Source organism: Vicia villosa, linkage group LG3 (genome assembly GCF_029867415.1).
Source record: "Vicia villosa cultivar HV-30 ecotype Madison, WI linkage group LG3, Vvil1.0, whole genome shotgun sequence".
Taxonomy (NCBI): Eukaryota; Viridiplantae; Streptophyta; class Magnoliopsida; order Fabales; family Fabaceae; genus Vicia; species Vicia villosa.
Genome location: NC_081182.1, coordinates 56710274 through 56781365, shown reverse-complemented (window position 1 = coordinate 56781365; position 71092 = coordinate 56710274). Strand labels below are relative to the sequence as shown.

Genomic DNA, 71092 nt, shown 5'->3' with positions numbered 1-71092 from the left:
ATATACTACGAGATTTAAAAAAGAATTCCAATAGTGACAAATATAGTGATGGTGATATAGCACTTTTTTGGTGTGAAAAATACAATGGCAAACCGCTTAGGTGTGAGATGTCAATTTTATTAAAACTTTTTTGACTATACATATTTAATCAAGGTGAAATTTAGGATGGGTTTAGATTGGTGGTAGACACAATTGATTTTGAGATAATTAAGTTAGATAGAATTGATTTTAACATAATTGAGTTTAGAATAAATGATTATGTTTGGATACAATGATATAAAAATGATATAGGATAGGGATGGCAAAAAAATCCATACCCACGGGTATCCACGGATAAAATCCGTCACGGGCACGGGTTGGATAGCTTAACGGGTATCCACGGATATTATAAACGGATATTTAGTTACCCGTTTACTTACGGGTACGGATACGGATTTGATGGTATCCATATCCGCGGGTATCCATATCCGTTAATAGTGATTAAAATTACTTAAATATCCTTTTAAAATTAGTATACTTGAATATCTTTTAATATCAATTAGTATATTAAATATTCTTTTAACATTTTCTCACATTCTACATCAATATTCATTATAAGATGCTTTTGAATTTAATATAGTAAATGTATAACACATACTTTTCTATTAATAAAAAGATAAATTTTCTATACAATATATAAAAAATTAATAAATTTCAATTAAAAAAAATCCATGGGTATCCATAAATACCCGCGGATATTTAAAATATCACGGATACCCACCCGGCAGATATCCACACGGGTATGGAGCGGATATGGATATCATTTTTATTAAACGGATGGGTAGCGGAAGACTAGTATCCGTACCCATGGGTATCCATTGCCATCCCTAATATAGGAGTCTTTGTTATCAATTAATGTTGTTTGGATAGTTTTGACAAAATTGACTTTGAATTATACTATAATTATCAAAATGGTAATAAATACTAATACAAATAAAAAAGAAAAGAAGTTTTTGATGAAAATTAAATAGGGTAAAGAAGAAAATTTTAAAAGAGTTGAAATAAATAATATATAATAAATATATAATTAATTTTACTAAACTCAAAAGTTAGGAATTAGCTTCTACTAGAATTGTTTTTGGAGGAGGAGAATTGATTTTGGAAAAGTACACAAACAAGGAAAAAAAACAATCTTCAAGTGGAAGTAGATTAGACGTGCTTTTGGGACTTATAGAAGTCAATCCAAACATGCACTTAGACTATTTTCAATACATCTCTCGGGCCCGTCACTATTGCACTTAACGCGTAAAATTATTTCTAACTAAAAGATAGTTGAATTGAATATAAATTTATTTATGTTTTGATAAATTTATGTAAAAATGAATTGAACAATAAACTTCAATGTAAAAATCACGTTTAAATTTAAAAGTTACAAATTCTAATTTCAAATATAATCAATTTCGAGGCAGAATCATGTTAGAATAATCAAACATCTCAAAATTATTCCAAAATTAATTCTACATCTCTAGAATTACTTTTGACTCTTCGAGAAATAAAATCAAACATACACTTAATGTCTGGATATAAATGGTGGGTGATCCGAATTATCGATATGCGAGATTTGGTTTTTCCAATACATATGGGGTACGCCCAACACTATTGGATTGTGTATGCATATATAAATGGTGAATGACATTATCGATTGACTCTTGATATCACGTTAAATTTAGAGTTTAACCCTAACTCATCCATATAAATCGGCATGAAAGGTGAAGTATGTTACTTGATATAAACATCTTTTTAAGCTATATCTTTAGCCAATGTGGGACTTGGACTTTCCCAATAAAATTAAAACAAAATAAATAATTATCTTACAAATTAAAAGTAATTAATATTAGAGTTTAATTAACTTAAAAATTAAAAGTAATTAATATTTGAGTATGTCCCTACACCGGAACAAAATATGACTAGTTAGATGATGAAGATCACTATAAAATGTTTTTGGTGTGGTTAGATGGTTCTTCGATGAACATGAATTGCAAAATAAGTTAGCACTATGATGTTCAAATAAATAAGTGATTATGATGAAACTTTGCAAGTGTGCAATCAATCATACGTGGATCTGACTCTAAGTCACACTTATATATGAACGGTTGTTGGTAATCATCACCGAATGATGGAGATGTGTGCCCATGTGCGGTAATACTTGAGGCAAGTCCACACGTGTAGTAGTGCGACGAATACCAGAAGAGGATGAACCTACGTGGGTTGGACTCATCTTGTGGATCATGGGCCATCCTAGAATAGGATGAGCCTATGTGGGTTGGACATATCTTGTAGATCGTGGGTCATCCCAGAGTAGTTCTCCCTACCCTTAAGTTCTTGTTGGAACTGAAGATTGTTGATATAATAGTATATGAGTTCGACCGTAAGTCTGAACCGTAATGATTTTGTCCTTGAGTTGAGACTCTTTGCTTAATGGGAGTGATTTTCATGAAGAACATGTGCATTAAATATGCACAAAATTGATGAAACATTTTTTTATATTGGTGGCCTCCGCGTGTTCCACTCGCGTATGGAGGAAGATGATGCGCCTAGGTACACTCGAGTGCAGGATGACTTCTTTGAACTTCTAATGGACAGTGGTTGCTAAATTTAGATGTTACTTTGCATATAAAGCGGAAAATTGCATCTCATTCACACGTTTTGAGTTCTTGTCATTCAAAAAAATTCTTAAGAGAAAACTTAAGTTCAATTCGTTGGTGGAGACTTAATTCAAGTTGATTGTCTAATTATAAGCTTCTTCACTTGATTACTTATGTTAAAATGTTTTAATTTTAAGATATTTCTTTTTCCCTCCCTTTTCATTTCTAAGATTTTATCAGAGTTTGAACATGGAGAACCCATAAAACTCATTTGAAGAAATCCCATTTTTAAACCTAGTGATGTCGCTTCTACCAATTAACCAAAAAGGATCAAACTTGCTTCCAATGATAAAGAGTTTTATGCTATCCGTATTAAAATGAACCAAGTTGGGACAAGATTTAATTTTGGAAACATCAACGTAGCTAATCCCATTGTTGTTGAGAATGTTATGGATGACCTCAAAGTGTAGATGCTTGTTAGGCGTCTAGAGTAACTTCTAGCATCCATTTAGTGTTGAGGAAGTATCGTGGTGATTGAAGGAACAAATTAGATGTAAGACTCATAATCTTCATTTTTTTGTGTTTAAACAGTAACGAGGAAATGAAGAAAAATAGTCTATTGAATCCAAAACTCCCTACTAATTTTAAAGAGTATCGTTGGGTGGATAGTAAAATCTCGAGATCTAAATCTTTCTACTGCATTGAGAACATGTTTGAGTGAGCATGCCGAGATGTCAGACCGTCATCAGACTAACCAGTAACTGTCATTAGGCAGACATGAGAATTTGTGGTTGCTATGGGATGTGCGAACTGAAGTGTGAGTGATTATCTAATGACTCGGAGTAAAAAAGAGTGTGCTCCTGAACGGTGATGCTTGGAGTAGGTTCACATGTAAAGTAGTGCGACAAATCATTAAAAAGGATGAATATATCTAGAATCAATCGGTCATGTTGGTCATGGGTCAGCCCATAAGAGAGTTTATTATAAGTGAAATTAGACTCAAACATTACAACATAAGTTTAACTAGCAAATATAGCTTAGACCATACTCAACTCAAAGGAGGTGGATTTGGTTTTATGTATATGCATTAGCATCGCGTGCACCCAATCACACCGGTCACGAGGGTCTGATTTATTCCCCAATGAACGAGTGGCATATGGAAAATGCATTAAGCAACATCATCTGCATTTGTCTCATTCAAATTCCTGACCAGTCAAATATATATTAAGATTATGAATGCTCGTTCACACATGTTTATTGTTTATAAACAATCTTTGAATTTTCGTTTACTCAATTTTAACTGATCGATGATTCACTCCGTAAGAAATGGGGAATGAGATTGACATATTTGCACGTAAACCACATTCACTTCCTCTTAATCTAAAATATCTCAACCTCTTCTTAGTTAATTCTCATATTCAAATTCAATATTGGCAACTTATCATGGCAAAACTTAATCTTTCAAATGGGTGTGCAAAAGTTGATTATCTTGTAATGAAGATTTTGCATTCTCATGTGGATGAATCACGTTTAATTTTAATGGTGCTGAAATTAAATACATTTTACTACTAAAGGTCTAACGCATTCCAAAAGTGCCCATTGATTCTACACATCAATACTTCACTCTTGATCATAGTATATCTCCAACAAAGTCTATTTATAGTTTTTTTTTTCAAGAACATTGGACGAAAGTAAAAAGAAAAAAATGTAATAAAATTTTAAAGTTAACATAATTATTACTACAATTTGAATTCTGATAAGCTTTATGATATATCACACTATGACAATGTAAAAGAAATTTAAGACACATTAACTCATGAGCAGAGTATGAATTATTTAGGATGGAATATGGAGAAAATATTCAAAATATACAACAACAAAAAATTAAATATATTAAATCATCTAAGAATTTTGGAGAAATTAGATCTAATTCACAAAGTTCTTAGATGCCTAAATCGCAATTGACAACTTAAAATAACTATAGTTTTTTTTAAATAAAAATTTTGTCCAATATGTATTTGACTACTTTGTTTGATAAACTGCAAAAAGATGTACTTGAAGTGAATCTCATCACAGAAAGTGAAGAAAGCAAGAAGAAAAATAAAGGATTAGTCATGAAAGTTGTAGATATAAAAAAAAAGTCACTTTAAAGATGAAAATTGTCAGATAAAAATGACGAAGAAGAGAAAATTAGAATTGTTTGCATAGTTGGAGTTGTTTTGAACTTTAAAATAAATGAAAGAGAAATGTCATAGTCGACTTACCTCTTTTTATACTTGCACCAATGCTGCAAGAATTTCACGAATGCCCAACTCACTAGATGCAATTGTGAAGGGGAAATCAGCAAGTGATTAAATCATCTGACTTCAAATTCATTTAGAGGAAGGCGGTAACCTATACGGGAGAACATGCACTCATGAAAAGAGATAACACATCCATCATATTGGATGCAAATCCTCTTATCTTCGTCCGGGGGAAACACTCTCAGTCTGTTACGAGACCTACGTCCTTCAAAGCTTAATAAAAAAACACCTTTACAAACAAAAGTCGAGATACTCCTTAGTATGCCTGGATCCATCTAATCGCTTGAAATGTCTTTACCAGCCTTCTTAGTCGAATTTGATATTATCACCATGGTAAATATATGTTAAATATAATTGATTTAGGTATAATAAAGCAAGCAAGCTCGAGCGAACACTATCTTGGAATTCCTAGAGAAAAGGAACAATAAAAAAAGAATGTGGACTTCGGGACTCAGAAGAATGATCAATCCAACATGCAAAACCAATGTCAACGAACAAAATTGTTTAAACTTGATCCATCATCAAAATAAAATGATGTCAGAGAAGAATGATAAAGGAAACAGAGACACTCTCTTCGCAAATCATTAACAATAAAAAAAAGTAAATAACACTTCAAAAACTCTTCATACTATATTCAGACATTAAGGACCATATGATATATCCCGAACCACCAATGGTTGAGATCTTCTCAAAAATGGCTCGAAAGCACTCGAGTACTCTAAAAAGGGAGAACATCTTTATTAGTTACCGGATGAAGACATGTCATTCACTCCCATAATTAATTTACGACTTCCAACAAAGACATGTATTGCACATATTTTTGAAAACGACAATGTCCCATCTAGGACTTCCACGTCAACAAATCTCGTGGCTATGTGTGTCACAAACTCTCGCCATACAAAACATAGACAAAGCATGGGAACAACTATTCGAGACTAGGGGTGGCAAAATGGGTCGTGGCGCGTCGGACCGGTCCACTCACCCGCCAAAAATTGGCGGGTTGGGTTGGGATTTTGAGTCTACCGTCTACCAAAACCCGTTGTCCGCCAAAACCCACTTCGCCTATTCATTCAGCTCGTCTCGGCTTAAGTCCGTCCTTTTTTAGTTAATTCTAGTAATTTCAATTCTTGATGGTTTTATTTTATACATTTATATGTAAATATATGTATTAATTTTTAAGTAAATTTTGTTAGAAGTATGCTTTTATAAAAAATTATTTTAAAATATAAGTGAAAAATTTAATTAAAAGATAAAAAAGCATATTAATTTATCAAAAAAATAAAAATAAAATAAAAATAAAAAATGGGCGGACCCACCCGCCAATCGATCATCTTGGTGGGACGGACATATTTTTATTCCCATTTCATTTGATGGGTTGGCCCGCCGCACTCGTTTTTTGACGGATTTAAAGCGGGATGGAGTGTACGATCTGTTTTGCCACCCTTATTCGAGATCATCTTCAAGACCCAAAAAATAAATGCCCACCTACATAGTAATGAATTACTAAACACTTAAGTTAATAAAGTATTTTTATGAAAATTCCATTTATAATTTGATTTTTGTTTCTTTTATTGATATGAATGTTTTTTTTAAACTGTACAATATTTTATTAAAGGAAATAAGATATAAAAAATATTTGGTGATTCTAATATATGACTTTTGAAAAATAAAAGATATGCACTTTTATTATATAAAGAATATAAATTATATCATAAAACTTTTTTAACACATATCCAATCAAATAATAAAAATAGATGTATTTTAAAATACTTTTAGATAAATCTAAAATGATAATATCTTAGAGCTATTAAAAAATTTTGACCACTAATTTCAAACTTTATGAAATATATTCTAGATATTTTTATAATATCAATAAACAAATGGGGAATTTCATACACTACTATTGTAACACCAATTTTCTAACCCCAAATATATACATATATATCATCTTACAGAGTAATCATGCATAAGGAAAAAAGACGCCACATGTTGATTTCCACAAAATGAAAATCCTAAAATAAACATCCAACATTCTTAATATGCAAAGATCATATTGTAACACAAATGTAAATCTCATGTTTTCATATATTATGCATAAACGCTTGCGGAAAACAATTGAATTGCTATTAAAAGTTTCAATGAATATATCGCATACTATATTCATCTACCAAATTCAAATTAACATTTAAATCCACATACTAATTTGAAATCCACAATCTTGGCCACATAGCCTTAAACAACATATCCGAATATCCAACAACACATAGGGAATAGCAATATCCAAACATAAGCATAAGTCTAAAGAAAATTCTCCGAAGTGTTACATGATCAGAGCATATGACTCGCTACCTAATCCAATAACAAACTCAGGAGCTCCCTAGCTAAATCCTCGGACAAGCTACTACTCGTCGGAACCTGCACGTTACTAACGAAGGATAACATTCAAATAGAAGGGTGAGAATTCAACTTCTTATAGCAGACATAAAAATGGGAAATGTAATACAAACAAGCATACATTTCACAACTCATCACTCTTCATAAAAACATGCTTTTATAACCATACATCAAAATTAACATGTTTCATCACTAGGTCACCAACTTCCATTATTCGAGTAATTATATCTAATTACTAATTCAACAATTATAACTCACTAATGAAATACCATCAAGTATACAACAATCACATAAAATCCACATTATGCATCACTCATCACATAGTCAATCCAAGCCAATCATATTGCAAAATCACACAAAACGCAATTCACACTGACACGTGCGACTCAAGTGTGACTCTATGCAATATGCATGTGGATCCCATCCGTTATCATTTCCGGTCATGCCGATTGTCTTTCCTCTATAGACTAGATAACCACCTCAAAAGCCTCAATTCGCGTTAAGCTTTCAAATCTCATTCGGCGTTAGATTTGGGACAAGTAAATAACCTTCGCAAGCTTACCCAACATTTCTACTTTCAAAGACCCGTGCTTGTGTACGTGTGCAACAAAACAAGACTCGTGCATTTAAGACGATCTCTCTATCTCTTAAACTACACAATCACATCTTTACAACTTTGCACAACATTACACAACATGACATTCAATCCAATCTCAAACAACAATTAGCATTTAGCAATCAATCACATAATTCATGACATTAACATCTCATAATGCATCCCTGAATATTGGTCATACAGGATTCATCCATAATCATACACACATAGCTACATGTTATTCTCAATTAACGTCATAATTTAATTAAACAAATGCCAATCAACCCTACTCTATCATATAGACAATCTCATTAGCTTCTTAACGCTTCGAACGGCGCATAAAACGGAGTTACGGATCAAAAGTTACACATATTCGAATTTTTCTCAAATCTGCCTACAATCGCGCCGCCACCCTACAGACACGCCGCGAACCACAAGCCAGTAGCCTACCAACTACTCAGTTCGCGCCGCGATCTATTGTTCGCACCGCGATCGCAGTGCAGGAACATTTCCCTGTATGAGTTCAGCATATCCCCTTTCTCATCCCCACACCGAAATTCATGTTCTAGCTCAAAATTGCACACGAAATTCACATACATATCATATATACAACTCATAAGGACCTCTATATTCATCAAAACCTCATTAATCATGAAATCTATGCATTTCACCCAAATCCCAAAAGTTAGGTTTTCACATTCTTTTCATCAAACATGTTATAAATCAAAACCCACCCATGGAATCAAGTAAGAAATCATTATTACATGTTATTTCTACCAATTCTAAGCATAAACAACATCAAACAACACAAATCTCGTGAAATTACGAAAATACTCCAATTGAAATTCCATTTCTAACATATACAACATTACCCAAATCATGTAAACTATAAGAACTTGGATTCTAACCCTTACCTTTATTCAAACTCCTCCAATCTTCAAGAAATCTACAAATCCCCTCTTCTTCTCTTCTATGTTCTTCTTCTCTTCTTTCTATTCTTTCTATTCAAAATGATAGTAAACTCTAAAACCCTATTTCCTTACTATCTTCTCTTAACTAATCGGGCTTAATCCAACCCACTACTCTTTCTAATAATTAGGCCCACCACCTATTATATTATAATTCTACTATTAACTAAAATAGTCTCAATTAATAATAATAATCACCCAAATCAAATAATTATCATGCCAAATAATCATTAAATAAAATAAACAATTATTAAAATATCAAATAAAATTAACCATATAGATAGCTAATAAAATCGGGATGTTACAACTATCACCCATGTAAATAATTTTCCTCCTTTATAATTTTTGAAATTTCCAATAACAACCTCTTTTTATATAATGACTAATTGTTGATAAAACTTTTCTTTTAGAAATTATTGAAAATCAAACTTTTATTCTATGTTTAATTTTAATTATTCTATTCACATTCTTTAATTCGTCATTCGATTTTAAAATTGATTAGTTTTGCTCATTATCTTAATATTTTTTAAATAAAAATAAGAATTTAGTTAAAATATAATAACATTGTAATATGTTAATTACAACAGTTGATTTGATTAAAATATTTAACTTTTATTTTAATTTTTATTAAAATGATATATTTAAATAGTTATGATATAGTGATGGCGTGAAAAAATTTACCTTCGACAGCATATATCAATTAATCTAAAAAAATAATTAGGTAATGTTTTAATGATGTGGCATGACATGCATATGCAAGTGTAAAATCATTTAAATTATTTAATAACTTTGACTAAATTATAAAAAATATAATTTTTTCATGACATTATTTTTTGAAAAAAAAATTACATTTTTTGTATTGATCATTTCAAATCTTCATATCATATAACACATACATTTAACCCATGTCATATAACTATTTGTAGTTTAATAGAAATGAAACAAATATTAAAATAGAAATAACAAAAACTTTAATGAAATTTTAAAAGTATTATTAGAAAAAATATTTTTATTCGAAAAAAAATACCCAAAAAATATTTCTTTTCAAATAAAATACTTTTTAAGGTCCATCAAGCTATAATAAGGAAAAATAATTGTTTAAAATAAATTCTTTTAAAGATAATGTTTAAAACATTCTTTTATTTATTTTTCAAATATTTAGCAAACTATTTTAATAAAAATATCAAAAAGAGACTATAGAGTCCAGTTATTCTAAAATAAGATATATTTGATATATTTATTTTTCACTTTTAAAAACAGTGTAACATATTAAAAATATGTAAATTGGCATCGAAAATACATATTAGCAGTGTCTTTAAAAATGTGTAAAACAGATTATCACATATGAATTAAATTTTGTTATTATTAAATTATAGTTAAATTTAACTTTAAAAAATTATAGTTAAATTATAAATTAATAAAATCTTTATTTATTTTGTCATAGTTAATCTAAGATTAACCTACACAGAATCGAGACAAATGTAATGCTCATGTATTATTCATGAAATATGAATAATGGTAAAGAGAGAGAAACTACTTTGATATACTTATATTGATCACAAATATTCTATATTGTGAAAATTTTGATTATTATATTGATTTTAATAAAATATGTTGAATAGATATTGTTTACAAATATTTCAAAAGTATATAATTTTCTATTTTAAGTATTTTATTGTCAAATTTAAATGATATAATATCCCAAATTTTAAGTATTACTATATAGGAAATTTAAATTTTTTAAATATTTCATCAGAGTAAATCTGTGAGAATATTTAAAGTGGTTTTGGTAATTGTTTTCAAACTTTACAATAATCAATCGCATCATATTCTTTCTTTTTTTATAAATTTATTATTTAATATATTCAAACAATTTTGACTATAATTAATATTATATCCTTTAGTTTTAAATATTATAATTAAAAATGCATATGTTTGATCAAAAAATTGAAATAAAACCTATAATTGAATATAATTCTCTTATTTTAATTATTAATTAAAAAACAATTGAGTCAAAATGAAACTGAAACTAATTAATTTTATTCAAAATATTAATTGAATATATAAATATAAATTTGATTACAGATTAAAAAATACAAATAAATAAAAATCAATGTAAAATATTGAGATCATCTATTATGTATAATCAATCAATGTAAAATATTTTACACAATCAATCTCTCACAACCATTTATAATCATTATTTTAAATATTTTAAAATAAAAAATAAAAATCAAACGTGATTTAAAATATAACGGTTACTATTTATTGACGATATAAAATTTGTTTACACGCAAAATTTAATATCTTTTTAATATTTCTAAAATGTTAATTATTGTGGAATAAAAATTTATTGTATATACATCGACATTAACATTGTGCAATAAAAATCAATAATATAATATATCATCAAAATAATTTTAAACTATAATTTAACAAAATATAATTAGTGATTGGTTGTTACATATAAAATTATTTTAAATTGATTGTGTTTAAAAATAATATCTTTATGACATAGAAAAAGAAAAGGTGAAAAAAAAACTGTTGAAAAGCGTGCAGACAAGGGAGAAGGATTGTGCAGTACAAATAAAAAAATGGAAAGCATCGAGTGCATTAACTTACGGACGAAGACGGACTGGATCTAGGTCAACGCAGTTGGACTAAATATAACGACAAACCAGGGCCATTTTCGTAATTAACTATTACCAGTTTCAATGTTTTTATTTTTTCTCAAGATTCTGATTCATTACCTCTCATATATAACTCCTCCCTCTCCTTTTACCCTTCTTTATCTAACTACACAAGTGTTTCTGTTCTCTATTATGCGAACCAGAAGAGGCTTGTGTTATCCTCAAACACTTCCACTTCCAAACATGTCTTCAAACACCCACAAACGACAGAAGAGAATGCCGGAAAATACCACCGGCGGTTCCGATTTCTTTGACTATTTACCTGACGATATTGTCTTGTCTATCCTCGGTAAACTTAGCTCTACCGCTACCTCCCCCTCCGATTTCATCAGTGTTCTAATCACGTAAGTTACCAACCCAGCAATATTTTCAAAAACGGTTGCTTTTGTTTTGAAGTAACTGATTTTGTAATACTCAACAGGTGCAAGAGACTAAACGCTTTAGGTCTTAACTCTCTTGTTCTGTCGAAAGCATCGAGCAAAACATTATCAGTTAAAGCTAAAAACTGGTGCGACTCTGCTCACCGTTTCCTCAAACGTTGTGCAGACGCTGGAAACATTGAAGCGTGTTACACTCTCGGAATGGTAACCGCTAAAAAAAACAACTTTTTTTTGTCTGAATTTATTTTAAATGCATAATAAATTATAATGAGTGTTGTTTTTACCATTTCTATGGGTGTAGATTCGGTTTTACTGTTTGCAAAACAGAGGAAGCGGCGCTTCGATGATGGCAAAAGCAGCTATGAAATCTCACGCGCCGTCGCTGTACTCGTTAGCTGTTATACAGTTTAACGGAAGTGGTGGAACGAAAAATGACAAGGATTTACGCGCTGGTGTGGCTCTGTGTGCACGCGCTGCGTTCCTTGGTCATATCGATGGGTTACGTGAGCTTGGCCATTGTTTACAAGACGGTTACGGTGCTAAACAGAACGTTATAGAGGGACGGCGGTTTCTAGTTCAAGCTAACGCCCGTGAACTTGCTGCTGTTTTATCTAACGGAAACAGTAAACATCCGTTAATGAGGTGGAGTGTTAACCCGGTTAAGAACCAGCCACCTCAGATTCCTGTCGTTTCTGGTTCGGGTTCGGGTTGTCCGTTGCTGAGTGATTTTGGTTGTAATGTTCCGGTCCAGGAAGCTCACACTGCGAACCGGTTTTTAACGGAGTGGTTTGAAAACCGGGGCGGGTTTCCGGGTCAAGGTATGATGCTGTGTTCGAATACGGGTTGCGGCCGGCCAGAGACAAGGAAGCACGAGTTTCGAAGGTGTTCGGTTTGTGGTGTGGTGAATTATTGCTCCCGCGCCTGTCAAGCGCTTGACTGGAAGTTTCGACATAAGGGGGAGTGTGCGCCGGTTGAGAGGTGGTTAGACGAGGCGGGGCAACCTGTTGCCGTTGAGGGTGTGGGTAACGGTGACGGAGGCGTTAACGTTGAAGAAGTTGATAGGTAGATGAATTTTGCGAGACTTCAAGTTGACGGTAACGGAAAATTGTTTGGAACTGTAATTTTTTGGCATAGGATACTGAAATATGGAAAAAGTGAAAATATTTATTATCTCATTTATTAAAATTTGGCTCGCAACTCCAATGCTACCTAGAGTGGTCTTTTCTGTTCCTTTTACTCTTTGTTTTTTAATGATTTTATAGAAGCAAATTTAAAATATTTCTTTGAAAAGAAAAAAATGAGAGGGATGCTTTTTATTTTATTTCTATATTTTATTTATTTTCTTATGAATTACCTAAAAACAACCGTTAGTAGTTACTTTTAGTTGGGTCCAGAAAAATTAATAAATAAAAAATTTAATATTTCTAGTTTGAAAGAATAACCTACATTTAGTGGATCTTATTACCATAGAGGAAAAAAAATTGAACATTAGGTTCATAATTTGACATTTTAGTCAAATCAACTTTAAATCATCCCATTTATTTATTATTGTTTGTGGCTAATAAAACGATGCTTCAATGAGATATGAAATCAGACAGACATTAAGGATATGACGTGTAGTGTATATTTGCATCAAAGTAGGCACCACAATGTTCTAAACAAAATAAATAAAAAATGCATGTCAAAATGTATACCACATCTTAAGTGGGGCTACACAATCTTACCTTCTCAAATACATCATAACTACTTTAGAACAAAGTTGGATATATAATGGCACCGATTCTTTAGGGGATATTGGCTATGAGTGATCAAGTTTATGTTTAGGATAGATTTGCTTGATATTCTTACTTTGCTTAGAGGAAATATTGGCCCCCAAATTTGGAGTGTATGAATATCAATCATCTTGTTTTGGAATCTCTTTTATGAATGATACATCGATTTGTCAAGTTGGGTGTATTAGAAGCAAATCTGTCAAAGTTAAGATGATATTATTATCTAATTAAAGCTCTAAAGGAAAGTTTTTATCAAAATTGCTAGAGTGTATCTTATGATATCAAAACATGCATCAAGGGGGCAAACATTTAATTTCTCGTATGGAAGTTTTTTGCACTGTTTTGAATGAGATAAACAAGTGTAGAATTAGTTTTTCAGTATTAATTTCTCTTATATACATCCATGTACCTTTCTAATTTTTTTATTTATTTTAGAGATGTATTTTTGAAATAATCTAATTTCTAGTGTTGAAATTTTTAGGAAATGCATTTCTAAAATAATCCAACACTTATAAATAAAATTAAAATCAAGATAAATTTATTATATTAATTTTATAATTAATTGTATTAATCAAAATATATAATTAAATATATACCATTATAATTAAGATATACTAATAATATCAATCTATTAAATATTTAAATCAACACATTATTTTTATATAAAATTAATTAAAGAAAAAAATTTAATATAAATTAAAAATTATAATGCTAATAAGATTATATTTTTAACATGATAATTTCATTAATTATAATGTATAATGTTGTAGTAATTTAAAAAATAATTATTTTTATAATTTAAAAAAATTTGTGACAAATAAATTATTACAAAATTTAAATATTATTTAATCTCTTTATTCTTTATTTATAACAATTTGTATTTAAGTTATTCTTTATTAATAATAACTCACTTTAATTATATTATATTTATATTGTAAATAAATATATTTTTAAAATAAAATCAAAAATAAATTTTGAATATTGGTTAATTCTGATATGCATATCCGAATTAACCAATATCCCAATTTTCTTTGGGGTGAGTTCGAATATGCATTAATCAATATTCCAAATTTCTTTTGGGTGCGTTCAGATATGCATATCTAAATGGTATTTTGGGATTTTCATGGGTGTTTTTCATCATATATGGGTGTACAGAGAAATTATCCTATGTTATTAGAGATGTCAACTAGACTGATCAGGTCATCTAATAAGCCCACGTACATAAATGAGCCCGATTGATCCAATTTATTTAGAGAAATAGATAATTTCTTTTCCCACCCTTGTGCCTTCTCATAAACCCTTGTGAGAGTCTAAAAAATATCCCTATAATTCGGAGATACATTTTTTAACGCACTGTGTCTCATTTTTGTTAAAATTTAATTCAGAGATACATTTATGAATTCATGTCTGATATGTTTTGAAGATATATCTCCGAAAATATCTCTAATACTTCAAATGAAAAACTGAAAACGCAGACAATATGGATCATTTGGAAATTCATAACAACTTGATATTGAATTAAAACACTCAATATTACATAGATATTGATAATCGGAAAATTAACATTACACATTGTTATAAACAGGTATTTCCGGAAGTTGCAACATATTGATAATATCGTCGACGAATCTTGTAATCTTTGCATCAATATCAATTGATCCCTTTGTTTCATATCGCCAAAAAGTACTTCACATAACCTCTAAATCTGCATCTGTATTCAGTAGTTGGAGAACTGTATCTTCTCGTTGTTGTCAAACGATGGTGAATGATGCTCAAGTTTGATAATGCATCGATTTTCTAGATATCGCAAAAGTGTTTTCAGTTTGGTTATCAGATCGACGCGAATTATGTCCTTGCAAACCCTAAACTGAAGTGACGACCTCTCACCACTGAAATACACAAATGCAAGGTGGAGATATGTATTCATTTTTTGATATTAAGTGTTTGGTAGAAAATGGGAAGAGAGACACCCTATTTATATAAGGCTTGGATCACTTTGGACCTTAGAAAATCTTATCATGTCATCAGGGAACTTTTTGGATATGCTTCTCCGAATAAACCCTATTATTTTACGTAAAATGGGTGTTTCAGATATGCACATCCGAAAAGTTTCCTGATTTTTTTTAAAAAAATTAACATGAGGTGGATACACATATCTGAAATAACCCCTGAACCAAAGTCAAACAAGAAACTTAGAAAATAAAAATAGAAATTGTAAACCATAAAATGAGTAAACTAAAACGATTGACATTTGCGCCATAATTATTGAATATATATTAATTGTGTATTAAATTGTATGAAGATTACATCGTTGACGATAATACATTTAAAAAGTGTATCGATTACAATCTAAAATGCATCAAAAGATCCATCACCACATAAATATACAGCTGGTTCGGCCTTAGGCTTTTCTTGATTTGATTCTCTTTCAAGCTCGCTCAATTTGCTGAACTCTTTCTTCCTCTCCAGAAATTGATATGGCCAAGTTTCTAAATTTTTTGTTGAATGTGTCGTCCACACCAATGGTGTATTTGGTATAGAATACCCTGATTTCAAATAAACCTCAATAAAATGTAGCGATTTTGAAAGCCACCATATGCACATGATGCCTCACGAAGGATCTTTTGGTGGGCCACTCTGAAGTGGAAATAAATGTCTTCGAAAAACTATATCTTGTCAGATCAATATACACCTTGTCATATGCATTTGCTATAAGATGATCCATATTAAGGAAACGCGTCCATTATGAAAATGATGTGGGATCGCTAACACAAGGAGTAAGTGCATCTTGAATTGAATCAAAATGTTGTTTTTCCCCATATAACTTTGTGTAGAATTCTTGGTGTGTCGTCAACTCTTTCAAAAAAAGCTTGGAGGACAACAAAGTGATTCTTTTCTCCTTTACCGAGCAAGCTTGATACAACCCGATAACCATAATTACCATCATCTTTACCATTAACAATCTACTCAATGTGTTTGTGCATTAAAAGAGACATTTCTTCAATGAAGATTATTTCGAGCATCGGTGGTGAAGAAGGTGGTTTGCTAATGCGAGCATCCTTGTACATATTTTTTTGAGATTTTGGAGTTGGAGAATCCGGCAAATATGAATCAACATGTTCAAAGTATGATGGAAACGGTTTTGTTGAATTGTCATCTTGAGACGATTTTACCATTTTAGGGGCACCTTTGGTTTTAACCGATTCTGAATGAGGTTTCAAATATGTGGTTTTCGGATAGATAATCTTCCTCAACTTCTCCTTGATGTGCAATTTCATGGTGTCATATGTCTTAAAAAATCTATCTTGGAATATTTTCCACTACATCATTATATTTATACTTGCGTTTCCACCCTTCATCAACTGCTTCTTGATGTGTAATTCCAGTGATTGTAGATTTCATCCATACATATCGGAGAATCAAGCTTCATCTTTTCTAAAATAAGATAAGCACGTGGAAGACTGCAAGTCTTCCTAAAAGTGTATCCATTCTTATAACTATCAGAGACTATCTTCTCGACTCGATTCGCTTCATGAAAAATTAAATTTAATCCCTCCTGAGATAAGTTGCTAACCAACTGCGGATAGAGGGTATTCTATGAATCTCTGTTCTAACACGGTCATGCTCCAACCAAAAGTTGTTTGTATTTCATTATGTTGGTTTTAAAGCATTTGGTTCAAGGCGTCCTACTCTCTACAAAATCACCCGTACTATCACCCAACCATTTCTTCAATGTAGAATGTGTAGACTAGATTATGTTGGTTGTTGTGTTACCGAGGTGTCTAACCTGATTGGTTCTAGCACAAAAAATCTTCTCCTTCACTTGGTCAAGAATAGTACTCTCAATGTATTTTAAAAAATCTGGATATTTGGAACACGCACTCCTAAAATACATTACAGGGGCAACATACAAGTCCTCCATGGATGAATTTAATATATCAGTCCATGCATCCATTATCTTTTTCACCACTACATCTGATTTGACCATTTTTTCATCTCCACCCTTGATTTGTTTGGTTCAAACAGTGGGTTTGATCCGACTTCTCATTTGTTATGTGATGTCGACAAAGTAAAGTGTAAGATGTAGGAAATACCTCTGCAATCGAATTCACCAGTGCGGTGTCTCGATCTGTAACAATTACCTTCGTCATGTTTTATTGGTCCTTCAATAAGATCTTGCACATTTCCAATGCCCATGTAACATTGTCTTCTTTTTCAGATTTCAAAAATGCAAACCCAACTGAAAAAGTCTTCTCTCTAGATGTAACACCGAAAATTTCCAAAAATGGAAGCTTATACTTGTTGGTCTTATTAGAATGGTGAAAAATGTGTTGAACAACTTGATACTTTCGGGATGAGTCCAAAATATGTCACGAACAATGACTTTATCATCACAAACCATGTATCTAAAAACATATGGTTGTCATTCATTAGCTTCAAAAGTTGTTGCATTTCGGATCTGGGACATCTTATTGCCATATTATTTTGATAACGCGCATTGTACATCTTCTTGATATTTGAAACACTTTCTGGTCGTTTCCGTCTCATATTTGCAAGTATTTTTTAGGCGTCACGCTAATTAAAGACATGTCTGAAACAATTTCCTTCTACACCGGTTTAAGACGACATATGATGGGATTATAGGGTAGCATGGATTACAATGCATGTAAACCATAAATCACATTAAATTTCCATGTATCATCCGTCTTATGATATCCGTGCAATTTAAACGAGCACTTACATTTCCTTGATCTCATGTCATCATGTTTCAACTTCCAAATTGGTGGAAGATACGTACCACTTCTCTTGTATCTCATGGTAACAAATGCTTGCCTTATGCTAGAACCATTGTCTGACCTTCCAATTACAATGCCAAACCCCAAATTTCTCGGCCACCACGCGGACCCATTTAAGCATATATTCACGAGCAGTATATAGTTGTTCATTTGTAAAGCGTTGGCCAACATATATCTCGACATCAACTAGACTAACATCTTCCTTCACCTCATCTGATTTAACATCATCCTTCACCTCATCGTGTTTAACATCTTCCTTGACTTCATCAGATTTTGCATTGACATTTACAAAAACTATAGAAAACATATTCGGCCGCACCATACCTAACTTGAACCAAAATAGAAAATTTGTAAGAATAAATTGAACAGGTAAATTTGAAGATGCATCTCCGAAACAGGTAGGAGGTGAATTCGGAGGTGCGTCTCCAGAATTACTGTAAAATTTTTCAGCTCAAAAACAAGATTAATGAAAGCAATGAGGAATGAAATAAGTGAACATTACCTTAACTTGCGGCTTCTTTTGCTCCCTTTGATGTGATAAAACAAAAAAAATATGATTTGGAGTCGAAAAAAATGATTGAGAATAAAAGTTTTTTAAAGAGTTTTGAGTTATGGAGGATGAATGTAGGTCTCAGTTAATTGATTTAAGGGTTAAATACTTTTTACCCTTTGTCATATGAGCGCGTTTTGATTTACCCCCTTTAAAAAAAATCTTAGACCTTACCAAAGATTCCATCCAATTTGACCTTGGATCAGGATTCCAACATAATCTGCATACGTGGCAAGTCACGTGGCATTTTTTTTTAATTTTTTCGAATTTCCACGTGGAAATTCGTATTTTTTTATTTTTAAAAAAAAATTAACTTTTTTTTGTCAATTATGGATGATTTTAAATGCCACATTGACACGCTTTTATTATTATTTTAAGATTTAAAAAATTAATGGTTCAATTGTTCTAAAATTTTGCACATAAGGAGACTTGAACTCATGTCCTCTACATTGAGGAGAAGACGCACTACCATTGGACCAAACAATTTTTGTAGTTTAATTTTTGAACTGAAAATATAAATCATATATTGCATTCTATACATAAACTATCTTATAATATTTTATTTGTTTACTGCTATGCTATTTTTACATATGCATTATTTCATTAATTATTTATTTTTTTATTGCTATTATTTAAAATATTTATCTGTTTACTCCTATTTCATAAATTATTTATTTTATAAATTTATTTGAATATGAAATAATACTTATAGTTAATATATTTTTTATTTAATATTAATTTTATTTAACAAATTTATTTAAAACACAATTAATATATTAACGTTATTAAAGTATTTTTTATTAAATTATATATTAACGTTATTTTTTAATTATATAAAATACAAGTAATATATTAATGTTATTTTTTTAATTATATAATGTGCAATTAATATATTAACGTAATTTTTTTAATTATTTATTAACATTATTTTATTATTTTTTGTTACGAACTTATTTAAATAATAAAATTGTAACTAGTTATATATAACTATGTACAATATATACTGTAACTAATTATATTGAATGTGACTAATTATAACTATGTATAATACATACGTAGAATTATATTGTAATTAAAAATATAATTGTAACTATGTATATATAATTAAATAATTATATAATATAAGTATACTGTAACTAGTTATATTGCTCAGTTTTAAAATAATGCAGCTATTGTGTTTATATTAATTAGGATTGAAACAATTAAATTGCAACCAAAACATGTAGCTCACTTGGTGGGAGTCGAATTCTGTTGGTGCCAAAAAGTTTAGTTGGTTTTTTCTTTTCTTATTACATTTTTATAAAATCTCATGTTTACATGTTATTGCATGTGGATCTAAACTCATGGAAAATAAAATTAAAAAAATTAATAAAAAATACGAATTTCCACGTGGAAATTCAAAATTTTAAAAAATTAAAAAATTGCCACATGGCTTGCCACATATGCAGATTCTGTTGGAATCTTGATGCAAGGTCAAATTAGATGGAATCTTTATTTGGTGAGGTCTGCGGAATTTTTTTTAAAGCGGGGGTAAATCAAAACACGCTCATATGACAGGGGGTAAAAGGTATTTAACCCTTGATTTAATCTCTTCCTCATAACTGCTAGCCAGTTCGAATACTCCATTGCTTGTTTCAAGTCAGTTGTTCTGACTCAGCCATCATCACTTTTTCTATCGCATCACCTTCTGCATTAACTATCTGATATGGATATCTTTCATAATTAGTGAGTCTCACTGATTCAGTTCTTGTCCTGGTGGATCTTATAATATGTTGCTCAGCTGCTCCTTCAAACTAAGTAGGCATCTCTTCATTTTATTGATCATCTTCAAACACAATTCTTATTGCTTCATGCTTGGCTTGAGCCAACTTTTAAGTCCAGTCTCAAATCTTGTTTTCATCTACTTGAACATATATACTAATCACTAGTTAATCCTCATTTGGTGAATAAAATTTGTAAGCATTAGTTTAGTGATAACCTATAAGAACCATTCATTGACTTCTATCATCCAGTTCTCTTCTCATCTGTTTAGGTACATGCCTAAAACACATTGATACAAAAACCTTTAAATGACCAACATTTGACTTCATTTCAGTCCAGGCCTCATAAGGTGTCTGGTTCAATTTCTCAATGTTACACTCACTTTGTTTTTTGACATACAACTTAAATCTCTTGAATTGTATGAGCACTGCTCTCTTCCTTTTTATTAGATAAATCCACATATGTCTTGTAAACTCATCTTTGAAAGTCAAAAAGTAAAATTTAGATCGATTTGACCTAACTTCAAAATCTCCACACACATTAAAATGCACAAGTTCCAGCTTTTTCTTTGCCATCATATGCAGATCATGCTTGAAGGACCTCCTTGCTTGTTTAGCTCTGTAACATTCTTCACACATCTTACTTGGCTCATTTACCTTAGGTAAACCATATATCATATGCATCTTATTGAGCATACTTAAACTTCTAAAATTCAAGTGTCCATACTTGTAGTGCCATAACTAGTTCTTGTCTTCTGATGCACTCTAAGCAAGAAAATGATGATCAACCATATTGATCTCAATTTTAAAGGTTTTGTTATCTACTAATGGTGTTCTTAGGATCATTCTTCCTTCACCATTAAACACCTTCATTTGATTGTCCTCCATCTTCATGCTGTACCCTTTTGCAAGTAACTGACAAATGTTGACCATGTTATTTGTTATATAAGGCACATACTAGACATTACTAATAAATGACTTCTGACCATCTTTTCTCACTAAATCAATGTTCCTCTTTCCTTCTGATGTAACCTATCTTCCATCTGCAAGTTGATTTCCTTCTTGACTGCTTCATCAAACATGATGAACCAGCTCTTGTTGTCAATCATGTAATTGTTGCATCCTAAATACAAGTACCACACCCTAGCCAAATCATCACTAGTTTGAATATTAGCCATTAGCAGCATCTTATTATAATCACTTGAACCTCTTCCTTTTCTTTTGTCCTCGACTCCTTAGGCAATTTACAATCTCTAGCATAATAATCAAGTTTTTTTTATCATTGTATCACTAACCTCCCTTATGTCAACTTTCTTCATTGAAGTCTTGTTATACATGCCTTTTCTTATTGAATAAGTGTGATTCTTTGAATTCTTGTTCGAATTCTCATCATTAGCAAGATTCTTTTTATGCTTCGCCATTCCTTTTCCTAGCATCTTGATGAATCTTGTTTGCAATGCATGTATCTCATGAGCTTCTAATAACGCTTGATGTTCTTCCAACTTCATCTCAGCTAGGTTCTTGGACTCTTCGATATGCGCTATAATATAGTCAAAACTTAGTGACAGGGATCTCAACACTTTCTCAATCTTCTACAAATCATTGATTTATTCACCATACACCTTCATCTGGTTTGTTAGCAACACCATGCACGAAAGGAATTCTGAAACTGATTCGTCATCTTTCATTAGAATCATATTAACTTACTTTCTCAAGGTCTACAACTTCACTCTCTTGAGTTTCTCACCCCCACCATACAATTTCTTCAATTTATCCCAAGCTCCATTCGTCGATTCTTCTTCTATAATCTTCTCAAAGATATTTAGATTTACATACTGGTGAATCAAGAAGAGAGCTTTTTCATCTTTTCCTTGTGTGCAACCTTCTGAACATTAGTCGTGTTTGCTTTCAATGGTGAGACTCCTTCTTGCACATTTTCCCCGACATCTTAAAATATGAAAATGACCCTCGTTTGTGTAATTCACCTCTCATAGTTTTCACCTTTGAAAACCAATAGATTTGTTGAAAATTGATTTAAGATTGTGCTTCCATCTGTCGTTGTTAAGCAATTGAATTGCAACTAGACTCTTTGATGTCAATTTGTTGGAATATAAAATAACTCAAGGAAAAGACAAAAAAAAAATCTATGTAAAAGTGGTAACTATTGAATATTCATGTAAAAAAGTGGTAACTATTAATATTCATATAAAAAGCTAACTAACTGACTTGTTCAACATATGTTTCCTATCGAATTCTTCTCTAGATAAAATCATTCATCTACCGAATTCACCTACTTGTTGAGCTCGTGACTTCGCGAATTCTTCACTCTAGATAAAATCATTCATCTACCGAATTCACCTACTTGTTGAACTTGTGACTTCGCGAATTCTTCACTCTAGATAAAATCATTCATTTACCGAATTCACCTACTTGTTGAGCTCGTGACTTCGCGACAAAACACAACTCGACTTCTAGGTTGGAGGGGATTTTTGCTATCTCACTTTTTGTCGGATATCAAATTTTTATATGCATTTAATGTTTACAAACTAATATTTAAAAGACAATTGAAAAATGTAAAAGTAATTTGAAACACTATGCACTAAAACTTCAAACATATTGTCAAATAGCAAAGGAAACAAATTGTACTGAAAGTTTAGCATCACAATAAGACAAAAGTTAACTGTTTAAGCCTACCTCCATCCACAACTGCCCCATGTAATCTAACGGCTCTCATTCATTTGAGAAGCATTTGGTATATTAATCCAATATGATATTAGCATCACTCTTTACAAAAAAAAAATAAAAATTGGACAAAAAGACTACCGGTAATTTATAAACAACACGTACACTCTTCATTTATGCGGATTTCAAATCGAAACACAACCAACCTAACCACTAATAATAACAATAACAGCCAAAACCTGGACAGTATTTCAAAAATGGCAGGCAATTCCTATTTTGTATTTATTTCATACACATTTGTTAATCGACAAATTTTTATCAGGTGTTATTGACAAAGACAATTCAACCACTATTATTGCAAATGTGATACAGTTCTGTAAACATTATAATTAGACTTCATAGCCAATAGTACATGTCATAAACAAAAAACATTATAATTAGACTTCATAGCCAATAGTACATGTCATAAACAAAACTAAGAAAACTTCATAACCATTTATCGCACATTTACATCATTACTATCACTATGGATTAATTACAAGAAGATCTTACTAACTTCAAACATAGATAGCCACAACTAGGCCTAAATTGTTTCAACTCTGAAAACAAAGTCACTTAAAGCATTTTGTATATGAGTAATTAAAACTCAAACAGAACAAGATTATTCTAGTTTCTTTTCCACTGAAACCTCTCCATCTCCTTTCAAATTACCTTGTCCCTGCTTAAATGCCTTAGATATATCATCAACGGGTATCAAAGGCAAATAACCAACAAAACTATAGCCCTTTTCAGCCATTGCCTTGATTACATGGTTGTATTTCTCAGACCAGTGAGCGGCGGTTGGAATAGCCATTTCTGCAACTGCATGGAATGGTGGAAATTGGTTGAGTCCAGCCCACAGCTTCACTGAATTGATTAGCAGCAAATTCTTGGATTCTGTAGCAACATACTGTACAGCTGCTCGTGGTCCTTCAGATTGAGCCACATTCACAGCTTTCCCTGCTTCATGTGTCGCTTTCTGAATCAAAGTTTTGGTTTTGTCTGCAAGCTGCTTAGCAATAGTAGGAGCATGTTCGTTGAACTTGTGAGTAGCTTCATCCACCTTCACATATCATATATGTGTGCAAGTTGGTTAGCTCAGCCACAGATCGCTTGATAAATTAAGGGACCAAAACCAAATAATTCATTCAAACATTATCATGAAAATCGAAGAACACGGACTAGAATATGTTTGAATACTAGATCATGTTCACTTTTTTCACAAAGTGGTGTGTTTTAATCAGAGTATTATGTCAAAGTTCCTTATAGATCTATAATAAAATAGCTATATCAAACAAATGATGTGAAGAAGGGTATAAAAAAAAATTAAGATACAAAAGCTAGCTTGTTTTCAATAAAAACATACAAATAAAACACCGATTTAGTCTAAATTAAACTATTAATCGAGAGAATTACCTTGTTGTCAACAAAAACTAGGACATCATCAGGGACATCCTTGAATTTGTTGTAGACAGGACCAATAACAGTGGTTACTGCTCCCTCTACCGTTTCAACAGCCGATCTCAAAGACCCTGAGTTCTTCTTTGCGGATTCATACAGATATGAGGCAAACGCGTAAGTGTGAATAGCAGCGATCTTCACAAACCCAAGGCGTTTTAGATCTTGGTTCTTGTTCTCAGTATTCCCTTTTACCTGCATACACATAAAAAATCAAGGGTTGTTTCACACCTTAGAAAAGCAAAAAAGATAAAGTAATCATGGTAACTACCTCGTAGGTTTCCATTGCTTTGTTTGTCTGTAATGGAACTTGTTTGTTAATGGAGTTCAAATATGTTTATAATTAAACAGCTATAACTTAGACTGCAAATCGAAAGGCACACAGAATAGAGTGAAACAACGGTGACGAATAGAATTGGAGAGAATATTTTCAACTTGCTTTTGAGATTGATTGAAACTCGGGCACGGGGCGGCTTATATGATCATCTAAATCTCATCCTTTTGTCACAACAACAAATTAAAAACAAAACACCATTCTATGTACGTCAAGGTAGACCCCACATTTACACCGACTCCTTGGGATCTTTCTAGACCATACTAGGTATTTCCACGTGCCACGTGGCGGTTTCTCTGAATTTGAAAACAGTCTTCGAAGTTGCGCGACTGTGTAGCCACGCTATGCGTATTGAGTATTTTGAGGGGTCAAATTTGCATGTACGAATCCATTTCTATGTCTAGAATAACAAACTAGTTGACCAAGTTTCTTAAAATAATCAAAAGCATTCAGACATGAAATTCATTTGACTTAAAAATCCATATGAAGACATAATTGCATTTGATATTAAACTTATTATAAAACTATAATATCATCCATAAAAACTTCCAATTATTTTAAAATATTAATATTGGATTTGGATTGCATGAAAAACATGGACATGCAAAATTGTAACTCAGATAGACCAACGTTTGCATTATAGTATGAGTGATGACATAAAGTATAATTATCAGAACTCATGTTGGAGTTTTTTTTTCCTCTGGTATAGATTCGGTTTATTGATCCGATAACTTGTTAAATTGTACTAGTTTATTTATATATTCAACACTCCTCATATATATTGCATATTTACCTCTCATTTGTATTTGGCATCTTTTGACATTGATCATCATGATCATAATAAGAACCTAAATAGGTTTTCCTCTGTTCCAAGTTCGGTAGCTTTTGTTTTCATTTCTCCCTTTTGGATTTCTCACATTCTTAGTGCTTCAAATTGCACTTCATTATACCCAACATAGCTATCAATTTTCAGTTTTGATTACCTAAATAAAGATTCAGCTCTGACAGGTTCCTCCATCCAACCAAACCTTTCTTAGTTCATAAGTTTTTATGGAATTTATTTGAGTTACGGATAATTAGTAATTTCTCAAAGTATAATAAATTGCAACCCGCATAATGAAATGGAAAATGAGGAAACTACAACAATTAGAAAAAGCCGGAAGATGTGGGAAGAGTCTTATAAACTAAAATTTGTAAGAATCCATGAAGTAAAAGTGCAATACTTAGCATATGCCAGTTACATAAAAATCAACAAGGAAAGCAAACAAAATGTTTTTCCAGCAAAGCTTAATTTCTACGTCTGTATGCATTGCCAAATGCTTAATTGTACGGTATATAAGTTTGAGATGCGTATCAGTTTTTGTTTGTCATCTACAAATACTGCGCGATCCACAAATCAGATTCATGTAGCCTGCGATTTCTGACGCTTCATATTTTGATGGATAGGTTCCTTGACCTGCAATGGAAGGATAAAACATTTCCAAATTACACAAAGACTTCTCTCAATATTAATATAGGGTCAGTGTAAGGAATAAGGAAGCCAGAGTTTACAGCGCTTGTTTTCCTGGGGCGCTTGTCCTGGGACGATTTACTGCAGATAATTGTATCAGCGTCTCCTTCATTTGCAATTCCACTTGCATTTGCTGTGCTGATCTCTTTCCTGTGCGCAAAACTCTCTCTTGAAGCAACTGGCTGTAATAATTCAAGAATAATTTACATCATCAGTTACATGTGAACATTCAACAACAGAAGCTAGCGTTGCAAATTGCAAAATCTGAAAACTTAATCAGTCAATAAATAACTTACCCCAGCCCTGCTTATCGGGGTGCTCCCTGGCTCTTTTGCCTTTGGCATGTTTGGTCCACTCATGGAGTCAGCATTATCTGTATCAGATGTCACTTTCATTCGTGTTAAATCTGATCCAATCGAGTGGAGAACTCCGCATGTTGAGATGTCTCGGTTGCTTCCTGATTACCAAGAAAGCAAGCATATGATAGATATAAGCTGACTAGTGACTAAGTATCATCTATACTAAAAAGCTAGGCAGAGTTTGAGGTAGGATATAAAATATTGACAGCCTTTACCATTTATACGGTAACCAGTTTGTTTGGAATTGATATTTGGTCCACAGTCATCAACATCCTGTAAATTTTAAAACTTGATTGGTAAACATAACGATGATATAATTAATAAATCCAAAATGCTCCACAGTTATTACCATAGCTTCAGCAGCACCTAAAGCTTTTTGGACCTCGATGAATTTTCTCTGGGTCAACTCAGAATGGATCACACGTTTTCCTGATATACAGAAGTTATAAGAGTAATCAAAAACAGAAGACAAAAAGAGTAGGACTTTTAATTGATTGTTAAGTTCTTACCTAGTCTTTTGTTGCCTTTAGGTTCAACAAACCCATCCCGGGTCATTTTATCAATTATCTTTCTTGCTGCAGCTTGGCTTACTTCTCCCTGGAAGGAGCTTTGAAGCTTTGGGACCGATACATAAGCCAACGGAAGAGTATAGTAGAGAGCCTGAAATATTTATAACTAATTAATATATACTAATACTATGACAGGAATAGTTCTAACTTCTAAGATAGATAAGAAGTCATATAACCAAATGACGCCTATCATAAGGAAGCGGTTTAAGAGATCCATGATTATACATCGTTTTGCTTACTGATTACAGACTCCATCTCCTAGCTCTTAAGATGATGCAGGATTTTTTATATAGATATAAGGTACATTTCACAATGAGCAATAAATAAAATCTAATTTGAATATGGAATCAATTCATTCAATCTCTAGCCCAAGGTTAAATAGAGTATACTTTCCTTTGGGCTAAGAAACATCACCTTTATACTTAAGCTGTTGAGCACTAGATGTTGTGACAAGGTTGCATAATTACAATTTACAAGTCAGCTAAGATCTTCAGAAATATCTATTAAACGAAGAAGGAAAAAAAAAAGGAAAAATTAAAACTCACCTTCATGTAGATGAGATCTTCACCCTGCAAACCTCTATCAGGGACTGGAGGAATTTGACCATCAGTTTCTTCTTTCACGTCCGTGAATTCAAATTCAGATTTCTGACAATAAAATTCAATCATAAATAAAGAGATATAAAAAGATTAGTAGAATCGAAGTTTGTTCAACTAAGTGAAAATATTAACCTTGTCCTTGTTAATAATAGCATAGGTGTCATTCCCTTTTTTTGATAGCACTCCTTCCTTGACAAGGTTGTCCATGATCTCTAAAGAACCAAACAAAATCAAGCAAGAGCAACAGAGTATTGAAAAGCATGAAAACCGCAGCACATTGAACATGATAATTGAAGTTCCTACCTTCAGTCAGAACCTGCAAGTAAAACAATTCAATTGTAATTATATTTAACAAAAGGTGAGGACAATAGGAACTAAAATTGCAGGTAGGCCATAATCTTAAAATGGACCAGCAAAACCAGAATCTGAATAGTCAAGGGGAAAAGGTGGTTACCACTGAGATGTCTGGAAAATTTGATAGAACGTCAGTAAGATCAATGGTATCCAAGTGACAACAGTTGAGCCACTCCTTGACTCGAACCAATTGTTGCTCATCTTCAACAGGGTCCTGGGTATTCTCTGAAAGAAATAGAGTTTGTTAACTATATTTATTTAAAGGTTTATAGCCCTATTAATTGTGATAACAACTGTACAGAAATAGAAGAAAACTTTAAAGCCCAAAGAAAAACAAGTGCTATAACTGTTATTCCTCTGGGACAGTTTTACAATACATGAAATGCAAAATCCACACAAGCAATTTTCGGTTAGATAACTAAGAGCCTATTTTACCTTCATCAATCTCACCAGGATCTTCCTGTGCTTGCTGTTTCTCTGTCATAGTTTACGTATTAAAATAATATATTGGAGGGCATCAAATGAATTGTGCAACAATAAGAATAAATATCTTAATCACCTATGGGTGCAACTATATATTGATCCCCTTGAGAATGAGCAACCTGAAAATTGTAAAATATCAAACTTGAGTAACACTGTTACTATTGGTTCATGTCGGTAAGTTACAGTTGTCAAAATCTTAACAGCAATGACTATATCAAGCAACATCCTCACTTACCTCACTGTCAGTATCATAATACTCATTATTTTGCATGGAATCATCACTCATATCATCTTGGATAACCTCATTGTCATCCTCACAAGGGTCAAGCACACTCTTCACCTATAAAATGGAAGAAGAAATCATTGGCAAAGCATTAGAAACATATTTAAAACTTGGCTATGAACAGGATATCCTTCCATTACCTTCAGAGCCAAGACAAAATGCTTGCTGTTTACATTTCCGACCTCCATTTTCAATGGATTTTTCACCCAAAGATGATTCGCTTCTTCTTCTGAGCATTCCCTGAAGAATGGAGGCTCATAATCCGCTGGCTGCATGAAAGACAAGTATAGTGTGAAGTCACCCTTATATGAGTCAGCACAGTAGCATAATAGAGCATTAAAAAGTTCACCAGGTGCATAACAAAACATATTGTCATTTTGTATTGATGTTGTTTTAATCATTTCCCAGTTTAAACAATAACCTAATAAAAAATACATTCCAAGTCTAGAGTCTAAACAGTTCAACAATCCATATGATGGCTAAAGAATTTTACAAACAAATTCTAAGCAGCTAATATTTTCTGTTCTATATTAAATAACATACCGTCACATCATCATAGTAGAGGAGCTTCATCAGAATGGTACGCTGAGAAAATAGTAGAGTTTAGATTTTGTATTGAAATTAAGAACTAAAAAGAGTGAATGTTGTGGTGATAATATGATAGCGAAGCATTGGAATTCACTCACCTCTTCAGGCATTTTCTCTAGAGTTCTCATCAACTGAACAAGAGTTCTAATCATTTTGCAAGCAGAACTCCTGGATTTTATACATCACATACAAATAATATTAGTCTAATCATCATAATAAGAAAAGACCACTTGAGGTCCAAATTATATTTTATTTTGTGACAACTACTTCATCTGCTGGGGAGTAATATCTGTAGCCGAGTTACACTTGAAGGCTCCCCCCTGCTTCTTGCTTCCAGTGCGGTTGATATTCATGGAAACCTCTTGCTTGTCAGAATCCGAATAGCTAAAGGAAACTGCAAGAGAAAACTCGTTATGTTAATGAATCTTCCATAAGTGTCTCAAATTAAATTAAACTTGAATCTAAATTGTATCACTAGCATATATAGCAGTATTCCTAAAATGAAAATCAGATTTGTCAAAATCTTACATGCGTATTCCTCAATCATCGGTCCATCCACTGCTTCGCATACACAGAATAAAAGTGTCTTCAAGTATTTCTTCTGTAGAGCATCATAAACACCTGGAAAATAAATACAATAAAGCAAATTAAAATAAGCATTACAAACTTCGAAAACATTCAATCAGACAATAGCTTAAACGTGCCTTTCTCCATCCAATCAATCAGTCTACGAGATTCAGCATCCACTGGCAAAAGCTTTTTGATCTTCATCTCTGTCATAAAAGCATAGTTATCGAATCATTTCAACGAAAAGTGTTAGAATATTCCTAGTAAACGGTAAAAGAAATGCAGATGATTGGAATACCTAACGCCGGAACAGATTTGTCATTGAAGTACTTCTCAGGAAATAGTCCTCTGATATAACTGATGTTGAAAATGGCGATTCGGAGCAGGTTCCTTGTCTGGCAGATGAAAATTCAAATTAGAAACGAAATTTCAAATTTCAGATTCAGTATTCATAGTGTTAAATTAATGCATCTCATATTGAAGAAACTGATGGATGAAATGAACATATCTCCATGCGACTCAAATCAAACTTTATAAAACAGAGATTACATATCCTCGTCATTACTTGAAACAACAATGTGCTGAAATTTAACATTAAGAAACTTCTAGATCTATAGATTCTATATGATCTTAACGAAAATAAAAGCAGTTAAATAGTAACTTCATTTCAAAGATGCATCAAACTTTTTTACTTCTGAAATAAATGTTAGATGATTGCTTATATAAGCAAGTGAAATCCGTAGAATTAGATTCAACAAAATAATCATAAGATTTATACAGTTTTGAAAACGAAACTAACTGAAGAAATCCAAAATCCACTGAAAACGTTAAAATAAGAACTGAAATGCAGAAGTTGAACGGAAGAAAAACTCAGATCCATATGATTTCATGCGATTAGATTAAAATGTGCAAAATATGAAACGTAAATGAAATCTGATCGGTAGTTAATCACCAGAAGAAGTGAATCCTGCTCGGTGATTTCAGCTTCCTTGAGTTTCTGAGCAACAACCTGAAAAAATGAAACGAAAAACTAAGAAACCGTGACAGAGAGCAAGAAGATGATGAAGAAAAACGAACAGAAGGTTCAGAAACTTCAGGACTCGCCATGGTAGTTGAAGATGAGAGTCACAAGCTCGGAAAAAGGTTAAAAGAAGAAGAGAACTCTCGTTTACTTGGTGATGAAATTTGAATCGCAAATGGAATGTGGAGGGAGATAGTGTGAGAAAAGTGTGATATTTATAGGCCGAAGGTAATGGTGCTCAAAGTTTGTTCAGATGCTGTTATTTTTTTAATTTAAAATTTAAATGTAAATATGCCGTTCTGTTTGAGGATGGTTAGTTACTTGCTTGCTTGGTCACGCAAGTTTGGTGAGTGAATTGGCGCCAAAATGAAAAAACTGTGGGTCCCATTCTCATTGTTTCGGCCTCAAATATCATATAGACGATAACAACATGCGTTACTTCTCACATTTTTGACATAGTTTACACTAGCCCCATTCCAATTAACGCTACAAATTCGAATTAGTAAAAATTATTTTTGGTTTAAAATCTTTTTATGGGGTTAGTCTCTAATAATTATTTGTCACGAAAGAAGCCACTAGTTCCTAAATCAACCAGTATCCACGTGCAGTTTTTTTTTATTTTTTATAAAGACCGTGTAATGTTTATTTTATGTACTTAATTAGTTGCTCACTATGTTTTCATTTCCGAAATCTTTTTTTGACGGGGTTCATTTCCAAAAACTATTTTCCCTAAACTCTTTCAAATTGTTAGTATAATAAAGTAACAATACACTCTATTTACACATACTTTTTAAATGGAATTGTTATTAGTTCATATGAAATTGTGTAGTTTCCAATTAAATTTGATATAACCATATAAATTTTAATCAATAAAAATGCATTGAAATTTATATATAAATAAACTTACCAAATACCAGAGGTATTCAGAATTATACCTATCTTTTTACATGTTTTGAAAACACGTGCCAAATTATTGGCCAATCCTACTACTAACTGTTATATAGTTGGTCTTGGTGGGTCACTTTTAAATGTGAGTTTCATCACATTTAATAGTACACTCTCCATGCTAAAACAAAACAAAATAAAAAAAATTCCCTTTTCTCTTTCCTCTCTCCCATTTCAGCTGACCTGTGACCCCAATCACCCTCTTTGGTTCAGCCTAACTACATGCCACACATAGGAAACATATCAGAAAAATCATAGAACTGTCTAATACCTTTATGACGGTATATAACACATGTCATACAATTAAGATAAGCATTTAAAAAAAGTTGTTTTTTTTTCTATCAACATATTTTTAGGCAAATCTCACAAAATTATAAGGAAATTCAATGTATTGAATTAATGTTATCGGTGTAGAACTAAAGAAACGAATTTTGATTAGAATATTTGTTAACTCTTCTAATAAATATATATATCTAATACAATGGTATGCAGTGTCCTTCAATTTTGACATCATCATTGAAAAAATGTTCATGCCGTGTTGTTTTCCCGGAGACTGCTTGATAGCTCTCCACAACGTCTTTTACATCCAATTTCTTACAATCTTTTCGTAACCATGATAGGCATGTAGACAAAACTATATATAGTAGTATAGAAACCTCACTAACTTCTGGCACAACATTATATCCAGAACTCGACAAACAAGAGAAATCAAAACAGATTTGCCCAGTATATTACATGAAATCCTAGAAGGAAGGCCTAGCTGGTCACCAGAGTAACACAAAACACGGCTAGAGAAATATCCATAATCAATTAGGGGGGTTTTATTACCATGGATGACAATCAACCAGTCATCCTCCGCACTAGTTTGGACACGCTTACACTCATATTTTCCCCCTTTTTTTAGTTCAATATTATCATTACAACCTCAACAACAAAGAGAAAGATGTTGTTAATATCACAATAGAAGAACAAGAATGTTATAAAATACAAAAAGTGCTTTCCTTTCCTAAACATTGTTCAATACACAATTTATTCAGACAAGAAAACTCTTCTACTAGTATTTAAAGGATGCACAGCTGCAGCAATTTTCTCCCGGAGCTTGAACTTTTTTGCAATTTGGGGTCGGACATCATCAACTCCTACCAAACTCTCCAAGAAAGGAAGCAATACAAGCAATTCTCTATCTGAAGGATCATCAAACCAACTCTCAATCGGTATTCCATTGTCCACTTGGAACCCAAATGCCTGGAACAAAATAAACAACAGTGTAAAATATCAAGAGCTATGTCTGGTCATTTATGTTTAAATAAAGCCAAATTATAAAATTGTACAGGTCGTAACCTGGTTTTTTATTATGTTAACAGATATTTACTACTTACGAGAAGGTACATAAAAGTTCCTAAAATTTTAAGCCTTCTCCAAATAAACACAATTGAAATTTAAATCTATCTTCAATGTCTTAAAGTTTTGCTCGTTACAATCCTAAACTTTCATTGAACACATCTAATTGCTTTGTATTATTTATTTTAAAATCATATTTGACATTTTATACTAACCAAATTAAAAAACAATTAAGACCAATGTTATAAAATTTAGACCGATTTTCTACTCGAATGATTTTCAGCCGACCAAGTTACTAGTTTGGCCACTAAACGTTTCTCAATCTGACTAGCTAGCATGAGTCCATTTTTATAACACTGACCAAGATAAGTGAATGGTTCAAAAATCTGTTAAAGATGACTCTTAAAATACAAATAAATTAAATAACATGATTCTTAAAATAAAAAATAAAATAAATAGTTCAAATCTGATAAAGATGAAACATCAAGATCTGTTCAGTTAAGCCCAAATCAACAAGCGGCTGTCTCATAAAAATAACTAAAACCGCATAAGTTGATATGAAGGGGTGGTCTTCGTCCCAAGCTGCCTAAAGGTATGGCTGTTTATATTAAAGCTTGGGCAAACCTCAACTTACAAGACAGTTTTAACTTACAAGCCGGTTTTGTAAAGTTTAGTTAGGCCCAACCCAAATTCTAGGAAATAACTAAAGTTGAGGCTGTTTAAAACAAAGTCAAAGTTGTAGGTATCTATTTGTAAAAGCATATAGTTGGTTGAGGTATCCAAGTAATTTTTAGCATTACAAAGTAGTATTTAGAGAATAATCGGCTCGGGTGTTCACAGGGTATACAGACACCAAATGATTATTTTGGGGAAAGGGAGGGAGGTTCCAGATGCAACTATTAGGGCGTCATGTTACAACTGTCAGCCATAATGAGCGAAATAACGATCTCAAAGCCAAAATGTACAATACAATAAACATACCTGTGGGGAGTTGTCGATTATTATAACATGTGCTAAATCACGACCAAGCACTGTTAAATCTTTGAGGTAATTCCCCTCCACATAAACACAGGATTCACGGAATACACGATGGCGAAATATCTTCCGCTTTGGATCAAGCACATTTAGGAGTTGCTCAGCATAAATACTTTGACTGGCTGTAAATATAATAATTTCAAAAAGACCAGAAACTCTCTCAAGGAAATCTTTTAGGTGAGGACGGCAGCGCACATAGACATTGTGCTCCTCACAGTTAAAATTCACAGTGAAAGTAAAATCTATATCTTCGCAAGGTTCTAGGGTAGAATGCACCAAAGTTTCTGCAGAGAATAAAATACCATAAACAAAACATTAAATTAGCAGTTCAGCCAAATGTTTGTGCAAGAGAAAAGGAAAATAGAAAACCCAAACAGGAAGAAAGGATAAATACATTTACCACTTAATAAAATAAAAAATAAAAACATGTTTACTGTCAAGCAAGCATTTTCACACAGTTGGATAGCTTCAGAATACAAGATTACTTTAATTAAATGCAGACCAATTGAGTCTAGAACTCACAACCAAAAATTATATAAAGCAGCAACCTTAAGAAACCTTGATGACTTAAAGTTAAGGCATCTAATTAGCAACTTAAAATAGGGATATGACTTTCTTACCATCCAAGTCCAGAACAAGAGTAATAGGAGGGCAGCTCCGAGTCTGCTTAGGTAGCAACATCCGTCTAAAAGTGGGAACAACCCTTGATAAGTCAGGTAAAGTCTTTATGAATAGGTAAGGGTCAAAATCGTCATAATCCTCAAATTCATCATCTTCTGGGCACATATCAGATGATACAGAGTCCTGACCATGCTCATCAATACATTCCAGCTTTGAGTTTTTCATGGCAAGATATATGGAAGGAACTTCCACGGAAAGACCATTTCCATCAAAATCAGAACTGCTACCATTGACAGTTTTTGTGCTTATAGCAAGCACATTTGACGAATTGTTTATGTCTACTTCCATGGCAGAGTCAAAATCTTGACTAACATGGTCATCTCCTGCATCCTCCTGTGGTAACTGTGTTACTTCTTGGTCGAGAGATATTCTTTTTTGATCCTCACACCGAAATATTTGGACAAAATCAACTACATAGAAATAAAAGTAAAAGATGAAAATTTAATAATGAAAAATTTAGGCTGAAAATTAGTTTTTTGCCTTTTACCAAATATTTGTTTAGTCCTTAATACTTTGTATTCGTTGTAGTTCCTTATATTACTTAAATGTAGAAAGATAAAGGACTAAAACAAATCAAATAAAAAAATAAAGGACCAAAAAAAAAATTTTCAATAAAGATAAAGGACAAAAAACATATCAAAGCCAAAACACTTGAATATCATATTAAAATTAGGAATGACCAAAACAAAATATTCAACAAAAAGATAAAGAACAAAAAACATATCAAAGCCAAACATTTAAATATCATGTTAAAATTAGGAAGATTGTAGGAACAACCAGAAAAAAAAGGTTACATTTACCTCTGTCAGCAACCTTTCCTCCAGAACCTTTAGATAAGTGAAACCCAGGAGAAAATATAGTTCCAGTCTCCAGAGGTAGAGCTTGCTCGTTACAACCCTGAAACAGTAATGTAAATGTTTAGAAGAAGAAAAGGCATTAAAGAGAACATCCATCATTTTATAGTGAATCCCTTCAAATTGAAATTTGATTTTCAGAAAGCATTTACTAATCATGCTAGTGTATGTCAGAACCTTCTTAAAATCACTACACTTGAGATAGATAAAAAGTTGTTCTGCCTTGAAAATTAGTTATTGCGTATTTGGTAAAAGATCCGAAAACAGCTTTAAACCAAAAGATATGGAGTAGCCTGCATGCGCATAGAGAGAAACAGTCTTTTTTGTTTTGAAAATAGAGAAACAGTAGGACTAAACAAGTGAAAAGTCGGTCTAGTTAAATTACCTCAAAATCTACTGAAACACCGTCAACTGCTTCAGTGCCGTTCTTGTTATCCAAAAGAGTTATGGGCATTGGTTCTACAGCTTTATTCTCAATAGCGCAAGCTGATGTTACACCAAGGGGACAAGTAAAATAAGTTGATCAACCATTATATTCTAACTGCTTGACAAAATATTTTTTTGAAGTTTGAACATAACGTAAAAACAGAAACAACTATTACCAATAACTTACCAGGTTTAATCTTTCTTGCAGAAGATGTAATTAAATCTGCCACTTTCTTTTCAACCACCTGGCCATTTTCAGAGACCTTCTTCTGTGCTCTTGAAGCCCTAGGAGAAACGCACTCTCGGGTAGCATTTCGCCTGGAGGCTTTTTTCTTGGTTTGCATGTCTACTTCCAATTATGTTATACAATCTAACCGACTTCAGTGGGAGTAATCAAAGCAGCAAATGAAGTTCCAGAACAATAATCCTAATAAGATGCATCCAGGAACATAGTATTAGTGATCCTTTCCAATTGAAGACAAACTAGTAAAAACTACATAAAATTTTAGAGGTACACCTATAACTCAACAGAAAAAATGTGTACACCACCAAGGAGAATGAATCACTTCAATAAACAATATTTTTTCATGATGTACAAAACTGAGATTTACTTTCATATGTTCAAATTTTCAAAATTGTAACTTCTAAGTTCAAATGTATTCCTATAGTTATAAATTACAATTATTCATTCATCAAAACATCAGCCAAATTATTAAAGATTTAGTCACTTCATCCAAACACAGGCCTCTCTAATCACCAGAATTCCGCACATCTATCAAAATTAACAAGCTCAAACTGATAAAAACCCTAAAAGCACAAATAATCAACCATCCCACACCAATTGCAGTGACGGCATTCAAAATTCGAACATAAAACCCTAAAACTACAACAGACCCATTAACAGAACGTGTAATTAATAGAGTAATAAACACAATTATATGCTAAACGAACAAGATTCGGAAGAAATCAAAGATACCTGATGCGAAAATCAAAATCGATAAGCTCTCGCAGCAAGAATCGCATTCAGAACAACTTTACTTTTTCAACGAGTAAACACAAATAAAAAAAGACTAGCAGAACGAAAAATGCTACAGAATCAGTTCGGAGAAAATAAGCTGAAGAAATAGATTAACAAAACCCTAGATTAGTTTACTGGAGGCAGAGTACAAAATTTTCGATGTTTTCCCTCCAATGAGACGGTGAGAGGGAAAACAAAGGATGAAAAAAATATTTTATCAAAATAAGCGATGGTGAGACTGAATTTTTATTTATTTATTTATTTTGTCTAAGAAATATTTATTATTTAATTTTATGGTTTGTTATTGTCCACCGAAATTTGGAATGGGTTTTTCTTACACGTATGAAACATACACGCGAGGGTGTTCGTGGAGTGTTACCCGCTCATGTGGACGGGCACGTGTCTGAATAGCCAGCTTATTTTGCCCGTTGTAAGGGAGTGAGATTCACGGGTCATTAATAAGCTTCCTCACTTTGTGTGTGAATTTTGAATTTTGAAATTCAAAATCGAAATTTTTTTTTTCATTTCGCCGTATAGCTTTCCTTCGGTTACTGGTTGATGCTTTATGCTTTCGGGAATTTGTTGATAAAAGGGATTAATTAATGTTCATTTGCTTTTTAATTAGAGTATTTTGTTATCTTATGTTGTGGTTTAAGGGTACATACTAAGATATTTAAAAATATGCTGAACAAATATGTCACACAAGGTTGGAAGTTAAATAGTCAAGCAAAACAAAAACAGATGTAAGTTGGATGAAATGACTAGGATAAGTATAAGTAAAAGGGAGAAACACTTTTATAACAGCAGTTAGTTAGTATAAAAGATTAAAAATAAATAAAATTTAAAAAAATAAGGAATATGATTGATTTTTGTTAAAATAGTTCGGTTAAAAGTGTCTACTTCAGTTGCTATAAAACGGATATAGTTCCTTTTATTTATGTTTTATGAATTATAATTTTGTTGTAACAAGTTTAATATTGGGTTTCAGTTTACATAAATTGTAGCCTCCAATTACACACGACAAATGTATATCTATAATTATAATAATCTCCACAGTATTAGTCGTACTCAACAATCTTCATTATGACGAATATCAAATTCCTACTGAGACTTCATGTATAATGATTCATCCTAACATCTAGGAAGATACACCTCTTATTTGTCATATGTATCTAGTCAAAACAATATCCAAACTTGTCATTAATTAATGATTGACTTTGTCAATATATCAACTACATTCACTAAAGTACAAATATTTTTTAGTGATATATGTCTAAAAAGTAACACTATGGTATTTTGAAACCCTGCATCAATATGATTGGTACTATTGTAAGACACATGATTGTTTGTTGAATGAATGACATTTTGGCTATCACATTGCAATTGAATTCCATCTTGTTCAACACACAATTCTCTCACAAATCTTGTAATCTGTAAGGTTTCTTTGGAAGATTCACATGTCGTCGTGTACTCTGATTCAGTTGTCGACATGGTCGTTATGGACTAAACCGGCGATTTACAACAAATAGGTCATACTGCTAAAGTAAAGACATACCTTGCTGTCGACATGGTCATTAAGAACCACTTTGTTCACTACTAAACATGATGATATCGTATCTCATAGTACCCTTCAATAATGTCTTCGTGTTTCATGGATATGCCCACAAACCTTATTACAAATATGAGAGATTTTACACATGTTGATCCCCGGGACCAAATAGAGTTTTTGATGGGTGAGCTCACAAACCAAAATGAGATTTTATTGGCTAATCTCATGGACCAAACTGATAATTTTAACATGACAATCTCAATAGTCAAACATAGATTATACCAGGACAATCTCAAGAGTCAAAGATATCAAGCAAGAGAATCGCACTCTTGATGAAAAACACTTAAGCATAAACACTAGTACAACCAAAAACACTCTGAAGTATTTTTCACTCTTAAGGCACTAAGGCAAATTTAGTGAGAAAATATAAAATGAGATAATATAGAAAATAAGAAAAGGATAGTAGAAATATGAATTATGGTGTGATTTCTAATGAGAAGTCTCATTTATATATGACAACTATAGCTCAAAAATTAAAATAATTCATGGTTTTTTTCAATGCTCGTAATCGATTATAAGCTAGTTGTGTTTGGTCGATTATGTAGTTTAAATATGGAAAGTTTTAAAGTTACTCGTCATTAATCGACTATAAGCTCTCTTAATCGTTTAAGTGTCATTACAAAAAAGATAATTGATTAACCCTTGTATGATAATTGATTATCTAGTGTAAACTACACTCATAAAAGATTATTTAAGCTAGTAGCCAACTAGTTACTTCCATATAGTAATGATAAACACTTTTATATCATTCTATACAAAATAATTTTTTCAAGAAAAGTCAAATTTTCTTCTATATTTTTTAAAAAATTCATTTTCGAAAGTCTTCCCTCCCCTCCCCTGCAAACTCTCAAACATATAGTATACTTTTCCTCCTTATGCATTATCAAATAAGAAAAAATAAATACAAAGTAATATAGATCATGTATACCATATAGATAAAGGTAAGGAGAAGATTAGGAATATACATTCAACATGTATTAATCTCTTCCTTATTGACTTAATATTCCTAATTTAGTTCTTATGAAAAAGAAATTTTATTTAGGATTAAACTTAGTAAAAATATATGTTAGTTGATTAAATGAAGACACGTACTCAATTAAGCAGTCCCCTTATTCAACATGATCTCTTATGAAAGGGTGTCAAACCTCAGTGTGTTTAGTTTGCGAGTGAAGTACTAAAATTTTTGTGAGGTTTATACCGCTAGTGCTTTCATATTTTATTGAGATAACACCAAGATTAATACTATGATCACTCAAGTGATGTTTCATCCATATAATTTGCATACAACAAATACCTATAACAACATATTCTACCTTAATTATGGATAGCGCTACACTTGCTTGTTTCTTGCAATACCAGAAGACAAGCGGGTTATCGAGTAAGTGACATGTACCCGATTGTAATGTCTCTAATTATGTCTGAGTAGATCTATATTATGACGAATCCTGGTTGAATAATCCATATATGAATAATGAGAAAAATAAGAGCAACTGTTATTTTAAAGTCCAAACACTTAAATAAATGTGTGTTGTTTGCGAAAGTCGAGGAAACTCAGATACTGATCATACACTAAAAGGGTATGAATCAGTATCCGAAAGCGGATTGCTAAACAATCGAGTTCGAGGCAACGCTGAATGGGTATCTTGCTCTCAGTTGAGAAAGCCTTATAGTCGTGCCAAATAAATGTTATTAGATGAAACATTTGGGTTAGCGAAAAGAGATGAATTATTCATTAGATAAAGTACACACGCTACAAAAGTATATGTTGTACAATTTTGTCTATATTTTATAACTCGCTCTGTTTTTCTCTTGTTCAAATTCGGAGAGTTAATTGGGTAAGTCGGGATAGGTAGTCTTGTACCCCTATATTGTGTCTTTTATTTCTGTTATTTTTTTCGTCAACACTAAAACCTAAACATTTTGATCTCATTAGCTTTACAACACTATAGTAAAAAATTGGTAATCAAACAATATCTCCTTGTGGTTTGATATCTTTTGTACTAATTTGTGTTGTCGTGCACTTGCGGCTTGCATCAAATTTTTTGGCGTCATTGTTAGGGAGATAATTTTTTATATTGAAGTTTTATTTTAGCACCGTATAGACTAAAGCAACTTTTATTTTTTATTTTTGTTACTATAATTCTTTTGCTACCATTGTATGCGAAGAACCCAATTTAGGGGAAATCTTTTTTAATGTAATACCCCAAATTCTAAGCATGAGTATAAAAGGCTAAGGAAGTATCTGATCAGTGGTTTTCACACATATATTTACCGTTGTTTTTAAGTATCTTTAAGTTATTTTATTTAGTGTTTTTTTGTTATTATTCGTCATTTTATGCTTTGGTTGTGTGTTTTAATGTTTTCAGGCGCATATGGATAAATTGGAATAAATCAGTGCAAAACTCGGAGTTTCGAGGAAGTTCATAAAGTATGATTTAGGAGGCCTGACACGGGTGGCCGTGTTGCTCAACACGGGCCGTGTCAGGAAGAGCGCTGGAACAAAGTGTGAAAAGAAAGTAAAAATAGTGGTGCAACACCGGTGCCCGTGTTGCTCAACACGACCCGTGTTGCTAAGCCTGGGACTTCATGATGAAAAAAAATATAACAGTGGACCAACACGGGTGCCCGTGTTGCTCAACACGGTCCGTGTTGGGTTTGACGCTGATTTCAGTGATTTTTATGAATTTTTTCAGTGGTTGGCCTGCAAGGGTGTTTTCGGGATTTCCAACAAACTTAAGTGAGTCTGCACTATTTAGGAGAGTTTTCAAGATGAATTAGGGATCTTTTTGCCACACGGAGAATTGGAGGATTGAGAGAAGAAGCCTATGCAATTGGAGAAGAACAGAGAACTCTCATGAGCGGAAGCCATTGAAGATCAAAGTTCATCATCTCTATTGCAATGTCTTTATTTGATATCTTTGTAATTTCTTTGGATGATATGAGTAGCTAAACCCCCAAATGCTAGGGGGTGTCCCTGATTAACATTTGTGATGATTTTGAATTCCGAATTTTAATAACATATTTCTCTTTCACGTTCAATTTAATGGTATAAGGTTTTTAATGTTTTCCTCGTCAGACCAACTGGATTGATTTCTGACTGACAATTAGGATTGACCTCCATTGTTAGGATTTTTATACCATTATACTATAGTAGATATCACCTAGGACTAGGGATACCCTATAGTAACCGGATTGTTCTTGATTATAATAATACTTGATTTGATCACTAATTTCGAAGGACTTTGGGATTAGGATTTCAATGTTCAAAGGTTTGCCCACTAAGGACTTAGGAGCAAATACCCTTAAGAACCGGTAATTGATAAGTTGAATTTTGTTAGTAAAACAAGGGTTCAGAATTGCTACATGTTAATGCACACACCTACCCTGGCATGTTACTCATATTTGGCCAAATCAACCTTTTTAAGTTTATTTGCATTTTAATTCGTAATTATAAAACCAAAACCCCCAAGGATTTTTGTTTAATTGAATTCCTATCAACTCTATAATATCACGCAGTCCTTGAGATCGACATTCGAGGAATTTTCCCTCAGCAGAATTTCTTTTTGACACAGAAATTGAAAGGACTTTGCACGCAAGGTGCAAACAAGCTCGTCAAGCTAAACTGGAATCCGAGGAAGAAGTGATTACAGTTCATTCTGGTTCAGATATCGAAAGTGAAGAAGAGATCATGGGCGAGGTACCACCACCAGAGAGACTTCTCGGAGACTATGGTGCAAGAAACACACCGGGAGGAAGACTAACTATTGTCAACCAACCGGTGAATGTTCCTAATTTTCAATTGCATCCAAGCACCATCACTCAGCTCGAAAGAAAGCCTTTCACCGGAAAGGTTAATGAAGATGCAAACAAGCACTTACAGAGGTTTCTGACCATGAGTACAACTTTAAAAATCGAAGGTCATACAGAAGAGGCCAAGAAGCTGAGAATGTTCCCATTCACCTTGGCAGAAGAAGCAGAAGAATGGTTTTATTCCCTTCCAGCAGGCAGCATTACATCATGGGAAGAGATGGAAAAAGCTTTCTTAAATGAGTATTTTCCTACATCTGTATTTATACGGAAGAGGTATGACATCCTGAACTTCAAGCAGAAGGAGGGTGAGCCCTTAGGAGATGCCTACAAAAGATTCAAAAGAATTCTAGCAGCATGTCCCACTCACAATATGGACAAGACTGAACAGATGCAAGTATTTGTCAATGGGCTCAGAATGAAAACAAAACAGTTAATTGATACAGCAGCTGGAGGCTCAACAAATTTCACAACAGCCCCAGGCATCATCAAAATCATTGAAGCAATAACTGCAAATGAGCATTTGGAATTGTATGAAAGGTGTGCTAGCAAACCAGAAGGAATCATTGATCTTAAGCTGGAAACTTCGAAAATTCGGTACATATACGGAACATGTTGAAGATGAACACGTTCTAGAGGTGCATCTACGGAACGTGTCTGTGCTGTTTTTTCAGCAGTCTTGTGATTTTGTGTTATTTCTGTTAATGTTTATAAATAGGTATGGTGCACCCCGACAATATTTCAAGAGAATTAGTTCCTTCTGCAATTTATTTCTTCGAATGTTGAAGGGGTAGCTGTAAAGGCGGTAGATGTCGGCGGCGACTTTAATAACAAGCAAGAGTTTGATGATCGTGAAAGTATGCTCATATGGATTCATAGGAATGCAACAAACCTTGGTTTTTGTATGGTAATAGGAAGATCGAATAATGGTACGACAAGAAGAAACACTTTCGTAACAATGTTGTGCAAAAGAAGCGGGAAATACCATACTCCTCTAATACAAGTGTTAGAAAATGCGAGTGTTCATTTAAAATTTGTGGTTATATGTTGGCTAGCAAGAAGTGGAAACTTAGTATTTGTGGTTTGCATAACCATGATTTGTGCTCAAAGTTACAAGGTCATCCTAATGTATGTTGGCTCAAACCGAAAGAGAAGACATGCATTAGTGACATGTCCCTGAATCTTGTCCAACCGAAAAAATATACTTGCCACATTGAAATGGAAGGAACCCGATAACGTATCAAATATAAGGCAATTGTATAACATTCGGTACCGCAATAATAAGGAGGACAGGGGAGATAGAAGTGAGATGCAAAAATTGTTGAAATTGTTGGATGGTAACAAATACGTGTCACGGTATCGAACATGCGACGATAGAGTTATGGTCCGAGATATTTTTTGGACTCATCCGAATTCGATAAAGTTGTTTTACACGTTTTTGACAATGCTCATTTTGGATTCTACTTACAAGACCAACAAATATAGACTTCTGTTATTTGAGATGGTTGGTGTAACATCCACCGAGAAGACATACACAATTGGTTTTGCTTTTTTGGAGTGCAAAAAAAGAGGATAATTTTACATAAGCATAGAGGTGTGTCGGTCACTTTTGAATGAACAAGTCGAGATGCCTAAGGAAATTGTTACGAACCATGATATCGCGTTGATGAGTGCGGTGGCAAAGGTTTTTCCTTCTTCTAATGCATTACTTTGTCGATATCACATAACATGTAATGTGAGAAGTAAGGTTAAACCCACGGTATGGAAGAAACAAGTAGAGACCGAAGGTGGGAAATCGGTGAAGGCCATAGTGGTTGTTGAACAAATAATGGACGCATGGAGTCATATTGCAAATTCTTCTACAAAAGAATTATACGTCGATTACGTCATTCAATTTCGGAAAGTGTATGAAAAGTATCTTGATTTATTGAAATATGTTGAAAGCACCATTCTTGATAAGGTGAATGAGAAGTTTGTGTGTGCGTGGTATGAGAATGTCTGACACATTGGGAATATAACCACCAACAAAGACGATTCGACACATGCTAGTTTGAAAAATTGGTTGGCTAATAGCAAGGGTGACTTGTATCAAGATTGGGACTCTGTAAATCTCATGATTAAAAACCTACACAATGAGATATAAATAACATTTGGTCGGAGGAGAAAAATCGCATATCTCTATTACTTCCGAATTAGAAACTATACAAGAGAGGTTTTCAAAGGCCGATGACAACATGAAACTCCACATCAAAGAACAATTGCGGAAGATTGGGTATCCCGAAATAAGCGACATGAAACCGCCTTCTCAACCGGTTAAGACAAAGGGTGCTCTGAAGAAATTAAAGCCTACACCGAATGACAACTCTCCTACACGGGCTCCTTCGTATTGTTGCACGTCAATAAACTTTTTCCCGACTCAGCGACACCTAAATCTCAAACAAGTTCAAACAAAAGAGCTCGCATAAGAAAACCGTCTCTGCAACTATTTCGTTGAAAATTCCATTCATCGAAGAGATGCTTGTTTTTATGCACAAATACATCAAGCAGATCGATAATGTTGCAGGGGACGATAATTGCGGTTACTGGGTCGTCTCGAGGTTGCTTGGTAATGGAGAGGATAGTCATACTCTTGCCCGTCATCAACTTATCCAAGAGTTGAAGACACATAAAGACTCTTACACGCGATTATATAAAGAGGAAGCTAAATTTGAAGCGATTCACAGAGCTCTTGTTCCTTGGTTGGGCGCTTACGCACCGATGTCAAAATGGATGAGATTTTCGGAAATGAGACATCTTATTGCATGCACGTATGATAGGGTGTGCATTGACTTAACGCGTTATGTTTTTTCAAAAACCTTTTCCCCCCTTCGGACCACACCACCAACAAATCCAAATGATTACATCATGTGTATTGGATGACTTTCAAAATCGAGCCATTTTATGCAAGTTTACTTGAAACCGGGATGCCCCATACCACCTACGTACCAGAATGGACGCTTCATCATACCGAAGATGCCAACATGTGGCCGGATCTTTTGTTGATATTATGCACCAATTCGAAAGATTGAACAACATTGAAAAGGAAAAGTCAAAATTGAAACCACCAATAGATTTATCCGGCGATAGTTCTTTTGATGTGTTTTGTAGTTTCAAAGTGTAATATATGCACTATTTAACATTGCAATATAATCATTTTTTGTCAATTATAGATTCTAATGGAAGGTTTAGTATGAGTTTATGTCTTTATAAATCATGCACTACTAGTTTTACTATATTCTGCTGAAAAAACCTACAGGGAAAGTTCCGTAGATTTATCTACAGAACATTTAAAATTTGCAAATTATGGGTTTTTTCTGTAGGTACATCCACTAAAATAAAATATCTAGGTTCCTTCCATGGACATACCAACGGAACATTCTATGACAGAAAATGATTGGTCAATATTCACATACATTTTCTATAAATTTGAGGTTTCTAATGTTGTATTTCACACAAACACAAATATGTCTCAATATGAGTACAACGTCCGTTGGTATGTCGCAAGTGTCTCCTACTCCAACAGTAGAACACCCGGGAGGACATTCAAACTCTACGAGTACACCTAGCTCGATGTTATCATCGAAGAAATTTTCTACCGCCTACCTTACGGTGACAAACAAAAGGTTGTGAAGCTCGAGTATCGTTCACCTTCATTTGACAACGGAAGGAACGTCGTTTACAACAACTTTGAGCTTAAGAATAGAGAGGATGTTTTGGCGATGTGGCGAACGTATTTCAGTTACAAAGAGAAAATCATGCTCGAGTTCGTAGCTACGGTGCAAAGAACGATCGAGCAAATCTTTGAGATGTGCAAGCGTCCACCAGACTATTGACAAGTAATGTTTAATTTGTTGTTGAAATTATCAATGTAGTGTCGATTTTAATCTATGAATGTTGTTTTTATTGTTGCAAATGTTATTTTTTTGTATTTGGTTTATTCCGTAGATATACTTAAGGAAATTTTCCGTATATGCATATACAGAAGGATTTCCCGCAAATGTAAAAAAAATGTGCTTCCACATATACATCTACGAAGCAGAGAAACAAATTTAAAAGTACGCATGATGCTTAAGAACCTAAAGGATGTTATAAAAAATTTCCTAGTTTAATACTAAAGAAATTGAAACTAAGTTGCCTCTTAGAGAAAGTATTTACACATGCAATTAAATTGAAACGTATGCTATTATAAGATTAGGACACTTCCCCTTTACACATTTTTATGTGTTTCTAATAGAACATTACACAAGATTAACTTTTTTATTTTTATTTTTTCACATAGATAATTTATTTCTTATAGAGCTGTATGTCATGATTTCTTTCCATAGATCCATCATAAGTTATTTATTAGACAACTATTTTGTTTTAAATACTTCCTTTTATATTTTATTGATCCTTATCATTATAATACATATTTTATTTTAATCAATAATTATATTTATTTGAGAGACAAAATTTTTATTTTTGAATATTAAAAAAAATTCTTTATTTCAATGGTCATTTTTATACTAGTGCAATTAAATTTTTATAATAATTTTTCATTTTATAATTAAATAATTTATTTTAAATCTATGTGTCAATCTAATTTTTTTTACTAGTTCTTAAAAAAAAAAACCTAAAAAAAAGAAAAACTCAAGAGTTATTAATTATAAAAGTTGGTAAATGAAGTCATTAATATACTCTATAAGTAAACTAGTAGATAATAAAAAAAATCTAACTCAGTCAATAAGCAACTCATTTACTAATAAATTCTAAATGTTGGAGAGTTTAGAGAGAAAGGAAGGGGATGATTTAAAAAAAAAAGGAGAAACATTGAGTGAAAAAAATAAAAAGATTTAGATGAGATGTATTCTGAAAAATTTGTTTTTATCAACCAACCAAAATTTCATAATTTAGGAAATTAAAAAATTGTATGGAATGAAAGATTCAGAGGATTTTGAGAAACTAAAAAATTGTATTAAAAAATATTTTAGAAGGTATAGAAAAACTATTCCAATATAATTTATGTTATTATAATATTTTAAAAAAATTAAAAATTTATTAATAATATTTTTTTAATTATTTGATACGAAATCTTTTAAAAAATAGTTTATTTTGAAACCTTCCCTTCCATGCAAATTTTAAAATAAAACCTTAAAATAAAATTGAAACTTTTTTTTTTTAAGAGAGTAGTATTAAGTATTAACTAATCAAAATTGCCATTCACCACTATACTATAGTAGATATAGCATAAAAAATATGTTGAATACAACAATTCCTTTAGGGTGAATAAGAAAAACCACAAATAATTACACAATATTGAGATAGTTAGTTTTTTATAGTTATATTGAGTAGCTTTGTATTTGAATCATCAAATAAAATTGTACATGAATCGTAATCGGATCATCTTGATCGAGTCACATATAGGTCAAAATACAAAAGACCATTTTCATCTTTGAGGCTTAGTGCTGGGGGAGTAGAGGTGGAATGTGGACTGCCCCAAAAGCGTTAGTTACTTAACCAAACATCAATATGCAATACCTAAATTGTACATCCTTTCACCGATAGATTTGATATCATAAAGGAATGACTAAATTTGTTTAACTTGGAGGTGAAGGTGGAATGTGAGATTTGGCCATTCCCACCCATGCTACGAGACCTACTGCAAGAATAATCCATCCAAACATGTCATATTTGAAGTCACTGCTCTTCTGCTTTTTGGATGCCTGAAATGAACCAAACAATGCCCTGTTAAATTCACGTACTAACAAACCAAAGCAGATATTCCTCAATTTTATACAAACAAGTATACAAAAAAATATTCTATATTTCTATTCATTATAGTTAGATGATTGGACACCATCTCAAAAAATCATGAATAATTTTTTAAACAATTTAATCCTGCAAGGCTATATTCCCCACTCTCCAACATCAGAAATATGGCAAGCAAGAGTCAAAGACGAGTAGTTCCAAGGATAAAAACCTTTTTAATCTACATATATGTCTGAGATTTTTTTTTTTTGACAAAAATTTTATCTCCACTATAAAACAAGTTAGATTCATACAAGTGCTGCACATATCCATACAAGGAGAATGATTATTAGGGGAAAACATAGTGCTGCACATATCCATACAAGGTTGATCAAATAAGGCCCTTGTTTTGCCAATTGACAATACAAACCCAATTCTACCCGCATTATCATAGGCAGCCCGATGGCAAACGATATTGCAATAGTACTTGGATAGACACATGAGCCTGCAAATAATATACGCATACAAACAAAGACACAACGCGGCACAAATAATTTGATAATTGATAATACAACAACCTAACATCATTTTACCACACTAGAACATGTCTAATTACTAGTTTTGAAAAAATTAAACTATATCTGCAATTAACACGATGCAAACAAGCTTTACAGAGCGAGGACAGAGAGATGTAAAAAGGCAGGAACAACAGGCTGCATCTCAAGGTAAAATATTAGCACAATCTGGAAGAGCGTGTCTCTTAGAATCCTAAACATGCATTTAACTCCAAGATACAAAGAAGTGCCAAATGCTATTCCAAATGGGAATGCAAGAGTTTCTTTTCCAGTTTTGCATTATTTCTGGCAGCCCACAATTTTCTTGAAGATGGCTTTTGCATGTAAGAGGATTTGTACCTCCGAGTTTGAGGCCTAATGGTTCTCAACAAGCATCTATCGTAGAATAAGAACTGCATTTGAGCTTTAGCATTTTAAAATTATCAAAAGCCATCTTTTTATATTTGACATGACCAGTTACAATTAGTATTTGTGAGAATGAGAACATGGCAAAAATTAAATTAAAATTTTGGCAAATCCAACCTGTCCTTTTGAACCAGAGGACCCGCCATGACTCATCTGACCAAGCCCAAGCCCACTTTTGTGAATCTCCATGTGTAGTTCTGGGGCCTACGAGACATTGTTTACAGACATTCATCAGAGTAGAAAAGATACAATGGCAAACAAGTTCCATATGATACTAATCTATAGTACAAGGAATCAAAGAAGTAGCTGCCCAAAATGCATAAAAAAATAATCTCAAGCTGTTAATGAATTTTTTTGTAAAGTTCCTCTACCAGTAAAACTTACAAGCATGTGAAAAAGGCATACATCACAAAACCAATTTTACTATCCTTTGTAAGCCATATAAATTCCAACACATAAAGTAAAAATACACATTTGGTGTCTCCAATCCAATCTGATTACTTTAACATTACTTAATCTTATCTCCATACAAACACATTAACTATAAATAAAACCCACAATATCTGGTATAAGCGGGCATTGTGATTTACGGAACAAACACTTCAAACAATTTATTTAATTTTACATAAGTCTTACTCAATATTAAAACAACAGAATCTGACTCGGTCAATAATAAAGTAAACCATTAAAAGCTCGGATAAACCATATAGTAAATTAAACCTCAGATAAATTAAACCTGACAGTAGCAAACTACTTTATTACAAGATATACATCCCAAGCCATGACCCCATCAACCAAAGATTAACATTTTCCAGCTAAAAACCAGAGTAGACAACGTGGTTTTAGCTGATTTGCTAATCTTTTTAAAATTTTTGAACACAAGAATAAAATCACTTGCAGAAACAACATGAAAAGAATGAATGGTCATACTTCTATTATTTACATTACCTTAAGAGCAACTGTCAAGGATTGTCTGTAGAGACCGTTTTCAGGATCCTACAATTTCAGAATCCACCATTAATAAACTTCAACAACTACAATCCCAGCCTGTCATTATATGTTAAGAAGATAACCGCAAATACATTACCACGTCAACAGCTTTCTGGAAATACTCATAGGCCTTGTCAAAATAAACCTTTGCATCACTGAAATCAGGAGTTAGAAATGCACAAGACGTGAGGCCATTCCCCATGCACCAAAGAGTGTAGTGCTTTGTTGGATTGATCACTAAAGCCTCCTCCAACTTAGCAAGTGCATCTGGAATTAGTTTGTAAGTTCAGTTCCCATAAAAACTCAAAATAATTAATCTCAAAAAAGTTCAATTAAAAATCATCCCTGTTTTCACTCATGATAGATATACCTTCAATCATCTTCTTAGAATCCGCAGGACTTTGGAACGACGACAACTCTATCAAAGCTTCTCCCCACTTGGTAAGATTCTATATACAAATAAAAAAACACACACAAACAGGTTCATACACATTTAGCTCGTGTTTAGCTCTACAGCAACGAAAAATGATTTTATTAAGCATACATTTGTTTCTACGTCGGAAAGGACCTAATCACACTAAAAGAAAGCTACAATTTCCTACTTCTCATCTCACACACTACAACTTCGGAATGTGAAGCAAACTAGTGAAAAATGGATCAAAATAAAAACTGAATTGATTTTCTATAATTGATTTTAAATTTACAATGAATTTAGGATAAATTCTGTTAAAGTCACTTCAACAATAAACTTGAATGCAAGAATCACAGTTAGAATCAATTCTACAAACAAAATCAATTCTAATAAACCTGAGCTACAAAAACAAACAGAGAGCAACAGTTTCAACGACTACAGAACTAGTAACAGAAACTTCAGAAATAGCATACGTATGAGCAAAGTAACAAAAAGATAAAGATTATTAGGTTAACAGTGAAGAACGATACGTACATCAGCATCAAGAGGATTGATAGCGTAGTTTTCTTCAGCGGTTTTACGATTCTGCTCCGATAACAGTAAACGTTCAAAATCATCTTGAGAAAACTCCATTTTCGATTCTTGTGATCGTCGGAAAAAAACTGACTCTGCCACCGCAACCACGCCGCAAACGCAGTAGTACTGAGAAAGAGAAAGATTTGGGCCTTGGACATAAATTTAAATATTCGGCCTGAAATAAAAAGCCCAATTAAAAAAACGCGGGAATAGTTAATTTAATATGACGATAATACCCTTTACGGTTTCCCGCCAAATTGAAACCCTAATAATTGTAAAAAGAGCGAAAACCGAAAAGAAGAGAAATGAATTGGTAGTGGTTATGGTAATGGTTATGGCAGAGGAAGAAGAGAACGCGTTATCGAGCGAACCAGAATTTCCGAAGAGTCGAGTGAAGAAGATAATGACACTGGACAAAGACGTGAAGAGAGTGAGTTCAGAAGCGTTGTTTCTGGTGTCGAGATCTACGGAGCTTTTTCTACAGTTACTTGCTGAAAAGTCTGCGGAAGTCGCAATTGAGAAGAAACGGAAGACGGTGAAGCTTGAACATATAAGAATCGCGGTGAAGAGGAATCGGCATGTAAGTGATTTTCTTCTCGATTCGCTTCCTTTGCCTTCTGAAGGAACTAAATCTGATAATCCCGCGGCCGTTGTTGTTGATAAAGGAAAATCTGTTCCGGTTGGTACTCGCCGGATTGATCATATATTCCGAAAATCGGAAGCTCAAGTTGAAGCCGAGGCGCCTGAACCGGTGCCTGAACCTATGGAAGAGTCATAGGTTGTTTTCAATTATACTCTGTAATTGAGGTTTTCTTCGTATGTTAATGATTAGCAAAATGATTAGGGAAACGATGAGAATCTAATTTGGAAGAACCTCTCCTTAAGAATATGTTATGTTTTGTTTTTACATAGTCTTTGATCTATTCTATTCAATTATGAATCTATGATCCAAACTCTAGGAGTAGTTATTTTGTGTTTATTGACGTTGCTAATTGCAATCCTATACTAATTTCAATTTTGCAAATATTGTGTATAGCGATTATTGTGCAAGTTGAGGTGTCTTAGTGAAGTTTAGGTTTTTGTAATGTCACTGAAATTCTTGTGGTTTTCTTGCAAAGTCGTCTCAAATTTTTGAGAGGTCCTGTTTAAGTTACTTTTTGTTGAGCTGTGAATTTTTTTAAAAGGTCCTATTTAACCCTGAATTAACTGTGGAATATGTGTATGGAGACTCTTTGCCATAGCTTAATCAGGACAAAGTGTGAGACCCTGTGTTGTAGGTGGCCTTGCACACCCTCAAAGACAACCGCTGTTTTCTTATTTGTGTCCAATTCATGCCTTATGTGAATCCGTTAACAAGCAAAATGATTTCTCTTTTATAGTTGGTGTAAAATTGCAAATAAAACAATGAACTGATTGATTTGTTTGTGGTTGATACCTAGCACAAGTTAAGTCATTTGGGCAGCTTAAGAGCAAACAAATAAGTAGAGTTTGAATTTATTCTTCTGCATGTTTACAAACAGTATGGAAAACGGGCTTAATGAAGCATCAGTCAAAATATACGATTCTTGATAAAGAAATTTAAGGGGAAAATGGTGCATAATGTGTGGACACCATTGAGGATGCATCGTCTCTCATATGAGAAGTAAAGACAGGTTCACCAAAAATCTTTTTCCTTTGTATCTTCCTTCCATCCTTAATGAAGGATATACCTTGATTTCCTGAATACATGCTGTTTGATCCTAGTTGTTGGATACTCATTGGGAGTCTTTTGTTTATGTTTGGCGAACATTCTGGACTCCCGTTCAAGCTTCTATTTGGGACACGTCTAGTGCTGGTGCCTGGTCTTGACGCATATGTATTGTCTCGCTCAAAAACTACTTGGCTCTGGACCTTCTTCTTTTCCCATGACTGCGAACCAAACACAAAGAGGAAGTAAGAATAAGGTTATTATTAAGAGTACATCAATTTATATGGCATGAATCTTTTCATGAACAACATAATGTTAGCAGCGATTAAATATTTGCTTTTAACTGATTTGTGAAGCTGTCACTGTTTATTTAATACTAACCTGTTGTTGTCTTTTCTTATCCTCCTCCTTTTCTTGCATTAGAATGTTGTATTCTTCCAATATTTCCATTAGAGGAACCTACATAGATGCCATTTGGTCTTGCTGTTATTGACTTAGTAAAGCACGGCATACTATAAAAGGTCAATCAGGAAAATACATATTGGGTCATGAAAAGAAACTGTGAGAGTGTAAGACTTATCAAGCAATTTGATTTCTAGAGTTGTAAAACTGTGTAGTTTGGTTCATGGAATTCTTAGATTTTTTATTATCTTGTTAAATGCTGAAGTGTAACTATTCCTTTAAAAACTTTGTGTAAGTGGTTTATAGCATAACATTACTTGATTTACAGAGGTTGCAATACGATGCATTTTGTAAGAAAAAACTAAAGTTTCATTATCACTATTATCACCATGCCAAAATGTTATATAATTGTTGAGAAGAGGGCTGAATCTGAACGTGCTTTTCAATGTGCAACAAAATTTCCTTGAGTGTTATTAATATGTGAAAGGAATATTGTTTAATGCTGAATGAGATGATTATTTTTATGAATGCAAACAATTCAGAGAATAACAACTTCAAGTTTTCTCTTTTATAAGCGTTATGTTTCTTTTACCATAAGCTTGCTCTGTGAATTTTTGTTCCATCCGATCGGTACTTAGAATACTATGGCATGTGTGTGGAGACATTAGCTGGGACTGGGACCTTTATAACAATAAATAACTATGTTATACAGGGAAATCCTCATTACTATCTGATCTTTCTTACCATGTTGAATTATTTATGAATTGTAAAATCTTCTCACTTGTTCCCCTTTAAGAATTATGTAGACTGTTTCATATGCACTTTTTAAGTACATATTTTCTAATATAAAGTAATAGTGAATTCAAAATGTTGCAGAGTATAAAATGTCTTACCCGATCATACAAGAAAACTTTATTTCTTTCTGCTTCCCAGCTCCTAGTCATTTTTATAAGCAAATCTACCAGAGCTGGAGAATTACAACCACGGAATGTAAACATGTGTGTGATTGCTGCACTTTGGTCCAAATTATATTGTTTTGATCTTATCATACATACCTGGCATTCTACTGACCATTATACGGGCACGTTCAGCTCGTTTCAAGTTTTTATGAGCTCCTCTACTGACTGAATATCGTCTATCGTCCTGATAGCACACTTGGATTATGAAGCATATCACAGATGCAGTCATTATTTAATTTATTTATGAAGGTTGATTCAAATGAAAATTCTAACCATGCTGTATTCTTCTAGCCAGCGCTCCTCATCGCGTGCTAGCACCCACTTCTCAACTTTTTCCATTATAGCCTTCCTACTGGAAGCCTCTGCTTTTGCTCTGGAGATCTGTTCATCCATGCTCATGAGGAGATCGGAATGGTCAATCTCCCCTTTTATAGATGCAAGTCAATTTTTATGCTGTTTTAATACATTTTTCAAATGGATTACACACATTAGTTAGATTTACCTGAGTTTATGAGGCTAATTATATTGTTCATTTCTGTCCGTGAAGGAATCTCCACGTGTGATTTCTTGCATATGAACTCCAGTTCCTCCTGCTTCTTCTGGAATAGCTCCTTCATCTTGCTTGCCTTTTGTTGATCTAGTCTTTTTACTTCAGCTTCGGTCTTGTAAAAAGTTGAGGCTTTTTAAATACCCGAGATATTATATTTTGTAGATCTTTAAGTTAGATACATACCTGCTGGACTATCTCTAGAGTAAGACTTCCTGGATCTGATACTTCCGCCGATGAGACTGACAACAAATTGACTACATGGGAAAAAGGTTGTCTATCGCGGTAAGGTGTATCCATAAGATTCCAAAGATTTGATAGTGCTTTGCCTAAATGGTGAAGCTGTAAAAACATATCAATAATATTGTCTGAGATTTGAAGTCAGAGCTTAAAGACCCTGATTATATATTTTAGAATAGCATCATAATGAAACAACAATAGTATCAATTCACCTTGTCAAGACGATTTTGCTTTTCTTCATAAAGGGACTCCACCGTGATATTGAGTTTATGTAGGATAGCATCACTTATATTTTTTGTTATTCCACACAAATCATTCAAGCTAGGGTGAACTTGCAAAATGATTGCAGAGGAATCCTTTCCCAAGATTGTTGACAAGCTGTGTACTTTGTCTATGTATTTCTCCACTTGCTGGAGTCTTTCATTCTTCAACAATCACAAAATGTTAAATTTGAATAATACTACCCCCTTAAAGGTGGGTTGAAAAACATGAATTTATTTTAGCTACCTTCTCATTGTAAAGCCTTTGCAGTTCATTCTGATAATCCTCAAGTCTTTTTAGTGAAAGATCATTCTCGTTCACTGCAATGGTTGAGAGTGCATCGTCCGAGTTACCTGCAATTTCTGCAGAAATTCTTTGAATTTGTCCTTGCACAACTCGGAATTGGTTTAATCTCTCTTCTTTCCTTAAGCGCATCTCACGGAGGGCTGGAGTGATTGAATCTAGCTGCTCTTTTAGCGTACCCGCCCTTTTTTCTGGCTGTAGTACAATTACTATCATCAGTCTAGTGTCCATACTGATTCACAATTACTAGTCTAAACATACATATCTATTATTAAGTCACATTTAAGTTTATCTCAGCACATCAACTAATCTGCTTTATGCTACCTTATTCACAACTAACACATCACATGGAATATTTTGTCTATTTTGAAAAATATGAAATGTTATAAATCCTTATTTTACTATTACGGACTAACTGTATGTGTGTAAGTTGAAGAGGTACCCGTCCCGGAAGAGATCGTTCGCCAAGGGACAAAAGCAGGTGAGTAAATTCTGCCTCAGCTTCAGCCAACTCCTGATGCAGACTAGCTCTAGATGTATTTGCTCTGTCAACTTTTTTCCTGTAAACCTCAAGGCACTCTTGCTCCATATCCAGTAGAACCTTTTCTCTCTCGAACTTGTCTTCTCCAATTTCCTCCCAAATTATCTAAACTCATTCAACACAAGAAAAAAAAATTGAAATGTGACAAAAATCATCTAAAAACATAATTAACTTGTGAAATAATAATACTTCTTGCCTGTAGCTCCTGTAACAGGAATCCGCATGAGGTTTCTAGCAATGCGGATGAGCTTCTCATTCCGATCGGTGTCTGGAATGAACCCATTTGTGATGAAACTTAGATAATCCTAAGGAGTGAAATTCTGAATAATGAAGCAAAACTCAAGTATGGCGAAAAAGAAGTTTTGGTGTCAGTGGAGGTAGTATTTGTGCCATTTGGTATTGGATTTTGCTTAAAAGACAAGGGTGGCAGAGGTGGGTAATGTAAACTTTGGGTTCAAGAATCAGTCAGTTATTTGATCCTTCATACTTTATCTTTTTTTCTTCTCTTAAATTTTTCTAACATATATAACTGTCTTTGTCTTTGGAACCTAAAAAATTGATGGAATTCCTTATTTAGATATGTCAGATGTGATATTTGTTTTGCAGCAGGCTTTGTAAAATACATGTTTCTTTTTATTTTTTTTAAGACTTGATTCCTACGTTATCTTTCTAAAGCAAACGATTCTGATTTTGATTTGATAGATAAGTATGAGATAATTATTTTGTTTGCTTTTTGTAATGAATTATAAGGTTGATTATTTTCCTTCTAAGTTTTCAGAAGTGTGATCAAATATAGTAGGACATCATTATCACGTGTATTGCGAGCTTTTTTAAAAAAAATAAAAAAAATTAAAAAAAAGTAGTTTATTTAGGTGCAAAGAAAACAGCACTAGATATGATTTAGAGTTCCTACAGAAATTTGTTGAATGAAACGTTCTACCTTATTCTAGCAAGAGATAGCAAAATATTAAATATGTATGATACTCCCCCGTGCCATATTATAGGCTGTTTTTTTTTACAAGTATAAAACAAAACAAAAAAAACAAAGCTGAATACTACAATTGGTTGCCTCCAACGTTTGCGGCAAAGATGTGGCTAAGTCCAGAGGGAGGAGTGTGCATTAAGAGGTCAAGACTAGAGGAAGTATTAAATTTGACCAAAAACTTAACTTATTGATTTTTTTTTAGGGTGTGGGTAATTTTTTTTTTTTTAATTAAAGGAAACACCATTTCATTAAGTGAAAAGTCAAGAGGCATTACAATCATCAAGATACTTACATATCCTATTCATAGTCTAGAAACATCTCTATTAGTAAATATTGCATAAACATAATAGACATTACACATAAATTGATCATAAGTAGTGGCGGATCTTGCGAGATATTTTGAGGGGTGCCAAAAATAAAAAAATATAAAAATTGCTTTAAAAAATCACTATTAATTATTAGTTTAACTGGCAATTATTTTATGTTTAAATTTTTATAAACATAAAGGTTCTTCTATCGTTTTTTGAAAAAATATTACAAAATTGATGCTAGCAAGAGTTGAACTCTTCACCTTTGGTAGAAAAGAGATAGTCTTTACCACTTGGATATAGAAAGTTGAGGGGTGCCATGGACCCCTCCAGCTCCTATATAGATCCGCCACTGATCATAAGCTAAATGACTACAATCAAACTAGAAACAACATATCAACCATTCATCAACTTTCTTAAGAACACCATTAGTGGCAATATAAGAATGAGAATCCATAGTCTTTTTCCAAATTCAATTAAGGATGATTTTTTTGACTTGTGACTACGCATTTCGACTTCCATTGTTCTCAAGATTGTCCATTTTTATGGAATGCTCAAAACTTAGTTGACGACTAGAGATAAACTTGCTCTAAAAAAATTCTTTAAGGCTTTTTATCAAACACCATGAATGCAGACTTAAATCCCAAATGACAAAAGCATAAACTAGACAACACAAAAACATAAATGGATAGATTTGAAAGAGGGACAAATTGCAACCTGTGGTGAATCCACGACAATTTTGGGGATGGGCGAAATGTAGCCAATAGAGCACAAATAGATGAAAGAGGCGGTTTTGAGATGCCAAGAAGAACCTTACCAAGCTTTCCATCTCCTAGTAGTGGTGGTGGCAGCCGGATCAACAGAGAGCGGCGGTTTGACGGTTGTACGCAGTGGAGAACAAAGATATCCGATGAGGGAGCTAGTTTTGATGGAAGCATGAGAATGAGGTTGAATAAAAGAGGAATTTCCCTTCATAGAAGAAGAAATGACCACCATAAGAGTGGTAGATGGAAGTCACCGTGAAGGTCGGGGATGGACACCAACAAACTCTAAAGATTTGGGGGAGATTTTCTAGAGAGAAGAGACAACATCTCTCTCTAGAAATCTAACGCTAATATTTGTTTTGTTAATTGATGTAGGGTGAGGGTAATTTGAATTGAATATTCTTGCTCATATATCCACAATATTTTGAATCAAGACATCATGTTTATGATACGTCATAATGGGAGTCTAGATGAATTTGTGTAGAGCACTGAATTATGTAAATGGAAACTTCAAATCAAGAGAAAAAAGTTGAGTCGTGTTGTCAAATGACAACTAGAAAATAAAACTATGTATTAAAAATTACATATTATCATCATCCATCCAAAGACCCTAATACACACACCAAAAAAATATTTAATTACTTCTCACATCACTCTAACACAAGAGTATAAGAGAAAATAAAAATTCAAATACAAGTTTAAAGTACTTTTGATTGATGAATTTTGTATCGAAGAACTAGAGTCTATTATATAGTCTTGAACTCACTTTTCCTTTATAAAACCAAGCGATGTAAGACTATTTCAACATGTATATTTTCAATCAATACCAACAATCTCCATCTTGAATGAAAATGATACACCATCTTTCATTGTCTTCCTAAACGATTATAGTTAAAAAGAACTATCACACTCCATCATAAAAAGTACAGTCACTTGAAACTGCTTCACTTCAAAAGAAAATTCACATTGTAATTACCGACAATTATATTTTAAAAAGAACTACTATACTCCGCAAGAAAAAAGTTATATACTTGTAGTTAAACCACTTTAATAACTTCCAATGTCGAAAATCAGACTGAACAACTATGGTGCAATTTTCATATTGTTAGGAAGTTCTTCAACCATCGAAGTAATCTAACAATGCACTTTACATAAATGTCAATCAATGCCTATGTGCTAATATGCTAGCTATAACCCGTCCTTTTTGTGGAGTTATGTGCTTGCAGGTACAATCATCTGCGGACGATCTTAGTAACAAATAATCATTTACGATTTTAATGCTGACAACACCTTGTGTTAAGTGACGTTCAGTGAAGTCTTTGAAGATCTCTAATCAAGGTACATTTGGTGATGCCATATATTAAAGAAGTCATATAAATTCTCATCAGAGAGAAGAAGTCAAGTCTTAGATGAATTGCTAAATCAATGGTGAATCTAGTAAGGAATCACGAAGTTCCAGATTGTTAAAGAGAGGAATTATGAATTTTTATCTAGTCTTGTGAATGAGTGATCATTGTATTATGAAAGTATAAAAGTATCTCCAAAGATACTACAACAACTTTCACACACATACACAATTTTTTCTGAAGTCTCTCTGTTTTTATAAAATCACCTAAAAATGTTTTACTCAAGTGACTAGTTGGTTACTAGCTTGAATAAACTTCTAGGAACGTGATTTATACTAGATAATCGATTAGCATATTAGGGTTAATCAATTATATCTTTTGTAATACCTTTTTGTTATTCCAGAGGATTTCTAATCGACTAGTGACGACGATTTGAAAACCTTCCATAGTTAACCTACATAATCGATTAGACCTAACACCTAATTGATAAAGAGCATTAAAAAACCCATTGATCCTTTTCCTTTTTAAACTAAATTTTCTCCTATATATAGAAGATTTATCCTCATTTCAAATTACACCCGAATTCAGATTTCTACTATCATTTTCTTATTTTTTTCTCTTCTCTAATTCTTTTACTAAAATTATCGTAGTGTATTACGAGAGAAAAAAAAACACTTCAAAGAGTTTTTATTATACTGAAGATCGCGCTTAAGTGTTTTTCATCAAGAATGTGATTCTCTTGTTTGATATATTTGGTTTTTGAGATTGTTAGGATAAAATATTTGTTTGATTATTGAGATTGTCCTGGTAAAATCTTTGTTTGTTTCTTGAGATTAGCTGGTAAAATCTCTGTTTAGTTTGTGAGCTTACCCGTGAAAAGTTTTGTTTTGTTTAGGGGATCAACCTGTGTAAAATCTATCATATTTTGTAATAAGATTCAGAGAAATATCCATAAAAGCTCAAGATATTATTCCAGTAGAACTCTTAATAAAAATTCTTGGGAAGAGGAGTAAGACAAGTGGTAGGCCGATCCTCTATAAATTTTGGCGCAACCTCTTTATCCCTATCTTTTTTATTTCTATTGATTTACTTTCTTTTCCTATCTATTTCCTTCTTTCTATTTTTCGTTCCTTTATCTTTGAACTAATATAAACTATTTTTCAAAGTAAACAGATTTTTTAAATTAGTTCCGATTTATGCACTTCAAAATTCATCTCACTCTTGTGTTTGGAGTATTTTTGTTCAACAAGTGGCATAAGATCCTAACTTCCGTTCAAGAATAAGCGTCACAGGAAGAAGGAAATGAATTAAAATGATTAACTTAACTAAATGTTGGAACAAGTTTGGTTCTACATCTACAATCCTTAAGTTTTCATGATAACAAAGTATAGAGAATAATTTTGTACACTAATCAGTTCATCAAGTGTGTAGAATATGAGGTTAATGAAAGCAGACTCTGGATTCTGGACAAAGGTGAAAACAAACTCTAGACTCTAAACAAAGCAGAGTCTGGACTCTGAGCTTCAATAGATTCTGAAGCAAAGTTGAAATATGAAAAAGTGTTTCTCTGATAGTCAATCATCTGGATAACTAAGACAATGACTCAACATTTACTTTGATATCTCAAGCCTCATTTTCACTAGACTCTTAAATCTAATCATCAATGCTCTGAACTCTGATCAAGCTTCAAATCATCTCAAATACGAAGCCAATGATTGAGAGAATTAATTGAAAGAATATTCTTGGAGATAGTACATTCAAGCGGCAAAATTAAATGTTCCTTAAAAAGGACAAATATGCTTGAATTCTTAAAGGATTGTACTACCAACGGATCTTCATAATTCACGGCGCAACCTCACCCCGCTATTACAGTTGTGAAATTGATGAAGTTTCCGATTCCACCCTCCAACGGTATTATTCATCATCTTCCAATTTCATCCTCCAACGGTACTATTCATCATCTATTTAAAGAGGACAAAGAATTTTGAAGACCTGTGAGGCTGTGTGGGTGAAACAAAGAGGAACCAAAAGAAACAACGAGAAAAAGAAGAGAAACAACAATTTCAACACTCACTACACTTAGAGTTAATTCTTGTATATTTTTCTTAAGTGTAAATTCTGAAATTCACATTGCGTATCTGCTTGTTTAGAATCATTCTTGTAACACTTTTCGTATCTTACTTTTGGTTAAATTCCTTGAGGGACTAAGTTTAGTTTGTATCTTACTTTTCGTATCTTTCTAGAATATGATGCAGATCTATGGGATATGGTAATGGAAAGTTACACACATCATGTGGATTCAAATAGTGTAAAGATTGAAAGAAATAAGATGTATGATCAGCAAAAGAAGAACAACAAGAATCATCATAGATCCAGAACAATCTTGCTGAATGATATTTCTTTTAATGAGTTTAACAAGATTTTCAAAAGCTTTGCCCAAATCAAGATGTTTTAGAAGAGATTTTTGAAGACAAATAAAGTTTGAAAACATATTTTCTTGTGTGATACAACCATAGTAATTTGAGAGCACACAACAAATTTTATATTTTTTATCCTATAAAAATACAAACAATAAAACACATGATCACATACTAACTTTTAACTATTGACTTTGTTTCTTAGTGAAGTTGTTTAACTTTTCACATTTTTGCACCAATCACAAAACACTTCTCGATTTTTTAATTTGTTTGAAACTTCCTTCTTTTTTATGATGTTCTTAATTTTTCCTTTGTTTTTTTTTCAATCATCAAAACCTTTGAAATACTTGATCAATACATAAAACCTTTGACACTGTTGCATGTACTATATTGAATCAGTATTGGATCAATATCAGATAGACTAGACTAAAGATTCAGCAATTTTTTTTTTTAAAACAAAAGTGCAATGAAATCCGAATCATCCAATTTCAATTAAAGGAACTTTCAATTAAAGGAACAAGGATGTGTCAAATGTGTTAATGCGGCAAATTTGTGACTCCAAAAAATCTGTTTCTTATTTAAGGAGGAATATAAGAAAACTATGTGTTATCAGCAAATTTTGCACTCTTTTTGTAAAAGCTTTGTAAATATATGTTTCAACTAAAGAGGTGTCACTCTTGAATGTTGAAATGAATGTATCAGCTCAAATCAATAACTCTAGAATAGTAACATTACATTACAGGATGAAAAACTTGTCTAACAATTTGGTCAATTAATTGATCCACAACATCTAAACTCTCCCTATAACTAACTAGTCAAAACTTGCATACAAAGGCCTGTTAAAGTGAGAAGAACTTCATAAACACTTCTAAATGAGTTTCCTTTAGTTTATAGATATGATATCATGTAAGAAATGATGGGGATGAATAACAGTTATGCCAGTAATGATCAACTATAGCCAATTATCAAGAAAGAAGACTGTAAGAAGGCATGTCTTCGATCCGTAGAACATCATCGATCATCAACTCTTTCTCCAGCTGAACTCGCGTTGATTTCAAGATATCCTGTAATCATAGGAATAAAAAAAGAAACACGGTTATGATTTTTCGACCACTTTGAAAGAACATCTTATTTTACATATGATCATATAGATTTTTCTCACGTTAAATTGCATGTATGTAGCATTTGTCTCCAACCACTGTTTGTCCATGACCACAAATGCAACGCAATAAAGTAAATCAAATGCCCATTCATTTTCTGCAAATGTTTACAGTAATATAAGAATGTTAAGAAATCAGTTTTCAAAACTATGCCACAAAATTTTGATCAATTCAACTTGTATACAAGTTGTAATTCTTACCTGAAAGCATTTGTAGAAAAACTGTTCTAATGAAAGTCCTTGGTTTGGCTGCAATCGAAGAAACTTCCCAGCATTAGCAATATTGTGTTCATTAAAATGACATTATATGAATATGTGTAATACAAGCTTCATAAGAAGTGCCACTAGATTCATGTTTAATTAAATGGGAAAATGTTAATGAAACAAATATTTAAGGGCTTGTTTGAATTGACCATAAATTTTGCAGAATCACAGTGTAACAATATGATTTTGTCAAACTCATTGTCAATCAAAATAGGCATCAAAAGAACATTGGAGCAAAATGCATTGTGACAAAAAGGCTCATCGTGACGTACTTGCTGCATCAAGGTCTAACATTTGCATAATCATGAAAGTAATATTTACACCAGCAACAGCAAAGGGATACTCGAACACAACTCCCTTTCTTCCTTGCTTCATCAGAAGATTCTGAAAAGAAGTCTGCAACATCAACAGATAAACTTCAAGATAAATAAAAATAAAGGATACATTTTGAAAAGATTGTGGCTAGTTAAGATGCTTACGGAGAATGTCTTAGCGAAGAATAGGAGGTTCTCCAAGGATATAAAACCAGCACCTCTGCACAAGAAATCGGTTCACAATAGTAGCGTAAGTAAAACTGTCTCAAGTACAAAAACAACCTAAAAAACATAAGAAAGAAATTATGAGCCAAAATATAACCTGAAATCAGTAGAAGGATCTCTTCCCTGCCATCCCATTTCTTTCCATTGATCAGAAACCAAACCTCTGAGCTCATGGCCGGGGAACGAAGCAGACCAAAGAGCTCTCAAAGCATCCTGTCCTTGAAACAATTTATGAATAAGTGACTTAAAATAAAGGTTACAAAAATATGCGACGAATAAATTTAGCAGAGAATAAGATTTCAGCAAATTACTCAACAGGAAGTAAAATAAGAAAACACTTGCCACTTGCCAGTACCAAAAAAGTTAAAACAGTATACCTGGTGATCAAGCTTGGAAGCATCAAAGTAAACTTTCATTCTGCATTTTAATCTTCTAAGCCTTTCCTCCTGCAAAAAAAAATATTGGACAGTTTGAAAAACACTAGCAGTTCAACAAAATCAATTCAAGAATAAGAAGAATAATACAAAACCAAACTAAGCATATTCCAGAATCTACAAGCTTCAAAGTTATGCAATTACTTAATGAAGCTAATTACAAATTAGGCAAGTAATTAATTAGTAAAACACTAACCTGTAAAGGGGTCAAAGTAATGCAGACTGGTTGACAGTTTCCCTTAGGCTTGAAACAAACACATGTCAGTCCTTTACCAATCCAATGAGGGGAGCCATATGTTGTATCATCTGCATATAACCAATCAGAAGAGTTCCTCATTCAAACCCTTTTTTCTTTCTCACAAAGCTAATCACTTAGTTGAAGAAATGAATCAAATCACAAATCTTTTATTATACTATTCTACAAACAAGTTGATTACAAAGCAGGTAATCAAACAGTGTGGTAGAGAAGAACAAGAAGAAGAAAATTTCAACAGTGTGCATTGTCGTGTTTTGGCCCGACAAGCCAAAAAAGAAAAATGACATAGACAAGCCATGAGGTATGATGTATTGTTGGGACTATGGACCACAAAAAACCACGTGGAGTATATGTTATGTTATCATCTCCATGTGATGTGTCACTCAGTTTTTTAATTGTTTTTTTCCCTTTCCTTTATGCATTCTTGTGACCTGAAGTTAGTTTTGGTTAGATAACTCCTCGTACCCACCCCTCCCATCATGTTCTTGTTTATTCCCTCACCTCACTCACACGATGTAGTAACAAATAGTAACAACAAAACAACTTCATTAATAACCAACCTTGTTGGCATCCTATGTAGTTAGGTTTGACCGGCTCTCTTAAGTTTTTGGACATATATTACATCGTAACATAATAATTATAGATCTTATTTAACAAAAATTTAACTGTGATATGACAAATTTTAGAATTGGACCGTAATTCATATTGCACACCCTAAAGTGTATGTGTAGCAGTTTCAAGTAATAAATATTTAAAATTGATTCTATAGAATTGATTTTGACATGTTTGATTGCTCTTGACTAAATTTGAATAGGATTTTCAAAATTGATTCTACTTAATCTAAGATATGTACTAGTTTTTTAATCCAAACATTATTTTTACACTGAAATCTAAGATTCAGTTCACTTTTACAATAATTCATCCAAACATAAACTATTTCATAGTCAATTCACTTTTAATCAAAATCAATTTTATAGACTCAAATCATTTGTAATCTGTTTTCTCCAGCATAGAACCAAACACACGCACAAAGACCGACCTCATTATTGTGGTGGGGCCTCGGGTCTCAACATCTCTTTGTTGATTGTTGACTTGAGAGGAAAGAAAAAAACACTGAAGTTGGCACTGAAATTGATTACTATCTGCCTATCTAGTTTAAGGGGTTGGCAACATTACATAGGATCCTTCACATTTTACAATATTATCCTATAACCCTTCCACATTTTGCGTAATTAAATATTTTAAAAAAATACACTCTTTGAAAAATAGAATATTTCAATTTTTAATGTATCGAATACACAAATTCCAATAAAAGTGTACTATTTGAAAGTATTAAACATGATGAAGTAAATGAATGTAACAGCATTATAAGTAAGGATGAATCAACATAAGCGAGTAATGGAAAGAAGAATGATGACCTGAAGAAGAAGGAATCACGAAACGCGAGGAAGCTGGTCCTCCTAACAAGGTGCGTTTCATTGTAAAGTGATGAAACCTAATCGTTCATGGAATTGATCTGTAAAATTGAATTGAGTATGTATGTAGTATATAATGTAATTCTAATAGTGGTGCTCTGTTGCTAGAACCTTGTAGAGTTGTGTAGTTTAATACTTATAGGAAGTAGAGTGTTGTTTGTAGTGATATTTTTGCTCAACAAAAACAGAAACTGTGATCGGGTTTGGGTGCCGTATATTCCAAATCAGACCTAGTGTTCCATAATTACCATCCATTATGGGCGATGGTTTTCTATTTCTAAATGGAATTTTTGAAATAATTACATTTTTTTTTTTTTGAAAAAAAGCGCTATAGGTTGTATTTTTCCATATTTTTGTTATATTTGTTTATTTATTTATTTAAAAGGTAATTATACACCAATGGTAATTTATGGTAATTAGCTATTAAGTAGAACTAACTCTCTTTTAGATATAAGTTATTCTTTAAGTAAGTCAATATCCAATTCATTTAGGTTTTGTTTAAAAGGAGAAAAGAGGAAAGTAATTTGAATAAACAGAATGATAAAGTGAAAAAAATTGAAAGATTTTAGCTGCTGCGCGGGTCACGGTCCGCTTTGTCACCCCATCTTTACTTATAAAAGAGAAATTTGACTCAAAAAAAAACTATTCATGGGCTTTTTAATAAACATAATCGATTATGCCTATCATCTAATCAATTATGTACTTCATAAAAATGACAATCCTGATTCCCAAAAAAGAAATCCTACAATGACTTGTGTCTTAATCGATTAGAAAACTTAAACTTGCTCTAATTGATTGGTTAATGTCCTTATTCGATTAGACAATGTATGTAAGTCTCTTAAATGTTTAGGAGCACCCTTTATCAATTCCATAAGCATTTTAATGGTTCCTCTAAGGGTTTTAAGGAGTTTTATCAAGTAGAGAGGTTAAGAATACTTTTAGGTGAGTGTGTGCATTACCTTAACAATTTAAGAAATACTCTAATATCTCTTACAAAACTCTGATCACTTAGACACCGAGCCGACGAGCTTTCACACTTTCTCTCTTTCATAAACTCTGAAGCTTCAAGATCCTTTATTTGATACATCAATGATTCAACACTCCATCTGAGACTTGACTTCTTTTGTATGATGAGGCTTGATAAGACTTCTTGGTAGACAACATCGTCAGAGAGAATTGTTTGACTGGGATCATCAGAGATTCCTCTGAATATGTGTTGACTTTAGGTGTTGTCCTAAGAGGTTGACTTTGGAACCATGACCTCCGAGAATAACAACTCGATCATCACTTCAGATGAAGACTTCACCTTATAATATTGTCATCATCAAAACTTTATAGGTTAATTGATTGTTGTAGACATTATACCTGCAAGCACATAGATGCAAAGAAATGACAATGTGACACTGTGTTTTTAATACTTAAATTTTCTATTTTAAAAGTTTTTACTATTAATATATTTTTGTTTTGTAGGGTTTTCAAATAAATTTGGAAAATATTAATCCAACTTAAAATATCCAAACTAGACAAATTTTATAGTATTTTATTGTGTAAGTTACAATGAAAAAGTAAAGAGAAGGATGGAACATGAAGATCAAACAAAAATCAGAGAAAAGTACATAAAGCATGTAAATTGTGACACACTCATAGTCCACAACGACTTGATCCAAACTTTTTCATGAAGTGCAAAAATAATGAAATGATCAAATTACAGGGCACCTACAAGTCATAGTGGCACTATCAATATCTAGAAAGCCAAAGTAGCGCACCCTTGAGCAACGACGTGATCCCAACTTTCTTCCATATCGTGGAAGCTTTTTAAGTAATCAATCACGAGACGACTGAGGCATGGTGCAGCGCAATCTCGTGAAATCAGGATTTTATCTATAGATAAAAAAGAATGTTTAGTCATAAAGGGTCCAGTTTTATAGAGTCTAGGGTGTTTTTCTAAGTCAAGGGGAGATGAAAATGAATGCTATCATTAGCAACTTATTCTTCATCATTGTAAGTATTTATATTTGCTTTTCAGTTGTAAAAACCATGAATTTCTTAAGGATGAATGGTTAGTCCCCTTAGATTAGGTTCCTTAGAGATGATTCTACCTTTATGGTTGTTCTAAAATAAGTTTTTGTTTAAAATTATATATTCATATTTATGCTTAAAGCTTTCTCCCATCTACAGAATTTAGAGAATTGATTTAGATAACAACAAAGAGCGGTGAATAGTTCATCCGATGGGTAAAACTATAAGATTTTACTGATAGTTCATGTTGCGAAAAGAATAACCTCGACCATTAGTTTAGTTTTATGCACTATAAAATCTTCGTCATTGCAATTGAAGACTCCCAATAGTTGGGTGTTGCTTTGATGAAGCGATTTTACTTGCGATTGAAGACTCACATTAGATAAGGTTGTGAGGTCGTTATTCCGTGTTTTGTAAAACTGTTTCTAATTTTACTTGTAATAAAACTTTTGTCATTGTGATTGAAGATTTTCAGTAGATTGGAGATTTCAAGGTCATAATTCTGTATTTTGTAAATATGTCTTCTTATTGTAGTGTCAGAAAACCGTTGTTATTGCGATTGAAGACTCTCAGTAATTAGGGGGCTACAAGGTCATAATTTTGTGTTTTGAAAAAGTTCATCATTGAGATAGAATGGTTATAGGATTAATTATAAGCATTTTCACATCTAGGGATAGATGATTCGAAAGAGAAAACCAATCGTTTTTACAATTATGTTCGCAAACCGTTAGTTAGCATATTCTACTTACATTCTCACACATAAATAAATCAATCACGCTCTGCGTCTCGACGGTTAGTCTAGTTTTACGTACTATAAAATCTCTGTCATTGTGATTAAAGACTCCCAATAGTCAGGGGTTGTTTTGACGAAGTTGGTTGCCTTGCGATTGAAGTCTCCCAATAGTTAGGGGTTGTTAGGTCGTAATTTCGTGTTTTGTAAAGTCGTCTTCTTATCCCACGTGAAATAAAACCTTCATTGCGATTGAAGACTCTTTGTAGTTGGGGTTGTGAGGTCGTAGTTCCGTGTTTTGTAAAATTGTCTTATTTTACGTGTTATAGAACCTTTGTCATTGCGGTTAAAGACTTCCAATAGATAGGGTTGCGAGGACATAATTCTATGTTATCTAAATAATCATAATTGAGATAGAATGGTTATAAGATTAGTTATAGACATTCTCACATTTAAGAATTCTCACATTTAAGAGTAGATGATTCAAAAGAGGAATTTAATCACTTTTATAATTATCTTCGCAAACCGTTAGTAGCAATGTCTATTTACATTTTTGCACATAGAGAAATCAATCGCACACTCTAACAATTTTCTTCTAATCTTTCATCTCATCAAAATATAAACAAATGAAAATAAGATGATCAACTAACTTATCCAATTCATGGTTATGTATACCACTTTTTATATTATTCTTTTCACTCAGCTCAGGCCCAATGTTAAACAACTTATTAAAGAAATATTTTTTTGGATGATGGATTTTTGTGTCAAATTAAAGGCTTTCGGAAAGTAAATTCCATTGCAAAGGAACTCAAGAAATTTTATTTTTCTCATTCAATAACATCAAGTGTGTACAAACTAGTAGGTTGAAAGACAGGACAATGATAGTAAACAATTATAATCTCTTTTTCTGTCTTTTTCCCGCCTCTACTTACTAACCTCTATCTATCAATCAATCTGGAGGTAACCTTAAAATTTTCAAATTACCATTTTTATATGGCATATGCACAAGCAGTCTTTGCTTTTTTGATAAATCCTGAGAGCATATCTTCTCACTTATGCAACTATTAAACCAAACAATCAGAAAAGAAGAAGCCGTGCAGTTCCCGAAGTGGCAGAAAATAATTGAATCTCCATCTGCAGAGTGTAGATGAACATCATGATCCCAAGTGAGGTGAGAATGTCAGCCAAATCAGAGGTCAAGGACCAAAACAAATCACATAAAATGCCACCAATTCACTATTTTAAATTTCTAATAATTGAAGTGGCTGGTCAATATACTCTTTCCTTTCACTGTGATTGTAGGATAAATGTATGAGTATGAGATATGTGAAGATGGAT

The 71092-nt window shown here is 32.8% G+C and overlaps 9 protein-coding genes across 9 annotated transcripts in view; 2 read left to right on the top strand and 7 right to left on the bottom strand.

The window, feature by feature from the left end:
* Positions 1 to 11637: 11637 nt before the first annotated feature.
* LOC131661531 (F-box protein At1g67340-like) lies at positions 11638 to 14010 on the top strand. Its single transcript, XM_058931103.1, has 3 exons — positions 11638 to 11918; positions 11996 to 12158; positions 12256 to 14010. Exons 1-3 carry the CDS (start codon positions 11707 to 11709, stop codon positions 13018 to 13020), a joined length of 1140 nt encoding a protein of 379 aa, XP_058787086.1. The 5' UTR covers positions 11638 to 11706; the 3' UTR covers positions 13021 to 14010.
* Positions 14011 to 23980: 9970 nt separating this feature from the next.
* On the bottom strand, positions 23981 to 25505 carry LOC131661529 (REF/SRPP-like protein At1g67360). The gene is made up of 3 exons (XM_058931101.1): positions 25283 to 25505; positions 24970 to 25206; positions 23981 to 24616 (listed from the first exon to the last, which is right to left on the bottom strand). Exons 1-3 carry the CDS (start codon positions 25295 to 25297, stop codon positions 24176 to 24178), a joined length of 693 nt encoding a protein of 230 aa, XP_058787084.1. The 5' UTR covers positions 25298 to 25505; the 3' UTR covers positions 23981 to 24175.
* Positions 25506 to 25960: 455 nt separating this feature from the next.
* On the bottom strand, positions 25961 to 31910 carry LOC131661530 (meiosis-specific protein ASY1). The gene is made up of 22 exons (XM_058931102.1): positions 31762 to 31910; positions 31610 to 31666; positions 30956 to 31052; positions 30795 to 30863; positions 30619 to 30711; positions 30358 to 30484; positions 30189 to 30258; positions 30046 to 30087; positions 29643 to 29771; positions 29455 to 29559; positions 29296 to 29338; positions 29172 to 29213; positions 28837 to 28961; positions 28686 to 28698; positions 28515 to 28594; positions 28329 to 28430; positions 27724 to 27874; positions 27564 to 27643; positions 27430 to 27487; positions 27152 to 27312; positions 26897 to 27037; positions 25961 to 26801 (listed from the first exon to the last, which is right to left on the bottom strand). Exons 1-22 carry the CDS (start codon positions 31762 to 31764, stop codon positions 26748 to 26750), a joined length of 1842 nt encoding a protein of 613 aa, XP_058787085.1. The 5' UTR covers positions 31765 to 31910; the 3' UTR covers positions 25961 to 26747.
* Positions 31911 to 33420: 1510 nt separating this feature from the next.
* LOC131661528 (uncharacterized) lies at positions 33421 to 38193 on the bottom strand. The gene is made up of 7 exons (XM_058931099.1): positions 37937 to 38193; positions 37148 to 37387; positions 36920 to 37020; positions 36481 to 36577; positions 35620 to 36090; positions 34946 to 35283; positions 33421 to 33868 (listed from the first exon to the last, which is right to left on the bottom strand). The coding sequence occupies exons 2-7, from the start codon at positions 37302 to 37304 to the stop codon at positions 33653 to 33655; spliced, it is 1380 nt and encodes a 459-aa protein (XP_058787082.1). The 5' UTR covers positions 37305 to 37387; positions 37937 to 38193; the 3' UTR covers positions 33421 to 33652.
* Positions 38194 to 48728: 10535 nt separating this feature from the next.
* Positions 48729 to 52257, bottom strand: LOC131655823 (mitochondrial import receptor subunit TOM20-like). Its single transcript, XM_058925631.1, has 6 exons — positions 52077 to 52257; positions 51501 to 51579; positions 51228 to 51397; positions 51089 to 51136; positions 50258 to 50344; positions 48729 to 49135 (listed from the first exon to the last, which is right to left on the bottom strand). Exons 1-6 carry the CDS (start codon positions 52173 to 52175, stop codon positions 49010 to 49012), a joined length of 609 nt encoding a protein of 202 aa, XP_058781614.1. The 5' UTR covers positions 52176 to 52257; the 3' UTR covers positions 48729 to 49009.
* A 158-nt stretch (positions 52258 to 52415) lies between these two features.
* Positions 52416 to 53029, top strand: LOC131661527 (DNA polymerase II subunit B3-1). Its single transcript, XM_058931098.1, has one exon. The coding sequence runs from the start codon at positions 52441 to 52443 to the stop codon at positions 52894 to 52896; it is 456 nt and encodes a 151-aa protein (XP_058787081.1). The 5' UTR covers positions 52416 to 52440; the 3' UTR covers positions 52897 to 53029.
* A 542-nt stretch (positions 53030 to 53571) lies between these two features.
* On the bottom strand, positions 53572 to 57639 carry LOC131661526 (65-kDa microtubule-associated protein 8). Its single transcript, XM_058931097.1, has 11 exons — positions 57255 to 57639; positions 56960 to 57163; positions 56461 to 56712; positions 56166 to 56378; positions 55900 to 56055; positions 55669 to 55828; positions 55440 to 55591; positions 55263 to 55350; positions 55101 to 55174; positions 54187 to 54264; positions 53572 to 54026 (listed from the first exon to the last, which is right to left on the bottom strand). The coding sequence occupies exons 1-11, from the start codon at positions 57339 to 57341 to the stop codon at positions 53697 to 53699; spliced, it is 1794 nt and encodes a 597-aa protein (XP_058787080.1). The 5' UTR covers positions 57342 to 57639; the 3' UTR covers positions 53572 to 53696.
* Positions 57640 to 63562: 5923 nt separating this feature from the next.
* LOC131655822 (uncharacterized) lies at positions 63563 to 67214 on the bottom strand. The gene is made up of 9 exons (XM_058925630.1): positions 66949 to 67214; positions 65471 to 65580; positions 65218 to 65286; positions 64938 to 65053; positions 64781 to 64835; positions 64574 to 64697; positions 64239 to 64286; positions 64041 to 64135; positions 63563 to 63942 (listed from the first exon to the last, which is right to left on the bottom strand). Exons 1-9 carry the CDS (start codon positions 67007 to 67009, stop codon positions 63844 to 63846), a joined length of 777 nt encoding a protein of 258 aa, XP_058781613.1. The 5' UTR covers positions 67010 to 67214; the 3' UTR covers positions 63563 to 63843.
* Positions 67215 to 70480: 3266 nt separating this feature from the next.
* Positions 70481 to 71092, bottom strand: part of LOC131655821 (probable arabinosyltransferase ARAD1) — a 3042-nt gene continuing 2430 nt past the window's right edge. Inside the window, exon 4 of the mRNA XM_058925629.1 lies at positions 70481 to 71092. This exon is cut by the window's right edge and continues 434 nt beyond it. The gene's annotated coding sequence lies outside the window, so the exon portion shown is untranslated.

What these genes read in the sequence shown, in the direction of transcription:
- LOC131661531 (XM_058931103.1), top strand. Translation starts at nt 11,707, where the DNA reads ATGCGAACCAGAAGAGGCTTGTGTTATCCTCAAACACTTCCACTTCCA. An exon ending in TTCATCAGTGTTCTAATCAC is followed by an intron (nt 11,919 to 11,995) that starts GTAAGTTACCAA and finishes AATACTCAACAG; the next exon opens with GTGCAAGAGACTAAACGCTT. An exon ending in CGTGTTACACTCTCGGAATG is followed by an intron (nt 12,159 to 12,255) that starts GTAACCGCTAAA and finishes CTATGGGTGTAG; the next exon opens with ATTCGGTTTTACTGTTTGCA.
- LOC131661529 (XM_058931101.1), bottom strand. An exon ending in TAGTTTTTGTTGACAACAAG is followed by an intron (nt 24,617 to 24,969) that starts GTAATTCTCTCG and finishes TGATATGTGAAG; the next exon opens with GTGGATGAAGCTACTCACAA.
- LOC131661530 (XM_058931102.1), bottom strand. An exon ending in TCCTGGTGAGATTGATGAAG is followed by an intron (nt 28,962 to 29,171) that starts GTAAAATAGGCT and finishes TATTTCTTTCAG; the next exon opens with AGAATACCCAGGACCCTGTT. An exon ending in CCCCGATAAGCAGGGCTGGG is followed by an intron (nt 27,038 to 27,151) that starts GTAAGTTATTTA and finishes GAATTATTACAG; the next exon opens with CCAGTTGCTTCAAGAGAGAG.
- LOC131661528 (XM_058931099.1), bottom strand. Translation starts at nt 37,304, where the DNA reads ATGCAAACCAAGAAAAAAGCCTCCAGGCGAAATGCTACCCGAGAGTGC. An exon ending in TGCAAGAAAGATTAAACCTG is followed by an intron (nt 37,021 to 37,147) that starts GTAAGTTATTGG and finishes GTGTAACATCAG; the next exon opens with CTTGCGCTATTGAGAATAAA. An exon ending in AGGAAAGGTTGCTGACAGAG is followed by an intron (nt 36,091 to 36,480) that starts GTAAATGTAACC and finishes ATTTCTATGTAG; the next exon opens with TTGATTTTGTCCAAATATTT.
- LOC131655823 (XM_058925631.1), bottom strand. Translation starts at nt 52,175, where the DNA reads ATGGAGTTTTCTCAAGATGATTTTGAACGTTTACTGTTATCGGAGCAG. An exon ending in TTCTAAGAAGATGATTGAAG is followed by an intron (nt 51,398 to 51,500) that starts GTATATCTATCA and finishes AACTAATTCCAG; the next exon opens with ATGCACTTGCTAAGTTGGAG. An exon ending in TCCAGAAAGCTGTTGACGTG is followed by an intron (nt 51,137 to 51,227) that starts GTAATGTATTTG and finishes CTGAAATTGTAG; the next exon opens with GATCCTGAAAACGGTCTCTA.
- LOC131661527 (XM_058931098.1), top strand. Translation starts at nt 52,441, where the DNA reads ATGGTAATGGTTATGGCAGAGGAAGAAGAGAACGCGTTATCGAGCGAA.
- LOC131661526 (XM_058931097.1), bottom strand. Translation starts at nt 57,341, where the DNA reads ATGGGTTCATTCCAGACACCGATCGGAATGAGAAGCTCATCCGCATTG. An exon ending in AAAGGCTTTACAATGAGAAG is followed by an intron (nt 56,379 to 56,460) that starts GTAGCTAAAATA and finishes TGATTGTTGAAG; the next exon opens with AATGAAAGACTCCAGCAAGT. An exon ending in AATGGTCAGTAGAATGCCAG is followed by an intron (nt 55,175 to 55,262) that starts GTATGTATGATA and finishes GTAATTCTCCAG; the next exon opens with CTCTGGTAGATTTGCTTATA.
- LOC131655822 (XM_058925630.1), bottom strand. Translation starts at nt 67,009, where the DNA reads ATGAAACGCACCTTGTTAGGAGGACCAGCTTCCTCGCGTTTCGTGATT. An exon ending in CGTGATTCCTTCTTCTTCAG is followed by an intron (nt 65,581 to 66,948) that starts GTCATCATTCTT and finishes GGTTATATGCAG; the next exon opens with ATGATACAACATATGGCTCC. An exon ending in TTTTCTACAAATGCTTTCAG is followed by an intron (nt 64,136 to 64,238) that starts GTAAGAATTACA and finishes AAACATTTGCAG; the next exon opens with AAAATGAATGGGCATTTGAT.